At 51.7% G+C, this 68,827-nt stretch overlaps 2 protein-coding genes across 3 annotated transcripts; both read left to right on the plus strand.

Annotated features, from left to right (window-relative positions):
- Positions 1-13,118: 13,118 nt before the first annotated feature.
- LOC142045221 (uncharacterized) lies at positions 13,119-16,568 on the plus strand. The gene is made up of 2 exons (XM_075058472.1): positions 13,119-13,293; positions 14,037-16,568. The coding sequence occupies exons 1-2, from the start codon at positions 13,153-13,155 to the stop codon at positions 16,551-16,553; spliced, it is 2,658 nt and encodes an 885-aa protein (XP_074914573.1). The 5' UTR covers positions 13,119-13,152; the 3' UTR covers positions 16,554-16,568.
- A 26,306-nt stretch (positions 16,569-42,874) lies between these two features.
- Positions 42,875-47,499, plus strand: LOC142045182 (uncharacterized). Of its 2 annotated transcripts, none has more exons than XM_075058411.1 (3): positions 42,875-43,227; positions 44,044-44,223; positions 44,968-47,499. In XM_075058411.1, exons 1-3 carry the CDS (start codon positions 43,105-43,107, stop codon positions 47,482-47,484), a joined length of 2,820 nt encoding a protein of 939 aa, XP_074914512.1. In that variant the 5' UTR covers positions 42,875-43,104; the 3' UTR covers positions 47,485-47,499. The 2 variants fall into 2 exon arrangements, with proteins under 2 accessions (XP_074914512.1, XP_074914520.1); XM_075058419.1 differs by having other exon boundaries at positions 44,971-47,499.
- The last annotated feature ends 21,328 nt before the right edge of the window (positions 47,500-68,827 follow it).

Raw genomic sequence — 68,827 nt, forward strand, 5'->3', positions numbered from 1 at the left:
GGCCAGAAAGAGCTAAAGGGCCATGATGCAGCCATTAGCACCTGCAGCTGGCTGTCTCCTGCAGCCACCATCTTTGCCTGGCAGTATTGTCAGAATCTGCTGCCTTTTGGAAATGGTATAGACCAGACTTCCAAGCTGGAAGGTATAAACCAGCAGCTTAGCCAAAAAGCCTTTGAAGGAGATTGCACAGCAGCTGGACTGCTGGGGCTTTTGTGCTTCACAGCGTGATACAGGGGACGCCCGCGCGGTGACGGAGGAGGAAGGATGAGCACTCTCACTAGGGAAAAACAAAGTCTTTTTTTGGTGGGTTTTTTATTTTTGTTCTCCCCCCCCCGCCCCCCCCACCATAAGCCCACGACTTTAAGTGTTGCGGGTTGTAAGTTACGAAACCTCGTGGCTTGAGCAGTGCCTCAGTGAATTCACGTAAGAGAGGAGCCCGGGCAAAGGGGCCCGAGCCCTGGTTGTCGTGTGCGTTTGTTGTATTTCTTCACGGGCTCGTGAAATAAAGCTTAATTCAGAGAGTTGGTTGTCCTGTAACTTTGCACTTTTCTCTGCCATGCCGGTGTTTCTCCCCCTGCTTGCAGTCTGTCCCGTTCCTGCCGCACAACAGGGAGCGAAAGCTTCAGTCATTCCACCTCTGTATGCTTGGGTCTCGTACTAGACGGGAACTCCGGCTCCAGGGGCTGAAGTTGGAGCTTTTCGTAGCGAGTTCCAGCTCTTCAGCTGGCTTCCCTGGGCGATGGACCTTTTCCACGGTCCCTGCGGTCCCACCCTTCTTGCCCCAGTGGCCCCAGACCCCGCCACCCGACCCTCGGGGCTTTCCTCGCGCTCCTTCTCTCCCAGCCTGCACCGGGGGCGCTTTTTGCCCCCAGCGTTCCGCGGGGCCCTTAACGGTCTCTGAGCGGAACGCGCTGGAGCGAGCGGCTGCCGGGGCGGCCTCTCCCCCGCGGCAGCACCGCAGCCCAAGGCCGCACCCTCAGCGAGGAGCGAGAAGCGAGGAGCGAGAAGCGAAGCGCTGCCACAGAGCGGCCCCGAGCGAGCCCGGCTCTCCCGCCCGGCGCCCGGTCGCGCCCGGCCGGCAGGGTGAGCCGCTGCGCCCGCCGCGGCAGGCGCCTGAGCGCGGTCCGCCGGGGCAGGCCGCGGAGCAGCCCCCGCCGCGGGGCCCGTCAGGCGGCGGAGCCCGGCTGGAGAGCGGGGGCATGGCGGCGCGGAGCCAGGCCTCCCTGCGGCGCCGGCTGCAGAGCTCGGAGGAGGCGCAGCACCGGCAAGCGGTGCTGGTGCGGAAGCTGCAGGCGAAGGTGAGGAGCGGGGGCGCCGGCCCGGCGGGGAGCTGCCCGGGGCCGGGCCGCGGTGGCGGGGCCGGGGTGCCCGGGCCGCCCGCGCAGCGCTGAGAGGGGCCTCGGCGGCGGCGATGTCGGGGGGCGAAGGCGCGGCCCCAGCGGGGCCCTCCCCGGGGCGTTCCCCGGCGCTGCCGCGGGCGGGACGGCGCCGAGCCCGCAGCTCGGGGGAGGCCCCGGGAGCCGCCCTCCTCCGCCCGGCCCGGCCCGGCCCGCTGGGCGCCCGGCCCTGCCGCTGTCACCCTGGCGAGCCTCTCGTGAGGGCTTGTCCGTACGGAAAGAAAGATGCCCGGCTCGCAGGCGCCTTTGTTAGCAGGGGGCTGTCCCAGAGGCAGGAGCCGAGCCGGCGGGGGGGGTTTGGGGCGGCCCCGGGCCGAGGCAGGCAGCTCTTAGGATGAGCAGGTAGCAGTACGTGTAAAAGAAGCCCCGTCTCCGTTTCTTCCGTACGAGATAAAGTGAAGCTTCCCTGTATCGTAACGACTTGTAGTTGGCGGCATCGGCAGCGCTGTGAAACGCACTGTGCTTGGGCTGGAAAGACTTGGAGAAGAGCTAACGCGGGAGGAGCCGAGCCTGTGACAAGCTGCATTCGCTCATCTTCATTCTATGTCTCCGTCCAGGTCCTGCAGTACCGGACTCGGTGTCGAGAGTTGGAGCAGCAGCTGGCAGCAGGAGGGGTGAGTGTGCAGGTTGCCAACTAAAGACCGTGTAGGTAGGTAGCGTTTGTTACCGCGGGCCGAGGCAAGCTCCCCAAAGCAATGGCGGAGGGAAGCAAGATTTTGCTGCCTGAGGGTTTAAAGAAGCGCTGTAAGTTTGCCTGCGAGTGCTTTGTCCAGTTGCCGTTCTTGGAGGAGCCAGCGGTCCCAGAAATGCGGGTGCAGGAAACCCTGTGAAGGGGGATTTTAGTTTTGAGAAAGAGTGCTTTATTGCTGGCGTAACGTTTTGTCCTAGGGCTCAGGAGAGGGCTACACTGCCTGTTAGGTTCTGTGGCCGCCTCTGAAAAAGAACGGGTTGAAACGTGGCATTTTGCAAGGCAAGAATGCTGGCGTTCAGCATACGGCTGTGTGCTTTTCTTTCTGCTTCACGGCTAAAGTAAACCTAGGAAGAACAAAGGGTGGGAGAGTAGGAGAGCATTCCCAGGCTTCAAGTCAAAGTGAGCACTCACGGTTGTGAGCTAAGGAGACCTAGCTGCGAGAGTGCCACAGTGGGGGACTGAGGAGAGCTCAGTGGCATTGAGCGCCACCCTTCCCCTCCCTTGCTCTCCATAGTCACGACACTGTTAGGCCTGGAAGAAGCCACGAGCTCCTGAGCCACCCAAGCGAATGGAGCGGAAAGCGGTGGATGCTAACAGCAGTGAAGGCAAGACAAGAATTTGACTAAACTTTTCCTTTCTTCTGAAGGGACCCCTTCCAGGCAGGTGGGAAGCCACGGAAGAGCAGAGCCTGGAGAAAGCACTGCTTCGGGTGGAAGAGGAGCAGCAAAGGTACAAGGAAGAAGCGTTCCCTCATACCTGGTATCTTGGATGCTCGTGGAAGTGAGGGAAAACCTGTCAGTGCTCCCTGGTCTCCCCAAGGGGAGCAGTTGGGCAAGCTGCTTTGAAAGGAGAAAGGTCCGCAGTCTGTTTTCTGTGGTGCAGTAATAGTGTTGTGTGCTGAATGGCTCTGTTTGGAGCGGGGGGTTATTCCGGGTGACTTCCAAAGGTCCCTTTCCAGCCTAAATTATCCTGTGGTTCAGTAGGTGAGCGGGTCAGGAGAGTGCTAGAGAAAGGCGATGCCTCCAGTGATCAGACAGCACGAAGGGGAGGCGAGACGTGAACTGTGGGCATCATCAAAGTAGAAGGGGAAAGGGAAATTGTAGGGGGAAGTAGAAGGCTTAAAGCAAGGAGAAGCGAATGAGTATGCCATCACAGCGAGATCTTAGTTAATCCTAGAAAGCACTTTTACTGCCTCTCAGTTTGACAACAAAGTCAGTGTTGAGGGAGTTGGGAAATCACGGAGACGCTGCTTGTGGATAGCAGTTGTTCAGTGACCTCATTGCTGTTTCTCCCTTTCCAAGGTGTGAGAATCTGGCAGAAGTGAACACTCTCCTGCAGGAGCGCCTCGATGAAGCGAATGAGGTTAATTCCGCCCTTAAAGAAGATGTTAGAAAACTGACGGTGGATTGGATGAGGGCCCGGGAGGAGCTGGAATTGAAGGAGAGCGAGTGGCGCGGTGAACGTGAGGTAAGGATGGGCGACGGGAATGTCAGACGCGATGCCGGGGTGGAATGAGAATGGGTTTTATTTCTGGCCTGGAGAACTTGCTGTGTGAAAGTCGTGGCACCGTTGAGGATGTATTGGTGTTGATGAGCAGAAGACAGGGGTGTGAGATGGAGGAGTGTCAGCAGATTGTGGTGATGGAAGATGCCCGCGTGCTGTGACCGTACTGCTCGTTCTCAAAGGCAAATGCTTGCTGTTGCTGGGCACTGTAGGGCAGTGACCCGTGAACGCTCGTCTGTTTTTTAATAGTTCCTAAATCTCTGCCTGCAGCAGTGGAGACCCAAGAGAGGTCTGTGTGTTTTCGGATTCAGGGTAGCCAACAGAAGAACAGGACAGGCCTCCCTTACCAATAGGCTGCTGTAAGCAAATCTGACACTGGTCTCGGAGGGGCTTGTTTTTGTCTTCCTCCACCGAGCCTGTTAGACACCTCTGCAAGGCGAGATGATGAATCGCGATCCGTTTGCTTTGTTGATACCTGCGCCTGCAGGGGAGGTGTGGATGTTCCCTTCTTTGCAGTCAGGTGGCAGGTCTACTGAGGATGCCTCTGTGGTGGCTCTTCAGTCCTTGATGTGTCGTCATTCCCTGCCCCCCTCCGCCCCCCCCCGTTGGAATAGTTCTTAAAGGAGACCCGGTGATGACGGTTGTACCCTCTCCTCTCTGAAAGGCTTGTACAGTGGCAGCGAAGGCTGAATTGGCATTTCTTTTTGTCTTTGCCTGTTTAGCTTTATGACAGCTACCTAAGGGGTGAACGCAGCCGTCTACTCAGCCTGTGGCGTCAGGTGGTAACCTTCCGCTGTCATTTCCTGGAAATGAAGACTGCCACTGACCGGTGAGTCGAAGTGAAGGCTAGATCTCGTTGCAGAAGAAACACAGCTTCCCTTCACAGCTGCTTTTTGAGCCTTGATGTTACGCTAGCTGCGGCTAAAGATACAATTTCTCCTTTGGTAGTCTGAAGCGATGGCCTTAAGCATGCCTTAGGCTATATTCAGAATCATTTTGTTTGATGCTGGTTTTCAGATACAGCTGAGGGGCTCAGGTTATAAGCAATGCAGAGGCCCTGAACAGGTGAACTTGGCTGTGGTGATGTTTGGGCATGTTAACACAGACACAGGCATATGTGGACGAGTTGGGAGAGACTCACCAAAGCTATGCATGCAGCATGTGGAGCGGTCCCCTTTTAGAGAGTGGTCAAAATTTGCCTTAAATCTCACTGGCTTTCCTTTCCCACTGCTCGTGATGGAAAGATCATTCATGAATATGTATATATTTATTTTTTCCTTCTCATTTCCAGCTTACGTTTATCGTGGTCAGTTTGCATCCGCTTATTCCTGTACCAACACTGTTGAGAGAAAGAATAGCTTCCCTACCCTGCTATTACATTTCTCCAGTTGATTTTGCTTAGTTTGATCCCTCCCTGTTATGATTGTTTTCTTGTTCTTGGGCTCTCTGAGGTTGCTTTCTCACAGGTGCCTTCTGTGCAGAGAAGAAGAGCGTAGCCTAACAGTAAATTCTTCTGGTGTCAGCATGCAGTTTCAAACTCTGGGTTACCGTCAGCCATTTACCTGATTTGGTGATAAGCTTTCCTTAATGCGTAGAGTATGCCTAACCCGCTAGTTAATTCTCGAAGCCTTCTGGCTGTTCCATACATTTCCTCTTCTCTCTGGGGAGAAAATAGATTCATTCCTCAACCGTCAAATAGACCCATTGCCCAAGGGTCAAGATGTGTCCTGATCCCAAAGTGTCAGATGAATGATTCGTCCCCAGCGAAGATGTCGTCTTTCCTGCCGGCTTTTACTGTTGCGCAATTACGTGCTTCGGAAGCGAGTCGGCTGAGAAAGGTGGTGGTGTGAACATTACCTCTTTCTTGATTCTTTTTCAGAGATTTGTCAGAGCTGAAGGCAGAGCAATTGAGGCTTTCTGGATCTCTACTTGTAAACTGCTCCCGCCTAAACTGTGGCGTACGGCCCTGGGAACCCGTTACGCTGGGTAGACCTGTCCTCAAGGATCAGGCACAGCAGCAAGCGGAAGAGGAAATAAGCCAGAAGACTTGGGAAGCGATGCACTTACAAGTCGAAGGGGACCCGGAGAAGAAGGAGCTTCAGGACAGGTGAATGTGTTTTCAACTTTGCTGTTAGCAGCGTTATCTTCTGTGGGTGCTTGTTGGATTCATAGGATGGGCTGTGTTCACGTTTAAAACGCACCTATTCTGCACAGCCTTGTTCCTGTCCCTAGTCAAACTATTGCCTTCAACAGAACAGATAGAAAAAACCATCTGACAGACAGAAGCTCTTGTGAGTAAGGCAGGACTGGAAAAGAGATGGCGTATTACAATGTTTTTGCTGTTAACTGATTCTTGGTGAGAAATGGAGACCAGCGTAAAGAGAGCCGTGTCTCTTGTACAGCCCTTTTGCTACCCAGGGCTGTGCTAAAGGAGTTGGGAGGAATTTGCCCAGGACCATCATATGCAATGTAGCCCCTCCGTACTGCCGTTTGCACGCTAGACTGAGCGCAGAAGGCCTTTGGGGCAAGGAGTGCCATTTTGCAACATCACACATACTAACCTGAATCATCCTGTGATCCTGTGACTATTAGTTTGGGAAATTCGTACACATCTCCCCAGATAGATTGCCAGCTCTTTGATCGGTTCACTGCTGAAGGCAAAAGTAATTGTGGGACTCTTAAGGTGGACTTTAAAAGTCTGTCTTACCCAAAGAAGAACTTTGGAAAGTCTCGTGTCCAACGTATGAAAGAGGAGAGGGAGAACTCCCAGGCGGGAAGCTGTTAGCTACCTGAAAGGCGGTTGTAGCGAGGTGGGTGTGGGTCTCTTTTCCCGAGTAACAAGTGATAGGACGAGAGGAAACGGCCTCAAGTTGTGCCAGGGGAGGCTTAGATTGGATCTTAGGAAAAATTTCTTCACCGAAAGGGTTGTCAAGCATTGGGACAGGCTGCCCAGGGAAGTGGTTGAGCCACCATCCCTGGAGGTATTTTGAAGACCTGTAGAGTGTGGTGCTTAGGGAACGCGGTTTAGTGGTGGACTTGGCAGCATTAGGTTTACAGTTGGACTCGATGATCTCAAAGGTCTTTTCCAGCCTAAACGATTCTATGATTCTATCCTCGTGGTTTTGGAAATGAGAATGTTTTTTACGTTAAAAACTTGTTTGTCTTTCCCCTTCTCCTAGACTGAAGGACTTAGCTGCGCTTGAAGGAGAACACTCATTATTACAGAGCGAGTTGGTAGTCGCAAGAGAGATGCTGGAGGAATCGCACCTTCAGAGGGATCTGCTGAAGCAAGAGAAACACGAGCTTACCATGGCACTGGAAAAGGTATGGTCACCTTATTCCGAGGCAGCACTTGTGGGAGAGGCAGTTGTGATAGCAAGACCACCGCAGATGCTGTTTCTGGCAGTAGAAGACAGGGACAATGTTGTTGTCCTTCTTGGAAAATGGTGATCAGACCACAGAGGCTCTCCGGTGTAGTTAGTGCCCACGTGCTTGTTGGGAACGCTGAACTGGGAGTGTGCCAGAGACACAAGAGGGGATCTGGAGTTGCTGCTTGAGGTCGGGGATTTTCCTGTCTTTGTTGTCATGTTGTTCTTTTGTCTCTTCAGGCAGAGCAGTCAGTAGCAGAGTTGACAGGGGCTCAGAATAAGCTGACTGCTGAAATAGCCGATCTACACGTTGCAGCAGCGAACATGAGCAGCATCAATGAAGCTCTTGTGTTGGATAAGGTGCAGCTGAACAAACTTGTGTTGCAGGTGAGCAGAGTTGTCAAAGATCTTGCCAGGCATTTGTCTCCAGCTGCTGCTGCTTCTCAGACTTCTCGCCTTCGGACAGTATGACTGTCTGAATGTGGAAACGTTGCTCTTTTCTCTGTCCAAGCCAAAGCTCCTCCAGAGTAAATCTTACAGTTATTTTATTTCCTCTGTGCTTCTGTGATTGTAGCTGGAGCAAGAGCATGACGTTCTGTCAGGCAAAGTGGATGAGCTGGAGAGAGCAAAGATCTCTGGCCAGGAGAAGCTGAGCTTGTGTGAAAGAACAAATGAGGCGCTGAGCGCAGAGAAAGCCCACCTGGAGCAGCTGCTGAAGAAAGCAGAGGAGCAACAGGAGGGGCTACAGGCAGAGCTGAGGATGCTGGCAGAGGAGAAGGCAGAAACCCAAGAGAAACTCAATGAGGTGAGACCACAAACCTGGTGCTTTCTGGGTGGGCTTTTGGCTGCTTGGCTCAGTGAAGCTGTATCTGTTGGATTCTGCAGTGTTTTTTGTCAAGGAGACACTTGGTAGCACTGGGGGTCAGGCGGCATTGTTTACTTCCTTCTGGAAATGTGTTGATGGCTTGCAGAGCTGTTGTGCAATTCTCTGGGTCGTCCTCTGCTTCTACAGATTCCTTTAATCCACCTGTCTGTGTTGGCCTCTTTTTTGGCTTTTGATAAGCTGCAGAGAGGTGATTTGCCTTGCCCACGAATCTGCGTGAGGCTACTACTCTCCACATGCGTCGAAAGAAGCAAACAGGGTAGCTCTTCACCCATTTTCTGAGGCCAAAACCCCCCGGGGCTGCATGTTTCTATTTATGCTTTTTGTTGTGAAGTCTGCAACTTTCCAAGCTCGGCTTGTTGGGGCCTAGAGGGCGGGACAAAGCGGCAAGTCAGTGTCTGCTGTCTTGTACTGCTAAGAACGGGAATGACATCCTGAAATGGTTGAAACTGTATTTTACCACCTACAGGCCGCTTTGAATTGCTAGATCCTCGTTAGGCTTTGAGGGAGAAGCTGAGAAAGAGGTGATCCCAGAAGACTGTTTACTCTGGACTAACTGGTTTTGGTAGAGTGGAAAAAGAGCTTGGGAGAATTGCATCGCTGGAGGAGACTAGGGAGTTTGCCATCATTTCAGTGTCGGCTTCCTAATGTACAGTCTTAGGTCTTATGGGGTAACTTTGAGAGGAGACTTGGTTGTTTCTGATGGTCTGTTCTCTGTTAGGCAGTCTTAGTTTTGGAGTACGTGGTCTGTTTGGCAAATACCCATCAGAGGTGTATTGGCATCACTGCAGAAGAAAGCTGAAAAATCACGGTTAGTCTTCAGGCTTGAATGCCAGCAAGGTCTATTGGACAACTTGTTTGTGTAAGACAAGTAAACAGTATTGTTGACATGAACTACTGTCCAAGTAGAGTCTACCATCTCTTTGGCCACACCAGCCGGACTTCCGTAAATCACTAAATGACACTGCTCACCACAAGGGCTGTTTCCCTGCCAAGGATCACCTCATTGCATCCAGCTGCTGTACACACTGAAGTAGGTGCGTGGTGGTGTTTTGTGACAAGGTGACGCTTTGATGTTGGTTTTTCTTCTTCTAGAAGGAGAAACCATGTGTATTTCCGCTTTGTTCGGCGAGCAAAGTTGCTCTTGCTCAACGGTTCCTGAAAATTTCCAGCACTGGCATAGATTCTGATAGAATTTTAGTTTGCAAGGTGGCAGTTGTGGAAGATGTGGTATTTTTCCATGAGAAGATGTAGTCTGGGGTGTGTACGTTTGTCCTGAAGGGGCCGTCTGGTCCCAGGCAACCCAGTAGGGCCTTACACATCGCTTTCAGGTTAACAGCCCTCGTGCCTTTTGGCAGCCCAGGGAGTTAGGGTGGCATGAAGCAGATGCTCTTAAACTTTCAGGCCAGAGTGCCGGAGCTCTCTCCTCTAGCTGATTCAGAAGTGGCACTGGCTGGCTCTGCACAGAACTCCAGAGAAAGGACTCTAACTGTATTTTGTCCCGCTTTCAGGTTCACCGCCAGCAAGAGTCAGCTAGCAGTGGTCTGGAGCAGTTGCGGCAGGAGTCCTCTCGCCAAGGGCAGGCACTGGCCAACGTCTCCAAAGAGAAGGAATTGCTGGTGCACGAGAAGGCTGCCCTAGAGGTGCAACTGGCAGCCACGGAGCAGGACAGACGAGGCCTTGCAGAGCAGCTGGCAGAGGCCAGGTAAAGGCAGGGGGGAGACCCTAGGCAGGAGATTATTTAATGTCTGTAATTATAGAGGTGATAATCATTACACGAGGATTCATTGCATCCTGTATGCTTTTCAGCTGTTTTCACCTTCCATGGACAGAAAATGGAAGAATCTCGAGAAAAAAAAAAAACAAAACAAACAAAACCCCAAACCAGTACAGCATGGTTGGAATGTTATTTTTCTGACAGCTAAAGCTAACAAAGCTCTCCTGAGCCTGGGGCTCATGTTTATGCCCCCTTGCACGTTCCTGTGTGAAGTCCAAAGCAAGCCAGCGTTAATTCCTCAGTATCTGGTACCTTGGCTCTGCATTGAGTAGTAATTAAACCATGCAGATGTTTACTGAAACCCAAAGCTTCTCTCTGGTTTTGGTTTCTCGTTCTGCGCGTTTGAACTTGGATCTTTCCTTATCAAGTAGTTTGACAGGGGATCTTCAGAATTCAAGGCTATTACGTAGGGACATTGCGAGTAGGACACTGCCATTTAGGGTGAAGCTAGAGGCTCGTGCTGAAAATCTTGAGGGCCTACTGTTTCTAGTCTAACTCTTGTTACCTGTGGTGCAGGACCTAGAGTTGGTTACACCAGCAGCAGGGAAGCCTCTTTTGAATGCTCGCCAGTCTGCGGGAATTGTTGCCCATCATTGCTGTGTGGGTCCGGTACTCCCTACCACGTGCTGTTTTGAGATAGACATCATGGAGGAGTTTATGCAGGGAAGGAACAAGATCTTGTCCTTCTGCTGGGTCAGGTTTCTAAGATCACGTGTGTCAAGTTCTGCTTTTAAAAAGAAACAACCCCAAACTACCCAACGTATCGAGATGTTTGTCCTCCTCTCAGGTCTTTTTTAGAAGACTCCTGGCCTTGCAGAGCTGTACAAAGGCGAGATTGTTTGTCATGCTTCTTGACTTTTACGCCTTACCACTCCAGAGTATGTTGTCAGCAAGGCTGATAAACACCATTTTGACTCAGTCTGTTTCTTGAGAGCTGCTGCTGCTGCTTCTGAGCTCCAGCTCCTCTTACTTGATCCAGCTGAATTAAGTTCTGTCAATTATTGGGCTGCAGCAACTATTCTTGCCAGATGTTGTTCTCAAGAGCCTGTTGTTGTCGTCACAACAGTTTGGACTCTTATCTTCTCTGTTCTGTTTTAGAGACTGACTTTGGTTTATCCTTAAAATGGAGCATACTTACTTTGGACTGCCAGAGATTGGCGTAGTCAGAAATATGTGCTTGTTCTCCTTCTTGAAGATACATCCTCCATCGTCCATCAAAGCAGTGAAATCCTACTGTTGCGGGTCTTATTGTTGTACCACTCGGGTGCCCCTTTACCCTGAAGGATGTTCTCCTGGTTGCACGCCTGTTCTAGTGAGGCAGTGCTGTGTATGGTAGGAACCTGGCCCACAGGACGCCGTGTTAGATCAGGGAGGCAACTTCAGCTCCTGGTTGCAGAGTCCTGTGTGTCGTACGCAGCAGTCGGTTGAAGTCTATGGATGTAACAGTTTGCCTCCGCAGTACTACAACTTCCATTTTAAAGAGCGGCAAGTCATTGGGGCTACTGCCTGCTTAGTTAGCAAGGCTTAGAGAAAAGTAGCAAGTTTTTCTGGTGAACTTCCAAGAGTTTAAACTGAAGGCTACCTGTCTCTCCTTTCAGGTAGTCCTTGTTTAGGTAAAATCTGGTTCAGATTTCTTACAAATGCTGCTTACAAGCATGAGATTTTACTCTGTCATCTGATGTATTGCTTTAGTCCCTTTGAAATATAGGGAGTCTGGAAGATCACCTCCCTGTACGTACACTACGAACAGCATCAAAAAGTCACGAGTCAGCCAGGGAGATACTCTTACTCTGTGCCCCTGCCGAGCAACCTGGAAGTGACGATGAGCAAAGGGCTGTGAGCAGAGGCTGGGCTTTTGCTTGCTGGCACAGACTCTGTGAGCACAGCTACCCGTGCGTCATAGATCAGACAATAGCAATTTCAGATTTGGCTATGGAGATCAAATTCGGCTGGGCTTTCTGTGTTACGCTAGGTCATAAGTAAAGCCTGGGCATTCCCTCGGAGGGGCCTGCATTACTTTTTTAAATGGCAGAAATATGCCTTCTGTATACCAGTTTCCGTGCAACCCATTTTCCGTACTGCAGGGTAGGGATCTTGAAGCAGTTCCTACTGGACTAACTCCCTGTGGGCGTCAGGAGCAAGAAACTCATTTCTCTCCGTATTGGCGTCTTGTAGGTCCGGGAGGGAGACCCTGGAATGCAGCCTGCTTGAGGCTCAGCAGCGCTTATGTCAGCTGGAGATCGCCAGGAGTCAGCTTGAACTCCAACTTCAGACAGTCAGGCAGGCCAAGGAGGTGATACAAGGTGAGAGCCTCATGTGCTTTGTTTCTGGTGATCCCCCTGCCTAGGGAGGATGGTATAAAAACAGCTCTCTGTCTGCAGTGCTTCTAAGGAGTGAAGGAGCTGGGGACAGATCCCTCCTACACTGAAATTCAGATGGCTTAAGGTTAGTGAAGCCAGAACCGCTGTTTGTGTAGGCCCTGAATCTTGCCATTTGTCACGTTTGCAGGGGAAGTGAAGTGCCTTCAATGTGAGCTGGAAGCAGAGAGATCTCTCATGAAGCAGGAACGGGAAAACATGGCGCAGCAGCTCTTGCGGACAGAAGAGCAGTATAACGATACCCTCAAGCTTCGGGAAACGGATCACGAAGTGGAAATAAACAAGCTCCTGCAAGAGCTGGTAGGAAACAATATGCTTCTGAAGTCTTGAGGCAAGCTTTGTGGGCTAGCTTTAGAAGAATAATAGCCCGAGCGTGTGAAATGGCAGCAAGCGTCTGTCATAGGCCACACGTTGCCAGGCCAGGCAGCAGAGCCAACGGCTCGCACTTGAAAGCACGTGAAGACCCACGGGACTATGCCGGGACAGTAAATGCAAGCCACGGATTCCGTGTGGGCCTAAGACGAGTTGAGCAGAAGGTTGGGTGGTCCCCACCCAAGGCGTGGCAGTACAGGGGTAGGATCTTACCAGACTCCTGTCTACCGTGAAGTAGACTCCTAACTTTCCTGCCAACTGCAGTCGTGGGAACTTTGTTCCTTTCTTTCTGTCCTTTCCCGGTTGACAGAGGTGTTATCTTTGGGCTTAAAGCATACAGAACAGATGGAACAGCCCCTTGTTCCTGGTACTTGAGCTCGTGGCCCGTCTTGTGACTAGGGCATCGGGGTGCTGGCCCCTTTCTCACCCTGCAGTCCATCTGCATCTTTTCCTTGATGAGAATGGAGTTGAGCTTTGAAAATAGCGGCTCTGAGACTAGAGAGAAATCCCGTAGGCGAGAGGTGCTAGGAAACAGGCAGCCGCCAGAGAGGGGAAGGTAACATCTCCTCTTCTTCCACCAGCTGACTGTCCTTTTAAGTTCCTTGATAGGACATGATTTATGGAGGGCACAAAGCCACTACTGTGCGCTGTGGAGGTGGGGGTTTGTGGGAGGGATGAAGCTTCCCATTTTTTTGAGAAGCTTGGCTGGGACTCCATCCTGAAGTCTTCTTCTCCCCTCATCAGGCAAGCGAGCGGGAAGGGCACCATTCAGAGCTACAGGAGATGCTGGAGCAGTGGGAAAAGGAGAAGGCAGAGGCAGAAAGGGAGCACGAGAAGAAGCTCTTTGATATGAAGCAGAAAGTTGCTGCCATGCAAGCTCAACAAGAGGAGGAACGGACGAGAGTGGAAAGTGCCAAGCAAGAGGTAGAGACTGTGAAAGGAGAATTAGTGTGTTTTTTTTTTACTCTTCTGGGCTCCTTATTGGCAGTGCTTCTGTGGACACTGTCCGTCTGGGTAGAAGCGTCTCTTAGACACCCCTTTGTAAAGAGGCGCGATGCCTTGGCAGCCATGAGACCTTTGTGCCGTGAGGGACAGGGCCTGTAATGCGAGAGGCTACCAGAGTGTAGGTTTAAGAAAGGCAGGAAGCGCGTTGCAGCCTGAAGAGAACATGAACACCGTAACTGTGTCTGTGATCTGACCACTACTCCTTCAAGAGGGCACAGTGGGGTTCTAGAGGATGGTACCATGAAAACTCTACACGGTAGAGGTCCAAAAAAAACCCCAACCCCAACAACGGGAAATCCCATGTTGGGGTTGTTCTGTCTTCCCTTCCTCCCTCCCTATCAGAGAGAACATCATCATGCCAGTGCCTAAATCATGGTTAGTCTGCACTTTAAATCCTGGCTGCAGTTCTGGCAGCTCCTCCCCAAAAGAACACGCTAGAGCTAGAAGAGGTTCGGAGAAGGGCAAAAAGGAAGACGGGACTGGCCGAGTAAGCTGGGAAAGACGCAACCGAAAGGGTGGCACAGGAAAGGTCTTACAACATCCCGAGAGGCAGGGAGGGAGGGGGCAGCCCCTGACTGCCACTGAAGCAGGAGTTCAAATCTAGTACGAAAAGCAAACATACATGGGTGGAATTATTGAACCTCTTTGTCACTGCTTTGCAGCAGGAACGGGACAGGCTGCGAGCAGTTAAAGAAGAACTGGTACGGGAGATGAAACTTCTTCAGGAATCGGTCACAGCCTCCGAAACCCGAGCAAATGCAGCAACAGATAGGAATCGCTGCCTTGAACAAGAACTTCAGACTACATTGTCTACCTTAAAAATCAAAACCGAGGAAGTGGAAACGCAGCGGGAGAAAATCCAGATGCTCCAAAAAGAGGCAGCACAGAGAAAAGCTTTGCAGGAGAGTCTCACTCATATGACTGCCATCCTGTCAGAGAGGGAGGGAGAAATGAAGTTGTACCAGGAACAGATGAGAATGCTGGAGAACCAGAAAGAAATGCATGAAGCTACTCTCAGTGAGGTTATCAAGGACATAACAGAGAAAACACAGAAGGTTGAATCCCAGCAAGAACAGATACAGGAGCTGGAGAAGCAGCAAGAAATGCTGAGGACTGCTGTCAGCAAGATGAGCAAAGAGCTGGAGGAGAGAGACCGGGAGATCCAATTCCAGGAGGAGAAAATAATGATTCTAGAACGAGATGGTGCATCACAAGTGAGAAATCTGCAGGTGGATCTTGATCATATGAAAGGAAACTTGAAGGAGAAGAATTTGGAGCTTCTGTCTCTGACCCAGCAGATCCAAGCGCTGGAAATGGAGAGAGAACAGGTGAAATCTCTGCACGCGAGCCTTGGACACCTGAGGGCAGTTCTTAAGGACAGAGAGAGCGAGTGTGATTCTCAAAGGGATCAGTTAAGACTCTTGCAGCAGTACAAGGACCAGCAAGAGGGCTACCTGCAAGAGCTTCGTGGTACACTAGAAAAGATGACCCTTTCTTTATCTGAAAAGGATCAAGAGCTTGAGTCGCAACAAAAGCAAATCCGGGAAGCTGAAGAAGTCATGGAAATGCAGTTAAGGACTGTCCGTGACCAACTGGAGCAGACCTTAGGAACCTTAAAAGAAAAGGACAGACTCCTAGACATCCAAAAGCAACAGGCAAGGAGCTATGCGGAAAAAACAGAAGAACAGATGAATGTCTTGCACAGAGACTTAGAATACGCTACAGCAGTACTGAAAGAAAAGGATTTAATGATTGAATCTCAGAAGGAACTGATTGAGACCTTCCAAAAACAAGAGCAAGACTCTGGACAGCAGAAGGAAATTCTGCAGCAGCTTCAAGTGGCACTGAAGGAAAAAGAACAAGAAATGTTATCCCTTAGAAAGCAATGTGAGGCGTGGAAGGAAAAGGAGGAAAAGCGTGAAGCTGAGCAAACAAATCTCCAAGCAACAAAGCTGACTCTGAAAGAAAGAGAGGAAAAGATAGAGGTTCTGGAGGAAGCTCTCTCTAAGCTTCAACAGCAAAAGGAGGAGGCAGCGATGCAGACCAAAGCCATACAGCAAAAACTAGAATACGCTGCATCTTCTCTGGAAGCGAGAGATCAAGAGATAGTGTCTTTGCAAGAGCACGTCCAGGAGCTTCGAGAGCAGAAGGAGTTAGAAGGCAAGCAGGCCAAGAGTCTAGAGCAGGATCTAGACAAAATGAGCCAAATCTTGAAGGAGAACCATTTGGAGTTCCTCAGGCAGACAGAGCAAATGAACATGTTCCGGCTTCGTGAAGAAAGCACGAAAGCAGCTCTAACATCATGCCAGCAGCAAGTGGATCTGCTTGAGCAAGCGGTGAGGAAGAGAGATGAAGACAATGAAACTCTCATGCAAAAAGTCCAGCGCCAAGAAGAAGAACTGAAGACCTTGCAGAATCTCCAGCTGCAGCTAACCAAGAAGAATGAAGAGGTTAGGCATGGCAGAGAGCCAGAGAAGCTCCTGGAAGAAGCCTTGCATGAGAAGGAGCAAGAGACCAAGGCTGAAGGTGAACTCAAAGAGTTGGAAGAGGAAGTAAGAGCTCTTCGGGAAGATCTCCAGCCTGTTCAGCCGACTCTGACAAAGAAGGATGAAGAGATCAAGAACCACAGAGACAGAGTCGGGTACTTAGAGAAGACTCTGAGAGAGAGAGAACAAGAGCTTAGGAGGCAGAGTGAGCTCTTGAAACAATTAACATCAGCTTTGCGATGGAAGGCTGGCGGGGAGACCCTGCAGAAACAAATCCAGAAACTCCAGAAATGGGAGGAAGAGGAAGCAGAGAAGAGGCGAGTTCTCCAGGAGAGAGACCGTTCCTTGCAAAGACAGAAGGAGCTAACGCAACAACTGGAGGATGAGCGGAAAGCCAAGGGGGAAGAGTTGGAGCGCACGATTGCTATTTTGAAGCAGACCGAGAGCAGAGAAGTCAAATGGAAAGAGAAGGCACAAGCACTGACTCTTGCCCTCACCAAGAGTGAAATGGCCAATGGGACTCTGAGGGAAGACATAGCCATCCTGCAGAGCATGGTTTCGGAGAGGGACACGGACCGGTTTCATCATCAGGTAGGCAGTGTGACTGATCGTCAGTCAACTAAAATGTCTAGAAAGGATTCTAATGATGATGCCCATAAAGATACGGGAATATATAGTCCCATAAATACATGACCTGCTTGGCCACAGAAACTGCGGTTGTAGCCAGCAGGCTTGCCTGTCTGCGTAGCTCAAGGCGTTCACCTGCTGAAATGTTTTCTGTCAGCCCCCGAACTACTGAAAGAACTACGGAGCTTGCTGTTAGAATTACCCCAAGCCCAAACGTTGGGGATGGGTAACTGGTTCTGTCCTGTGTAGGCAAGCTTAGCCGACGTGTCGTGGTTGGGGTTTGGCATGGAAAGGAAGGGGTACAGTTGACCAAACTAAGGGACTGACCTTAGCAGAATTTTGTAACGATGGTTGCACAGCAGCTACGCTGACGGTGCTTAGAGGATGCTTTCAGAGATGTCGATTTCGGAGGTACAGCTTTTCCAGTGTCTTAAAAATAACGGCATTCGTACCGTTGCCCGATCAGGCGAAGGGCTTCATTGCGCATTCAGGATGTACTTGTGCTGCGGTCCAAAAGGCCGGAAGGCAAATCTGTGTGGATTTCCCCACGGCGATGGGGAGGAGGGCCCCTAGGAAGAGAGTGTGTTGTTTTGGCCCGTCAAGCAGGAGGAGCAGAAGGGACTTGGCACTGTCCGTTCCCGAGCCCGGTCACTCTCCCCGACTTGTCGATTCTGTCCCTCCTAACCTTTATGGGGCACCAGCTCACATAAACTCCTCTCTGTATACCCAGCAGGCTATTGCAGAAGGGGAGCAGCTATCATGGCTCTCGGAGAAGAGGCTTCTGTCACAGCAGCTGGAATGTCTGCAGCGAGCAGTTGCAAGGCTGGAACTGGAGAAGGCGGAGCTGAAGCAACTCAATGCTGAGCTCAGGAGGACTCTCGAGCAGGTAAAACAGGCTTTCGCTGCCTCTGCAAAGCCTCACGGTCCTCTGGATCACACCCCATTTCCACAGACAGCACTTTGGAGTCCTCTGCTTGTTTCCTTCCCTCTCCCACTTCCCCCTGTGGACGCACGCTTTTGTATTTTCTCTCTCTTCTGGCCCCCCGTTGCCTTCACAAATGCGCATGTGCTCCGGTCCCACCCTTCTTGCCCCAGTGTCCCCATACACGCACGTTTGACGCTCTTGTGTCAGGAGCTGTTTCCTCTTGCTCTTTCTGTTCCATAGCCTACTTGGAGTGCTTTTTGCCCGCAGCATTCTCTGGGGCAATTAGCAGCCTCTGAGCAGAGCAGAAATCTCCTTGCCATGATGTCCAGAGCTCCTTTTGCTCCTTGTTTGGTGGCAGGTTTCTGTGACCCTTTCTCCTATCACCAACGTGCAGGTGGAACGTGAGCGGAGGAGACTGAAGAGATACCACAGTGGTCGGATGCTGCCGGATGCCTGCGGATTTTCGCTTGCTGACCAGCACAAGATGGCTGCTTCTAGACAAGTGAGAACAGAATCTTCCTTGGTGGGAGGAGGGTCTGGCCATACAGAGGAACAGTGGCAAATCCCAGTGGCGGCATCCCCCCAGTACAGACCCAAGAGAAGTGGAACGTAGACCATGGCCCTGGCCAAACTGGAGACCAAAAGGAAATCCTTGCATTTTCTTCACAGGAGGAGTCTCACGCTCGCTGCAGTCGTCGATTAGCTGAGTTGCAGAACCAGGTGAGGAGTAGGAAAGCTCTCGTCAAAAGCTGCCGTGGCTGTACTGAGGGGCACAGCTTTGCACGATGCTACAGCCCGAGTTTTGTTTGGCTGTCGGGAAGTGAGTACACCAGGCAGTGGAAATACCCAGTCAGTCAGACACATCTGTTGGCCATGGCCAAACAACATCATGCACCTAGGTCTAAGTCTCTGGCTTGCCTAGAGGTCAGGCGTGGTGGGAGAGGGATTGGAGGAAGTGCAGAGAACTGGCACTCGCCTCAATATAGAGAAGATTCTAAGGATGTTCCCCTTGAGTCTTACTCATCTTGTTGACAGCTTCCATTTTCCCTTGACTCCGTTAACGGTAGAGCTTGCACTCTATCAGAGCTCCAGGGATCTGAGGCAGCGCCAGAGCTTACAGCCTTCGGGCAACCGTTAGTCTCCTATTGCTATGCTGTGCTAATCACGATCCCAGTATCGGACCGAGTCGGAGGCCTAAGCACAGCGTGGACGCTTGTTTTATCAGTGTAAGAACGTACATCCCAGCTCCTGAACCCTATCGCATCCCTTGACAGCGGTACTGGCAGTAGCAGCAGTCACCAGGCTCCTCTTCCACGTGCTTTTAAGGGTCTGGTACGCCCTGGTCTCCCTGAGGAGGTGAATCTTTGCAGGTGTTCAGGGCAAAATGCCTGTAAGATTTATACGAGTAAAGTACACGGTGCTCAGCTCTGGCAAGTGAGCCGAGCATACCGCTGAAGCCACCAAGTTATACCTTAAGGGTGTTTTCACCAGGAAGCCTCAGCGCCTGAAGTTCTGTTGCTACAGATAACGGGTTGAACCCCCTTGCCCCTGTGACGGTTGTGTCTGCCTGCACTGTGGACCTACCCGCTGTTGCCAGGAAATAATAAGAGTTTGAGGATTTTGAAGGCCTCAGCAGTCCTTTAAGGCTCCTTTGCCCCCTGGGCTGTGTTCATCAGATTATGCTCTGCTCATTCGTGAAATGCTCTGAAGTTAGGAAGAGTGAGAGTTTTCTCCCGTTTCATGTGCTAGCTGTCAGGTCCCTAAAGTAGATCGTAACCGAACGGTTCTTCACTACCTTGTGTAAGCAGCAGTCCTCCTGCTGAGGAGAAAGCATGTGGAACTAAGGTGGCAGTAGCCCAAATCTCTCCTTTGAAAAAAAAGGGTTGGGTTACGAAATCCTGTAGAAACCTCTCTCTTTAATATGCATGTCATGTCTCGGTGTTGTGCCTTGTGAATGGTATGCCAGAAAGAAACTCGGAATTGTCGGTAATCTGAGCTCAGTTCAGGGTGGCTCTGGCAACCTGTTAGTTCCCATTCCCCAAGGACAACGTGTTTGTCAGGGCTGGAGTTGGAGGGTGCGTCTTTCCTGACGGCCGCATCTGTGGAGCTGCGGATGGTCCTAAGAGCGTGGGCTTGTCTGAGCTCGGCCTTTTGCCTCTTTCAGGTGTCCCTTCTGCAGACGCAGCTGGCAGAAGAACGAAAATACAAGCAGGACTATATCGAGTGCTGTGCCAAGACCAGCCAGGAGCTGTCAGACCTTCACCAAGAGCTGTCTCGCTCCTTAGCAGCTGTGGTCAGGGAGCCCAAAGCTGCTGTTCTGGAAGCAGAGGCTCGGAAGCTGGGTCAGCCTCTCTGAACCTTCTTTTCCTGTAGAAGAGCAGCTGCAGCATCCCGGCATTCCAGCCTGGTGCCCTTCCCGGAAACGTGTTATGTTTTGCTGTGGGAAATGGGGGTACATCTGTTCTGTTTGCGTTGGGAAGCATTTCCTAGCGACACGGATTTTAAAAATTATTTTTTTTAATAAAAGAGATTTTGCAGGACTGCCCTTTTCCAACGGGGGTGTATTGGTTCTGTTTACGTTCGCAAGCATTGCCTAGTGCCAGCGATGTTTAAAATTTTTTTTTAATCAAAGAGATTTTGCAGGACTGCACTTTTTTAGTGGGAAGAAGCAAGGGCTAGGCAAGCCTGGGGCTTAGGCAAAGCTTGTACTCTCTTTTTCACTTGCACAAGTAAGCTGTTCCGAGCTGCTGTACGATGTAACCTCTTGAGTTCGGAAGGGCTCTTCCCTGGGCCGAGAGAGGGAAACCCGGAGGTGGGAGCAAGAGGAAGGGGTGAAGGGCGCAGGCCAGGGATGGGAGGTGGGGCGAGAGCGCGGCGTTTTTTCCCTCCCTTTCCTCCCTTTTTCCGTCTTTTCCTTCCTTTTTCCTTCCGTGCTTCGGCACAAGGAGCGCCGGTCCTCTCCCGAGGTGATTTGCTTTCAGCTTTGTTGCTGCGACAGCCAGCCTGAGGGACAGCTCGGTTGTTCTCCGAAGGGAGGGCGGGGGTCACAAACGCCAGCCCTTGCCAAGCTGGAGGCAGGGGATGGGATGGGATGGGATGGGATGGGATGGGATGGGATGGGATGGGGCTGAGGCGGGACTGAGGCGAGGCGGGCCTGAGGCGGGGCTGAGGCGGGCCTGAGGCGGGGCTGAGGCCGACTGAGGCGGGACTGAGGCGGGCTGAGGCGGGACTGAGGCGGGCTGAGGCGGGACTGAGGCGGGCCTGAGGCGAGGCGGGCTGAGGCGGGACTGAGGCCGACTGAGGCGGGACTGAGGCGGGCTGAGGCGGGACTGAGGCGGGACTGAGGCGAGGCGAGGCGGGCTGAGGCGGGGCTGAGGCGAGGCGGGCTGAGGCGGGACCGGCGGGTCTGACGGCGGTTCGCGTCTCCCCGGCAGTGACGGTTGTCAGCGGGCTCATCATGGTGCTGCTTTTCTTCTCGGAGCTGCAGTACTACCTCACCAAGGAGGTGAGTGAGTGGCGGCGGCGGCGGCGGAGGCCCGGCCCGGCCCGGCCCCGCGGTGCTGCTTCTGGCCGGGGCGGCCCTGCGGCCCGGGGCGGCCTGCCGTGCCCCCGCACCCCCGTCGAGCCGCCGCCTCCTCCGCCGCCTCCTCCGCCGCCTCCTCCGCCGCCTCCTGCGGGCTGCCCACGCGGCAGCTTCACCCGCCGCAGATCTGCGTGGGGTTTTTTTCTTTCTCCGAGCTGGTGGCCTTGAGGCCGGGAGCGGGCTGCCCTCCCCCGAAAGCCGCTTGGCGCCAAGGGTGGCTTGTGGCTTCCTGTACCGCGGTGGCAGGAGAGCGTCTCAAAGGCTCTTCTCGCTGCCTCTGCCGCCTACGAGCAGGCCATGCAAAGGAAAGCAAGGAAGCGCGGGAGCCCCCGTCCCCACCCCAGGTTCTAAGATTCCCAAGTTACTACCTTTCTTAAAAGAAAGCGTTAGAAATGGCAAGCGCTTGGCTGCGGTGGGAGGCAGCAGCTCAGGTGTCTCTTGAATCCCACCTCTTAAAAATCAGCTGGTGAGCCAGAGCAGTCGCGGGAAAGAAAGAGGCCTTTTGATGGGCTTCCGAGTGAAACAGGACTCTCCGTTTTTCCCTTGTTCCTAGGTTCATCCGGAACTGCGCCTTGACAAATCAAGGGGAGCTAAACCGAAGACCAGTCTCGATGTTCTTCTTCCGCACGTGCCTTGTGCTTGTGAGTCAGCCGTCTGAACGTTGGGGATAATTTGCATACTTGCCGAGGGCCCGACAGGCTCGGTGTGCCCGGTGCTTCCGAGTGCTGCGCTGCTGCCTGGGCCACGGGCAGGGAGGAATTGGTGATCCCTGGTGGTTACGCAGCGGTTCCAGCCAGGCCCGCTGGGCGCTTAAACCGGCGCTTCCAGGCAGGCTGTATTACCTTTTGAGATGATACGTGAGGCTCAGGTATAAACCCGCTTACGTTTCTGTTCGGTGTGGTGCTTTGTCAGAGAGCTCGGTCGTACTGAAAACGCTGGCACAGCGTTCGGTGTTCGCTTGGGACTCGAGATTGGACTGTACTGTTGTTGAAACGCTTTAGAGTCTCCTTGGGAAGTTACTTGGCGAGGCGCAACTTTTCCGTGGTTTTTGTACTTCAGTTCTGACTGTTAACGCCAACGCCACGTGATAACCTTTGCCCCGAGTTTTTAAAACCGGAGTGAGCCTTGATAGTCGGGTTACCTTTTAACTAAATTCAAAACAAAGCTGCAGGGTGAGGCGACGGAAAATTTTGCAAGTCTTCCTGCGTACCGCTGCTGTGCACGTTATCCGACTGTGCGCTAATCTTCCCTGCCTCTTGTTCTGTTGCGGTAATTCCTTTGGGTAGTGCGTTGGGCTCTAATTGTAGTGAGTCTGACTTCCTCGTGACCCCCCGAGATATTGTTGGTCTTTGCCTTCCTCACGTTTAAAAGGGCGCGGGAAGGCCAGAGAGTTTGGAAGCCCCTGCTGTTTTGTGCAGAGAAGCTGTCAGTCTTCTAAGAGAGCGTGTAGCCGGCAAGCGCATCACGGTGCTTCGATACCAGGCCGAGACGCCAGACCTTCTCCGTCTTCTTTGTGAAAAGGGGTCACGAGGAAATGTGCTGATGGGGAAGGGGGAAGGGTGAGGGGGTAGAGGTAGGAGGCAGCTTTCAACCAATTTGAAGCTTAACTCCTGTGCTCCTGGGAATGGTTATGGGCTTTGAGGGGTTTGGTTTTGGTTTCTTTTGCCTTAAGCGTATTACCTCTCAGGGTAACGCTTTGTGGGCAGCTGGAAACCGTCCTTCTGGTGCACCAAACCCAACCCCGTATTTGGAAGGGTCGTTCAGGGTGCCGCAACGTGCGTTTTATTCCCTGTACGTCACTTGTCCCCAGCCATACGCCCTCTTCCGCTTTGGCGCGTTCTTACCGCCCTCGCTGAAAGAGTCTGTATTTTCACTGGCTGAATGCTTCCTCAGCCTGCCGCAGGCCGTAACAAACGTGTGTTTATAGACCGCTTTCCTTGCTCACTGATTTCAGATTTGAGCATCGATGCCAGGGACGTAGCAGGAGAGCAGCGGCTGGATGTAGAGCACAATCCGTTTAAACAACGTTTGGATAAAGCTGGCAATCGTGTGAGTCCGGAGGCCGAGAGCCACGGTAAGGTGCTATTCTGCCTTTCTTGGGTGGACGCTCTTGTCGTCTTTCCATCACCGTATGCCTGCTTTGAGATTCACGGGAACAAGTGACAGCTGAAGAGCATTTAAAGACCACAAACTTTTGAAGAGTTTATAGCACGCAGATCTATTAAACTGGCCGATCAGGCGAACTCCTGTTATACTGGCAGCTTTTGCGAGGCAGATCTCTGCCTAGTCCCTCTGAAATGGCGACGAGGACTCACGGATGCATTTCAGGAATAAAGCTGCTGCGTGAATGGTCTTTTACGACTAGGAATCAAGCAGCTGTTCTGGCAAAACTTGGCTTTGGTTGTACCTTTAAATCGCAGCGGGCTGGCAAACGGGACGACCTGGTTAGAGGAAAGAGCCTCTCTCCAGTCCAGGGAAGGCTCCAGTGACTTGACCCTTAAGCCCAAGCTTGCACCTTACTGCATTCACTTTGTGTGTGTTAATGCCTACCTAGATAAATATATTTTAGTTGGTTTATCGGTTACAGGTTGTAGTAAGTGGTCCTTGGCTACATAAACCTCTCCTTTCCATTCGTTTTGTGTTATGACTCATCGTTGGGCTTCGATACAAACCAGAAACGATTCTGGCAAAGTGTTGCAATCTAACAGTAATACTGTCCCGACTTTTCCTTTCCAAAGCACGAGCTCCTTACTACTTTTTCTGGGAGATGGTGTAGTTCTACGTGTCGGCAGGAGCTGAATTTGTTGATTTGTATCGCTCGGATTGAACTTTTCTGTTCTTGAAGTTGCAAGGCTAAACTAAGCCAAGAGCTGAGCGATTGGTAGGTACGGGAGTTTCTCCTGCTGCCACGGGAATGTGGTGATAGTGCTGTTACTGCCGTGTTCGCTTAGCAGCCTTTCTGTATTCAGAGGTTGTGGCGTGACAAATGTAACGCCCGGGGACAAAACCAGCTGTTCTGTATCTAATTCTCTGTTAACGCATGTAGGCCTCCTGCCTTACTTGTATTGCCAGTCTCCGTTGGCATTACTCCGTTGGAAGCGGTTGCTCTGGCTCCTTGTGTGATCGATGGAGAGGAGGAGAAACTCGTAAGGAGCAAACGGTCTCGCCTGGAAGAGGCATTTCAAAAGAGATCAGATGCATTGCAGGCAACAAGCAATTTCTTCTGCTGTCTGGAGAAAGCACGCGGCTAGTTTGGTTTCCATCACCCGTGTTGCAGGTTAGGTCAGAAGCATCCACCCGTCTTCATTCAACTCTACGATTATCAGTTTCCGTTAGTAACGCTGACCTTCAGTCAGTTACGTAAAGGGCAGCTGTAGCAGTATTGACCTTAAATTTAGTAAAGCATACCCAAATTTTACGGAGTAGCATCTGGAGGCTTTTCCTGATCGTAGTTACATTAAAATAGTTAATAGCTGAATGATTTCTGTGGTAGGTTGCATTCTGTGCTTGGGATGTCGTCTTACTCCTTTCCATTGAATGACAAGAAATGATTGAATTCTTTATTGGCGGCTCTTATCGTTTCCTTCCTTTTACCGTGGACAGAGTTTTCCAATTTCACGCATCGTATCTGCGTGCAAGTTGAGGACCGTGTTAACGGCAAGAAACCCTGCGTGTAGAGTTCTAGGCACTGCAGTTTCTTTGTAGTATCCAGACTACATGTGTGCATTCCCTCTGGATGCTGTCTCTGCGACAGCTCAACAGGCAGCTAGTGATTCCATTTAAAAAGCTGCTACTGGTTGCTGTGTCTTGAAAGAGTCCGGGTATCGTACAGGTGTTCTCGTTGAAGTGGTGGGAATCATGGCTTTGACAAAGCGTCGCGATTATTTAGCTGTATTCTTCCCGACGCTGTCTTTGAGTGTAATGACGAGATTAAAAGCCGTACCGCTTTTTGAACAATGAATTCTTAAGTGCGCTTTCAGCTGCTTTGAATGTTGGGAGCTTGAGAAGGAAAGTCTCGCACGGTTGTTTACTAATGGGGATATTTTCCTAAAAGCTCTTATTTGCTTGAGCGTCACTGCCGTAGAGTATGTGATTAAAGAAATAAGGGTCATGACTGATTTTGATGCCCATTTCATGGTTTCCAGTTAAAATCTCTTTTTTTTCTGTGGCTCGTACGAAATACAGACATGTTTAATACTCGCTTCCGTCCGCCTGTTAGACCCCCCGGTCTCCACAGACAGGGCCCTGATATCGTTTTATCCCCTCAGCAGTGTCTGACTATGTACCTTGTCCCCTTCCCCAGCGTTAGTGATCCAAGGAGCCACCTTTTCAAGGCTTATAGAGGGTAGTGCAGCCGTGCCTGGATAGTGAGCCTTAGAGGGCTTTTGTTAGGCAAGAGACTTGGTCCTGTCCTTCAGGGTTTGTGCGTTGAAACGGCCTGCTTTTAAGGGGGCCTCTTATAATAAGAGCCAATGTTTTTGTCCCTCTTCAGCCTTCTGCACGTAAGACCATGAATTTCCATGAGTTCGTGCCCCAGCCGTACTGCGGCTGCGCGTTCAGCACGCACATGGCACAGACATCGTCAGAATCGTTAAGTCACGAAGCAGGTCGAAATTCCTTGGAGACTTCTAGTGAGCAGGGGTTAACGTGTGTGCCTTGTCAGCATTGTCGTCCTGGAGGACTGGGTGCCAGTTTTCCATTCGGGAGACTCTCGCTCTGATCTCGTTTCACGACAAGGTATAACCGTGTTCCCTACCCGTCTTGGGACAGGATTCTGCGTTGTGCACTGTTGACTGCCGTTGACTGCTATTTAAAATTTTGTTTGTGTAACAGGTCCTGTTATGCGCGACATTGTCTGAAGTAGACAATGTTTTAACAAAGCCTTTAGGCAAGTAACGTCTGATCAGCGCTCCAGCGAGGCTTACAGGTAGCCGGTTCTTGCTCTGGAGGGTGCGTTTGAGATGACAAATGCCACTCTGCTTCTTGGTCTTACTTCGCACCTCAACAGGCTCTGCGCGTACCGTTTCAGGTGGGCTTTGGGTGCAGGACGCGCAGCTTCCGACACAGAATCGTTGCGTTCGTGTGTGGAACAGTTGTTGCGCGCAGAACGGAACAAGAGTCCGAGATAGCGTTTCTAGTCACGCCTCGTCGCTTTGCATCCTCTTTTGTCTTAGAGCTGGGGAAAGAAGAAGAAAAAGTGTTTGATCCCAGTTCTTTGGCTGCGGATCGCTGCGAGAGCTGTTACGGGGCAGAGTCGGAGGACGTGCGGGAACCTTTACACCTTTTTGTATCTTCTTAGCGCTTGAATGAATACAGTTGTGTTGCACGCGTGTTTTTTTCCAAAGCGTCTGTGAAGGTCTGTGCAATGAAATCCTCCTGGGCCCGTGTTCAGAGAATGATGAGGACCGTTGTGGTTTTGGTCTGCCTTTGGAAGCTGCGCTCACGATTGTTCAGACCGTGCAGAGTTAGGTTGTCTATAGTTTGTGCACGTGCCTGTTTAAGGGCAGCGCAAATTGCGCTACCTTTGCAGCAGCACCAAGGCTGTATCTCATCAAACGGAATCTTTTCTGGGGTTATTTGGTGTCCAGAGGGGAGCTGTGTAAATTATTTCACCGTTCCGTGAGCTGTCTTGGAATGAAACCTGGTTATGGCTTTGCCTTCTCACTTCTGCTGCAGGCTTTGCATCCTTACGGGAGCAAAGACCAGGCATTTATCGCTCACACAAACAACGGGTGTCATTTGGTGTTTCTCGTTCCTCCTACCTGCAAAGAATTCTTCTGTAAGAAGGGATCCGTGGTAGCCCATAGGTTCTGGACTATCCCTCGCTATTATTGTCTCTGTAGTGACTTGGTCTGTCCCATCTGTCAAGTTGCGTCCTTCCGCAGAGGTGTTTCCATCTTGAGAGATTCATGATTCCAGGCTTCGGCTTTTTCTTTGGTCCAGAAAAAACCCAGAGAAGCAAAGAAAGAAAACTCAGTCTCCATCAGTGGAGGACACCGTTTCAGTGTGGAGGAGATCCAAATCCTGTGGCGGATGGCCTGTACAGTATTCCTTCCACAAAGGGTGTTTTGTGTGAGCTCGTTCTTAACTTCTGTCCCAAAGTAGTCACTGGGCTGTAATCCGTCAGAGCTCAAGTCGTACCAGTTGCTGGCAATGCCTAACGTTTGTCAAGCAGCCACCTGGAGGCTCTCCGTACCTTCCATAGCTTCTCCATACCACGAAACATGCTGTTGTAGAAGCCCCGCCAGGGCTGTAGCGTGTGGCAAAGTGGATCGAAACTGCTGTGTGAAGGATTCAGAGGCCCATCTGTGAGGAGGTGTAAGTCTGTGACAGTTGTTGGTTAGTCATGCAGAGTGGTGAATATGCGTGAACGGTCTTCCGAAACAAACAAAAAAGGAGGTTACTTAACCTCCTTTGAGGTATGTTGTCCAAATGTAAGTTTCTCCTGCCCTCTCCCACCCCCCTATCCTTCCAGGTATTCGCCTTTGTTGGGATCTTGCAGCAGAAGGAACAAAACAGCCTCGTGGTACGCTGCCTTCTCTGTGCATCAGGTGTGAGAAAAGAAGCGCAGGACCGATTAAGAACAAAAACTTGTTACCCAGCTTTGAATGTCAACATGTTGTGAATGTAAACCTCGAGTGCACTTCTGGATAGCTTTGGTTGCTCCTAAAATGACCTTTCTGTTCCCTTAAGAAGTGGGAAAGAGTCTAACTCTAACCAGCATTGTTACCTGGCATGCTGCTTTAGAGCTCGCTTAACATATATGGGCATGCCACTGTGTTTTTCCTTTTAGTGGTTAGTTCCTGCCTTTTTGTTTCTCTGTTGCGCTTTAAATGATTGCTTGTCCATATCTTAGCCCTTTGCCTAGCTAGGGAGTCATTTTATATGGCCTAGAAAGCACACTGGCAAAGCTGTTGCTCTTCCCCTTTTTGGTACGAGTTTTAAGTGCTGCTCTGTCCGAATCTGTGTGTCTTTTCATTGTAAGGATCGGAGTATTTCTCTCTTCTCTCCTGCTCTGCTCGTTTTTGCAGTGCACGCTGTTGAGAGTCAGTGTTGCCGTCTCCTTCCCCCCCGGCCCGCCCCCAAGCCGTTTTAACTAGAGGGCTAACTAATTTCTGTTACTTGCTGTGCCCATCAATCTCCTTTGGGAGGAGCTGTTGATCTAGGCTGGGAGCTGAGAAGAGTTCCTGAAAGCTGAAAGGAGAGCCGTGCCAGGTGACTCTTCTGCGGTAAAGGAGGTCACCAGGTGGAAAAGGTTGAGAATCTTTGTCTTAAACGATTTTAACGTATCAGTGTTGGAGGTAATGCGTTGGGGGATTATTAGTTGCTCTGTGCAGATAATGTAGTTGCGGAGGACGTGGTGACGTGTTGGAGCGACTTCTGCCTGTTGAAGTCGTCGGATGGGGTGATGATCTCACTTAATCTCATCAGCCTTACAGAAGTCCAGATAGACGACGTTTGTAGCTCTTCCCTCGTCCACTTGTCCCATCCTAGAAGGCCGCTGGGTTGGCCAGGCAGGACTTGCCCTTGGTGAAGCCCTGCTGGCTGCCTCGAATCACCTCCCTGTCCAACACGTGCCTTAGCATGGCTTCTAGGAGGATCTGTTCCATGACCTTCCCAGGCACAGAGGTGAGGCTGTGCAGTCGGTAGTTCTCAGGGTCCTCCTTTCTACCTTTTTAAAAAATGGGTGTCATGCTTCCCTTCTTCCAGTCAGCAGGGACTTCAGCCGACTGCCGTGACTTTCCAAATATCATGGAGAGCGGCTTGGCAACTCCATCGGCCAGTTCCCTCAGGACTCTGGGATGCATCTCGTCAGGTCCCATGGACGCATGTATGTTCAGGTTCCTCAGGTGGTCACGAACCTGATCTTTGCTGGAGGAGGGCCTTTGCTGCCCTAGTCTCCGTCTTGCGGTCCACCCACTGGAGAGGTGTGGGAAGAGAGGCTGCCGGTGAAGACTGAGGCAAAAAAGTTGTTGAGTACCTCAGCCTTCTCCTTGTCCCTTGTAACCAGTTTGCCAGTCTTGCTCATCGGGGGGGTGCGCTTTCTTTGACCTTCCTTTTCGGGCTGACATACCTGTAGAAGCCCTTCTTGTTATTCTTTGCGTCCCTTGCCAGGTTCAGTTCCAGCCACGCCTTGGCCTTCCTGGTCAGATAGCTTATTAGGGATACTAATGGCATTTTAGGGATACTAATGTCATTTTAGGGATAATGTCAATAGGGGAAGGTAATGTCATTTTACAGAAACGCAGTTGATTTGCTGTAAGAGTAGGACTGGTATGGGCAATGGTTAGAAGAATGGCAGGGTGCAGGAGCATGCTGCAGGGTGATCTTCGTTTATATAAAGATGGGCAATCTGTGTCCTTCTGCAGCCCTGGCACTCTCCTGCCTTTCTGTATTACTTCCGTTTTTCTCGCTCTTGCATATAGATGTGGCTTTCTCCTACCGGTGCTGTCTCCTGAAGCATGCTTGGGTGGACTACATTTTGGTGGAAGATGAGGTGGACTTGGGGTTGAGGTCGAGAGGAACAGCTTGTGCCGTTACTTGCCAGCAGAGACCAAAACAGCCCGGCCCGGGGACTGATGCATCACTCATTCTTGGGGCTAGCTGGGGCTTTAACTGATAGCCTGTAGGAAAAAGAGACTCGATCCTGATGGTGCTTTTTTTACGACCCTTTGTAAGCACTGTCAGGCCCCCCACAAGTGAGTGGGCAGGGCTACACTGATACGGTTCACTGAACTCCTGGTTTAGTAGCCTTTCCTGTTCCTCGCTAATGAAAGGACGTTTGCTGTGTTTGTTTCCTGCTAGGTGGTAAGGACTAACCCGTTTTCAGTTAGACGACATGAGAAGATAGCCACCGAGCTACTGGGAGACCAGGGTCTGCCTGGTGTATTTGCGCTATATGAACTTTTGCCCATGGTGGTGAAGCTGACAGAGGAACACAGGTAAGAGACATTTCAATCTATATCATCACCCTCCATTGATTTTTGCTGTTTTGCATAGCTTAAGACTCCAACCTCGCTTAGACGCGACAGTGCAAATGCCTGAAAGCCATCCAAGCCCCTTTCCAGTCGGTGGAGGGGAAGAGGCACTCCCAGATGCCCTCCTTCTCCATGTGAACATCTGAAAGGGACTGGGGTTTTTCTGGTACTACCTGAAGCGTTTTAATCCAACTAGCCATTTGAGGACGATTCTTGAGCAGAGCACCTTCGTTTTCCTGCCGAACTGCTGGAGTAGGTCCACAGTGCAAGCAGACACAACCGTCACAGGGGGAAGGGGGTTCAATCCGTTATCTGTAGCAACAGAACTTCAGGCGCTGAGGCTTCCTGGTGAAAACACCCTTAAGGTATAACTTGGTGGCTTCAGCGGTATGCTCGGCTCACTTGCCAGAGCTGAGCACCGTGTACTTTACTCGTATAAATCTTACAGGCAGTTTGCCCTGAACACCTGCAAAGATTCACCTCCTCAGGGAGACCAGGGCATACCAGACCCTTAAAAGCACGTGGAAGAGGAGCCTGGCGACTGCTGCTACTGCCGGTACCGCTGTCAAGGGATGCGATAGGGTTCAGGAGCTGGGATGTACGTTCTTACACTGATAAAACAAGCGTCCAGGCTGTGCTTAGGTCTCCGACTCGGTCCGATACTGGGATCGTGATTAGCCCAGCATAGCAATAGGAGACTAACGGTTGCCCGAAGGCCGTAAGCTCTGGCGCTGCCTCAGGTCCCTGGAGGCGAGGCAAGAGGAGTAACGGTACCTCCACTCGCCGAAGCAGCGGGTTCGCTAGATGTTTGACTACACCAAGGGGTGGAGTGTGACTGTTCACTCAACTCCTGCTGAGATTTTGGCTAGCCCAGCTCACGCTAAGGCCTGATGTATGCTGGGAGCAGTGCCTTTGGGTTGAAGGGGGAGCACCAGGTAGGCAGCACAGGTGGCCAGAAAGAGCTAAAGGGCCATGATGCAGCCATTAGCACCTGCAGCTGGCTGTCTCCTGCAGCCACCATCTTTGCCTGGCAGTATTGTCAGAATCTGCTGCCTTTTGGAAATGGTATAGACCAGACTTCCAAGCTGGAAGGTATAAACCAGCAGCTTAGCCAAAAAGCCTTTGAAGGAGATTGCACAGCAGCTGGACTGCTGGGGCTTTTGTGCTTCACAGCGTGATACAGGGGACGCCCGCGCGGTGACGGAGGAGGAAGGATGAGCACTCTCACTAGGGAAAAACAAAGTCTTTTTTTGGTGGGTTTTTTATTTTTGTTCTCCCCCCCCCGCCCCCCCCACCATAAGCCCACGACTTTAAGTGTTGCGGGTTGTAAGTTACGAAACCTCGTGGCTTGAGCAGTGCCTCAGTGAATTCACGTAAGAGAGGAGCCCGGGCAAAGGGGCCCGAGCCCTGGTTGTCGTGTGCGTTTGTTGTATTTCTTCACGGGCTCGTGAAATAAAGCTTAATTCAGAGAGTTGGTTGTCCTGTAACTTTGCACTTTTCTCTGCCATGCCGGTGTTTCTCCCCCTGCTTGCAGTCTGTCCCGTTCCTGCCGCACAACAGGGAGCGAAAGCTTCAGTCATTCCACCTCTGTATGCTTGGGTCTCGTACTAGACGGGAACTCCGGCTCCAGGGGCTGAAGTTGGAGCTTTTCGTAGCGAGTTCCAGCTCTTCAGCTGGCTTCCCTGGGCGATGGACCTTTTCCACGGTCCCTGCGGTCCCACCCTTCTTGCCCCAGTGGCCCCAGACCCCGCCACCCGACCCTCGGGGCTTTCCTCGCGCTCCTTCTCTCCCAGCCTGCACCGGGGGCGCTTTTTGCCCCCAGCGTTCCGCGGGGCCCTTAACGGTCTCTGAGCGGAACGCGCTGGAGCGAGCGGCTGCCGGGGCGGCCTCTCCCCCGCGGCAGCACCGCAGCCCAAGGCCGCACCCTCAGCGAGGAGCGAGAAGCGAGAAGCGAAGCGCTGCCACAGAGCGGCCCCGAGCGAGCCCGGCTCTCCCGCCCGGCGCCCGGTCGCGCCCGGCCGGCAGGGTGAGCCGCTGCGCCCGCCGCGGCAGGCGCCTGAGCGCGGTCCGCCGGGGCAGGCCGCGGAGCAGCCCCCGCCGCGGGGCCCGTCAGGCGGCGGAGCCCGGCTGGAGAGCGGGGGCATGGCGGCGCGGAGCCAGGCCTCCCTGCGGCGCCGGCTGCAGAGCTCGGAGGAGGCGCAGCACCGGCAAGCGGTGCTGGTGCGGAAGCTGCAGGCGAAGGTGAGGAGCGGGGGCGCCGGCCCGGCGGGGAGCTGCCCGGGGCCGGGCCGCGGTGGCGGGGCCGGGGTGCCCGGGCCGCCCGCGCAGCGCTGAGAGGGGCCTCGGCGGCGGCGATGTCGGGGGGCGAAGGCGCGGCCCCAGCGGGGCCCTCCCCGGGGCGTTCCCCGGCGCTGCCGCGGGCGGGACGGCGCCGAGCCCGCAGCTCGGGGGAGGCCCCGGGAGCCGCCCTCCTCCGCCCGGCCCGGCCCGGCCCGGCCCGGCCCGGCCCGCTGGGCGCCCGGCCCTGCCGCTGTCACCCTGGCGAGCCTCTCGTGAGGGCTTGTCCGTACGGAAAGAAAGATGCCCGGCTCGCAGGCGCCTTTGTTAGCAGGGGGCTGTCCCAGAGGCAGGAGCCGAGCCGGCGGGGGGGGTTTGGGGCGGCCCCGGGCCGAGGCAGGCAGCTCTTAGGATGAGCAGGTAGCAGTACGTGTAAAAGAAGCCCCGTCTCCGTTTCTTCCGTACGAGATAAAGTGAAGCTTCCCTGTATCGTAACGACTTGTAGTTGGCGGCATCGGCAGCGCTGTGAAACGCACTGTGCTTGGGCTGGAAAGACTTGGAGAAGAGCTAACGCGGGAGGAGCCGAGCCTGTGACAAGCTGCATTCGCTCATCTTCATTCTATGTCTCCGTCCAGGTCCTGCAGTACCGGACTCGGTGTCGAGAGTTGGAGCAGCAGCTGGCAGCAGGAGGGGTGAGTGTGCAGGTTGCCAACTAAAGACCGTGTAGGTAGGTAGCGTTTGTTACCGCGGGCCGAGGCAAGCTCCCCAAAGCAATGGCTGAGGGAAGCAAGATTTTGCTGCCTGAGGGTTTAAAGAAGCGCTGTAAGTTTGCCTGCGAGTGCTTTGTCCAGTTGCCGTTCTTGGAGGAGCCAGCGGTCCCAGAAATGCGGGTGCAGGAAACCCTGTGAAGGGGGATTTTAGTTTTGAGAAAGAGTGCTTTATTGCTGGCGTAACGTTTTGTCCTAGGGCTCAGGAGAGGGCTACACTGCCTGTTAGGTTCTGTGGCCGCCTCTGAAAAAGAACGGGTTGAAACGTGGCATTTTGCAAGGCAAGAATGCTGGCGTTCAGCATACGGCTGTGTGCTTTTCTTTCTGCTTCACGGCTAAAGTAAACCTAGGAAGAACAAAGGGTGGGAGAGTAGGAGAGCATTCCCAGGCTTCAAGTCAAAGTGAGCACTCACGGTTGTGAGCTAAGGAGACCTAGCTGCGAGAGTGCCACAGTGGGGGACTGAGGAGAGCTCAGTGGCATTGAGCGCCACCCTTCCCCTCCCTTGCTCTCCATAGTCACGACACTGTTAGGCCTGGAAGAAGCCACGAGCTCCTGAGCCACCCAAGCGAATGGAGCGGAAAGCGGTGGATGCTAACAGCAGTGAAGGCAAGACAAGAATTTGACTAAACTTTTCCTTTCTTCTGAAGGGACCCCTTCCAGGCAGGTGGGAAGCCACGGAAGAGCAGAGCCTGGAGAAAGCACTGCTTCGGGTGGAAGAGGAGCAGCAAAGGTACAAGGAAGAAGCGTTCCCTCATACCTGGTATCTTGGATGCTCGTGGAAGTGAGGGAAAACCTGTCAGTGCTCCCTGGTCTCCCCAAGGGGAGCAGTTGGGCAAGCTGCTTTGAAAGGAGAAAGGTCCGCAGTCTGTTTTCTGTGGTGCAGTAATAGTGTTGTGTGCTGAATGGCTCTGTTTGGAGCGGGGGGTTATTCCGGGTGACTTCCAAAGGTCCCTTTCCAGCCTAAATTATCCTGTGGTTCAGTAGGTGAGCGGGTCAGGAGAGTGCTAGAGAAAGGCGATGCCTCCAGTGATCAGACAGCACGAAGGGGAGGCGAGACGTGAACTGTGGGCATCATCAAAGTAGAAGGGGAAAGGGAAATTGTAGGGGGAAGTAGAAGGCTTAAAGCAAGGAGAAGCGAATGAGTATGCCATCACAGCGAGATCTTAGTTAATCCTAGAAAGCACTTTTACTGCCTCTCAGTTTGACAACAAAGTCAGTGTTGAGGGAGTTGGGAAATCACGGAGACGCTGCTTGTGGATAGCAGTTGTTCAGTGACCTCATTGCTGTTTCTCCCTTTCCAAGGTGTGAGAATCTGGCAGAAGTGAACACTCTCCTGCAGGAGCGCCTCGATGAAGCGAATGAGGTTAATTCCGCCCTTAAAGAAGATGTTAGAAAACTGACGGTGGATTGGATGAGGGCCCGGGAGGAGCTGGAATTGAAGGAGAGCGAGTGGCGCGGTGAACGTGAGGTAAGGATGGGCGACGGGAATGTCAGACGCGATGCCGGGGTGGAATGAGAATGGGTTTTATTTCTGGCCTGGAGAACTTGCTGTGTGAAAGTCGTGGCACCGTTGAGGATGTATTGGTGTTGATGAGCAGAAGACAGGGGTGTGAGATGGAGGAGTGTCAGCAGATTGTGGTGATGGAAGATGCCCGCGTGCTGTGACCGTACTGCTCGTTCTCAAAGGCAAATGCTTGCTGTTGCTGGGCACTGTAGGGCAGTGACCCGTGAACGCTCGTCTGTTTTTTAATAGTTCCTAAATCTCTGCCTGCAGCAGTGGAGACCCAAGAGAGGTCTGTGTGTTTTCGGATTCAGGGTAGCCAACAGAAGAACAGGACAGGCCTCCCTTACCAATAGGCTGCTGTAAGCAAATCTGACACTGGTCTCGGAGGGGCTTGTTTTTGTCTTCCTCCACCGAGCCTGTTAGACACCTCTGCAAGGCGAGATGATGAATCGCGATCCGTTTGCTTTGTTGATACCTGCGCCTGCAGGGGAGGTGTGGATGTTCCCTTCTTTGCAGTCAGGTGGCAGGTCTACTGAGGATGCCTCTGTGGTGGCTCTTCAGTCCTTGATGTGTCGTCATTCCCTGCCCCCCTCCGCCCCCCCCCGTTGGAATAGTTCTTAAAGGAGACCCGGTGATGACGGTTGTACCCTCTCCTCTCTGAAAGGCTTGTACAGTGGCAGCGAAGGCTGAATTGGCATTTCTTTTTGTCTTTGCCTGTTTAGCTTTATGACAGCTACCTAAGGGGTGAACGCAGCCGTCTACTCAGCCTGTGGCGTCAGGTGGTAACCTTCCGCTGTCATTTCCTGGAAATGAAGACTGCCACTGACCGGTGAGTCGAAGTGAAGGCTAGATCTCGTTGCAGAAGAAACACAGCTTCCCTTCACAGCTGCTTTTTGAGCCTTGATGTTACGCTAGCTGCGGCTAAAGATACAATTTCTCCTTTGGTAGTCTGAAGCGATGGCCTTAAGCATGCCTTAGGCTATATTCAGAATCATTTTGTTTGATGCTGGTTTTCAGATACAGCTGAGGGGCTCAGGTTATAAGCAATGCAGAGGCCCTGAACAGGTGAACTTGGCTGTGGTGATGTTTGGGCATGTTAACACAGACACAGGCATATGTGGACGAGTTGGGAGAGACTCACCAAAGCTATGCATGCAGCATGTGGAGCGGTCCCCTTTTAGAGAGTGGTCAAAATTTGCCTTAAATCTCACTGGCTTTCCTTTCCCACTGCTCGTGATGGAAAGATCATTCATGAATATGTATATATTTATTTTTTCCTTCTCATTTCCAGCTTACGTTTATCCTGGTCAGTTTGCATCCGCTTATTCCTGTACCAACACTGTTGAGAGAAAGAATAGCTTCCCTACCCTGCTATTACATTTCTCCAGTTGATTTTGCTTAGTTTGATCCCTCCCTGTTATGATTGTTTTCTTGTTCTTGGGCTCTCTGAGGTTGCTTTCTCACAGGTGCCTTCTGTGCAGAGAAGAAGAGCGTAGCCTAACAGTAAATTCTTCTGGTGTCAGCATGCAGTTTCAAACTCTGGGTTACCGTCAGCCATTTACCTGATTTGGTGATAAGCTTTCCTTAATGCGTAGAGTATGCCTAACCCGCTAGTTAATTCTCGAAGCCTTCTGGCTGTTCCATACATTTCCTCTTCTCTCTGGGGAGAAAATAGATTCATTCCTCAACCGTCAAATAGACCCATTGCCCAAGGGTCAAGATGTGTCCTGATCCCAAAGTGTCAGATGAATGATTCGTCCCCAGCGAAGATGTCGTCTTTCCTGCCGGCTTTTACTGTTGCGCAATTACGTGCTTCGGAAGCGAGTCGGCTGAGAAAGGTGGTGGTGTGAACATTACCTCTTTCTTGATTCTTTTTCAGAGATTTGTCAGAGCTGAAGGCAGAGCAATTGAGGCTTTCTGGATCTCTACTTGTAAACTGCTCCCGCCTAAACTGTGGCGTACGGCCCTGGGAACCCGTTACGCTGGGTAGACCTGTCCTCAAGGATCAGGCACAGCAGCAAGCGGAAGAGGAAATAAGCCAGAAGACTTGGGAAGCGATGCACTTACAAGTCGAAGGGGACCCGGAGAAGAAGGAGCTTCAGGACAGGTGAATGTGTTTTCAACTTTGCTGTTAGCAGCGTTATCTTCTGTGGGTGCTTGTTGGATTCATAGGATGGGCTGTGTTCACGTTTAAAACGCACCTATTCTGCACAGCCTTGTTCCTGTCCCTAGTCAAACTATTGCCTTCAACAGAACAGATAGAAAAAACCATCTGACAGACAGAAGCTCTTGTGAGTAAGGCAGGACTGGAAAAGAGATGGCGTATTACAATGTTTTTGCTGTTAACTGATTCTTGGTGAGAAATGGAGACCAGCGTAAAGAGAGCCGTGTCTCTTGTACAGCCCTTTTGCTACCCAGGGCTGTGCTAAAGGAGTTGGGAGGAATTTGCCCAGGACCATCATATGCAATGTAGCCCCTCCGTACTGCCGTTTGCACGCTAGACTGAGCGCAGAAGGCCTTTGGGGCAAGGAGTGCCATTTTGCAACATCACACATACTAACCTGAATCATCCTGTGATCCTGTGACTATTAGTTTGGGAAATTCGTACACATCTCCCCAGATAGATTGCCAGCTCTTTGATCGGTTCACTGCTGAAGGCAAAAGTAATTGTGGGACTCTTAAGGTGGACTTTAAAAGTCTGTCTTACCCAAAGAAGAACTTTGGAAAGTCTCGTGTCCAACGTATGAAAGAGGAGAGGGAGAACTCCCAGGCGGGAAGCTGTTAGCTACCTGAAAGGCGGTTGTAGCGAGGTGGGTGTGGGTCTCTTTTCCCGAGTAACAAGTGATAGGACGAGAGGAAACGGCCTCAAGTTGTGCCAGGGGAGGCTTAGATTGGATCTTAGGAAAAATTTCTTCACCGAAAGGGTTGTCAAGCATTGGGACAGGCTGCCCAGGGAAGTGGTTGAGCCACCATCCCTGGAGGTATTTTGAAGACCTGTAGAGTGTGGTGCTTAGGGAACGCGGTTTAGTGGTGGACTTGGCAGCATTAGGTTTACAGTTGGACTCGATGATCTCAAAGGTCTTTTCCAGCCTAAACGATTCTATGATTCTATCCTCGTGGTTTTGGAAATGAGAATGTTTTTTACGTTAAAAACTTGTTTGTCTTTCCCCTTCTCCTAGACTGAAGGACTTAGCTGCGCTTGAAGGAGAACACTCATTATTACAGAGCGAGTTGGTAGTCGCAAGAGAGATGCTGGAGGAATCGCACCTTCAGAGGGATCTGCTGAAGCAAGAGAAACACGAGCTTACCATGGCACTGGAAAAGGTATGGTCACCTTATTCCGAGGCAGCACTTGTGGGAGAGGCAGTTGTGATAGCAAGACCACCGCAGATGCTGTTTCTGGCAGTAGAAGACAGGGACAATGTTGTTGTCCTTCTTGGAAAATGGTGATCAGACCACAGAGGCTCTCCGGTGTAGTTAGTGCCCACGTGCTTGTTGGGAACGCTGAACTGGGAGTGTGCCAGAGACACAAGAGGGGATCTGGAGTTGCTGCTTGAGGTCGGGGATTTTCCTGTCTTTGTTGTCATGTTGTTCTTTTGTCTCTTCAGGCAGAGCAGTCAGTAGCAGAGTTGACAGGGGCTCAGAATAAGCTGACTGCTGAAATAGCCGATCTACACGTTGCAGCAGCGAACATGAGCAGCATCAATGAAGCTCTTGTGTTGGATAAGGTGCAGCTGAACAAACTTGTGTTGCAGGTGAGCAGAGTTGTCAAAGATCTTGCCAGGCATTTGTCTCCAGCTGCTGCTGCTTCTCAGACTTCTCGCCTTCGGACAGTATGACTGTCTGAATGTGGAAACGTTGCTCTTTTCTCTGTCCAAGCCAAAGCTCCTCCAGAGTAAATCTTACAGTTATTTTATTTCCTCTGTGCTTCTGTGATTGTAGCTGGAGCAAGAGCATGACGTTCTGTCAGGCAAAGTGGATGAGCTGGAGAGAGCAAAGATCTCTGGCCAGGAGAAGCTGAGCTTGTGTGAAAGAACAAATGAGGCGCTGAGCGCAGAGAAAGCCCACCTGGAGCAGCTGCTGAAGAAAGCAGAGGAGCAACAGGAGGGGCTGCAGGCAGAGCTGAGGATGCTGGCAGAGGAGAAGGCAGAAACCCAAGAGAAACTCAATGAGGTGAGACCACAAACCTGGTGCTTTCTGGGTGGGCTTTTGGCTGCTTGGCTCAGTGAAGCTGTATCTGTTGGATTCTGCAGTGTTTTTTGTCAAGGAGACACTTGGTAGCACTGGGGGTCAGGCGGCATTGTTTACTTCCTTCTGGAAATGTGTTGATGGCTTGCAGAGCTGTTGTGCAATTCTCTGGGTCGTCCTCTGCTTCTACAGATTCCTTTAATCCACCTGTCTGTGTTGGCCTCTTTTTTGGCTTTTGATAAGCTGCAGAGAGGTGATTTGCCTTGCCCACGAATCTGCGTGAGGCTACTACTCTCCACATGCGTCGAAAGAAGCAAACAGGGTAGCTCTTCACCCATTTTCTGAGGCCAAAACCCCCCGGGGCTGCATGTTTCTATTTATGCTTTTTGTTGTGAAGTCTGCAACTTTCCAAGCTCGGCTTGTTGGGGCCTAGAGGGCGGGACAAAGCGGCAAGTCAGTGTCTGCTGTCTTGTACTGCTAAGAACGGGAATGACATCCTGAAATGGTTGAAACTGTATTTTACCACCTACAGGCCGCTTTGAATTGCTAGATCCTCGTTAGGCTTTGAGGGAGAAGCTGAGAAAGAGGTGATCCCAGAAGACTGTTTACTCTGGACTAACTGGTTTTGGTAGAGTGGAAAAAGAGCTTGGGAGAATTGCATCGCTGGAGGAGACTAGGGAGTTTGCCATCATTTCAGTGTCGGCTTCCTAATGTACAGTCTTAGGTCTTATGGGGTAACTTTGAGAGGAGACTTGGTTGTTTCTGATGGTCTGTTCTCTGTTAGGCAGTCTTAGTTTTGGAGTACGTGGTCTGTTTGGCAAATACCCATCAGAGGTGTATTGGCATCACTGCAGAAGAAAGCTGAAAAATCACGGTTAGTCTTCAGGCTTGAATGCCAGCAAGGTCTATTGGACAACTTGTTTGTGTAAGACAAGTAAACAGTATTGTTGACATGAACTACTGTCCAAGTAGAGTCTACCATCTCTTTGGCCACACCAGCCGGACTTCCGTAAATCACTAAATGACACTGCTCACCACAAGGGCTGTTTCCCTGCCAAGGATCACCTCATTGCATCCAGCTGCTGTACACACTGAAGTAGGTGCGTGGTGGTGTTTTGTGACAAGGTGACGCTTTGATGTTGGTTTTTCTTCTTCTAGAAGGAGAAACCATGTGTATTTCCGCTTTGTTCGGCGAGCAAAGTTGCTCTTGCTCAACGGTTCCTGAAAATTTCCAGCACTGGCATAGATTCTGATAGAATTTTAGTTTGCAAGGTGGCAGTTGTGGAAGATGTGGTATTTTTCCATGAGAAGATGTAGTCTGGGGTGTGTACGTTTGTCCTGAAGGGGCCGTCTGGTCCCAGGCAACCCAGTAGGGCCTTACACATCGCTTTCAGGTTAACAGCCCTCGTGCCTTTTGGCAGCCCAGGGAGTTAGGGTGGCATGAAGCAGATGCTCTTAAACTTTCAGGCCAGAGTGCCGGAGCTCTCTCCTCTAGCTGATTCAGAAGTGGCACTGGCTGGCTCTGCACAGAACTCCAGAGAAAGGACTCTAACTGTATTTTGTCCCGCTTTCAGGTTCACCGCCAGCAAGAGTCAGCTAGCAGTGGTCTGGAGCAGTTGCGGCAGGAGTCCTCTCGCCAAGGGCAGGCACTGGCCAACGTCTCCAAAGAGAAGGAATTGCTGGTGCACGAGAAGGCTGCCCTAGAGGTGCAACTGGCAGCCACGGAGCAGGACAGACGAGGCCTTGCAGAGCAGCTGGCAGAGGCCAGGTAAAGGCAGGGGGGAGACCCTAGGCAGGAGATTATTTAATGTCTGTAATTATAGAGGTGATAATCATTACACGAGGATTCATTGCATCCTGTATGCTTTTCAGCTGTTTTCACCTTCCATGGACAGAAAATGGAAGAATCTCGAGAAAAAAAAAAACAAAACAAACAAAACCCCAAACCAGTACAGCATGGTTGGAATGTTATTTTTCTGACAGCTAAAGCTAACAAAGCTCTCCTGAGCCTGGGGCTCATGTTTATGCCCCCTTGCACGTTCCTGTGTGAAGTCCAAAGCAAGCCAGCGTTAATTCCTCAGTATCTGGTACCTTGGCTCTGCATTGAGTAGTAATTAAACCATGCAGATGTTTACTGAAACCCAAAGCTTCTCTCTGGTTTTGGTTTCTCGTTCTGCGCGTTTGAACTTGGATCTTTCCTTATCAAGTAGTTTGACAGGGGATCTTCAGAATTCAAGGCTATTACGTAGGGACATTGCGAGTAGGACACTGCCATTTAGGGTGAAGCTAGAGGCTCGTGCTGAAAATCTTGAGGGCCTACTGTTTCTAGTCTAACTCTTGTTACCTGTGGTGCAGGACCTAGAGTTGGTTACACCAGCAGCAGGGAAGCCTCTTTTGAATGCTCGCCAGTCTGCGGGAATTGTTGCCCATCATTGCTGTGTGGGTCCGGTACTCCCTACCACGTGCTGTTTTGAGATAGACATCATGGAGGAGTTTATGCAGGGAAGGAACAAGATCTTGTCCTTCTGCTGGGTCAGGTTTCTAAGATCACGTGTGTCAAGTTCTGCTTTTAAAAAGAAACAACCCCAAACTACCCAACGTATCGAGATGTTTGTCCTCCTCTCAGGTCTTTTTTAGAAGACTCCTGGCCTTGCAGAGCTGTACAAATGCGAGATTGTTTGTCATGCTTCTTGACTTTTACGCCTTACCACTCCAGAGTATGTTGTCAGCAAGGCTGATAAACACCATTTTGACTCAGTCTGTTTCTTGAGAGCTGCTGCTGCTGCTTCTGAGCTCCAGCTCCTCTTACTTGATCCAGCTGAATTATGTTCTGTCAATTATTGGGCTGCAGCAACTATTCTTGCCAGATGTTGTTCTCAAGAGCCTGTTGTTGTCGTCACAACAGTTTGGACTCTTATCTTCTCTGTTCTGTTTTAGAGACTGACTTTGGTTTATCCTTAAAATGGAGCATACTTACTTTGGACTGCCAGAGATTGGCGTAGTCAGAAATATGTGCTTGTTCTCCTTCTTGAAGATACATCCTCCATCGTCCATCAAAGCAGTGAAATCCTACTGTTGCGGGTCTTATTGTTGTACCACTCGGGTGCCCCTTTACCCTGAAGGATGTTCTCCTGGTTGCACGCCTGTTCTAGTGAGGCAGTGCTGTGTATGGTAGGAACCTGGCCCACAGGACGCCGTGTTAGATCAGGGAGGCAACTTCAGCTCCTGGTTGCAGAGTCCTGCGTGTCGTACGCAGCAGTCGGTTGAAGTCTATGGATGTAACAGTTTGCCTCCGCAGTACTACAACTTCCATTTTAAAGAGCGGCAAGTCATTGGGGCTACTGCCTGCTTAGTTAGCAAGGCTTAGAGAAAAGTAGCAAGTTTTTCTGGTGAACTTCCAAGAGTTTAAACTGAAGGCTACCTGTCTCTCCTTTCAGGTAGTCCTTGTTTAGGTAAAATCTGGTTCAGATTTCTTACAAATGCTGCTTACAAGCATGAGATTTTACTCTGTCATCTGATGTATTGCTTTAGTCCCTTTGAAATATAGGGAGTCTGGAAGATCACCTCCCTGTACGTACACTATGAACAGCATCAAAAAGTCACGAGTCAGCCAGGGAGATACTCTTACTCTGTGCCCCTGCCGAGCAACCTGGAAGTGACGATGAGCAAAGGGCTGTGAGCAGAGGCTGGGCTTTTGCTTGCTGGCACAGACTCTGTGAGCACAGCTACCCGTGCGTCATAGATCAGACAATAGCAATTTCAGATTTGGCTATGGAGATCAAATTCGGCTGGGCTTTCTGTGTTACGCTAGGTCATAAGTAAAGCCTGGGCATTCCCTCGGAGGGGCCTGCATTACTTTTTTAAATGGCAGAAATATGCCTTCTGTATACCAGTTTCCGTGCAACCCATTTTCCGTACTGCAGGGTAGGGATCTTGAAGCAGTTCCTACTGGACTAACTCCCTGTGGGCGTCAGGAGCAAGAAACTCATTTCTCTCCGTATTGGCGTCTTGTAGGTCCGGGAGGGAGACCCTGGAATGCAGCCTGCTTGAGGCTCAGCAGCGCTTATGTCAGCTGGAGATCGCCAGGAGTCAGCTTGAACTCCAACTTCAGACAGTCAGGCAGGCCAAGGAGGTGATACAAGGTGAGAGCCTCATGTACTTTGTTTCTGGTGATCCCCCTGCCTAGGGAGGATGGTATAAAAACAGCTCTCTGTCTGCAGTGCTTCTAAGGAGTGAAGGAGCTGGGGACAGATCCCTCCTACACTGAAATTCAGATGGCTTAAGGTTAGTGAAGCCAGAACCGCTGTTTGTGTAGGCCCTGAATCTTGCCATTTGTCACGTTTGCAGGGGAAGTGAAGTGCCTTCAATGTGAGCTGGAAGCAGAGAGATCTCTCATGAAGCAGGAACGGGAAAACATGGCGCAGCAGCTCTTGCGGACAGAAGAGCAGTATAACGATACCCTCAAGCTTCGGGAAACGGATCACGAAGTGGAAATAAACAAGCTCCTGCAAGAGCTGGTAGGAAACAATATGCTTCTGAAGTCTTGAGGCAAGCTTTGTGGGCTAGCTTTAGAAGAATAATAGCCCGAGCGTGTGAAATGGCAGCAAGCGTCTGTCATAGGCCACACGTTGCCAGGCCAGGCAGCAGAGCCAACGGCTCGCACTTGAAAGCACGTGAAGACCCACGGGACTATGCCGGGACAGTAAATGCAAGCCACGGATTCCGTGTGGGCCTAAGACGAGTTGAGCAGAAGGTTGGGTGGTCCCCACCCAAGGCGTGGCAGTACAGGGGTAGGATCTTACCAGACTCCTGTCTACCGTGAAGTAGACTCCTAACTTTCCTGCCAACTGCAGTCGTGGGAACTTTGTTCCTTTCTTTCTGTCCTTTCCCGGTTGACAGAGGTGTTATCTTTGGGCTTAAAGCATACAGAACAGATGGAACAGCCCCTTGTTCCTGGTACTTGAGCTCGTGGCCCGTCTTGTGACTAGGGCATCGGGGTGCTGGCCCCTTTCTCACCCTGCAGTCCATCTGCATCTTTTCCTTGATGAGAATGGAGTTGAGCTTTGAAAATAGCGGCTCTGAGACTAGAGAGAAATCCCGTAGGCGAGAGGTGCTAGGAAACAGGCAGCCGCCAGAGAGGGGAAGGTAACATCTCCTCTTCTTCCACCAGCTGACTGTCCTTTTAAGTTCCTTGATAGGACATGATTTATGGAGGGCACAAAGCCACTACTGTGCGCTGTGGAGGTGGGGGTTTGTGGGAGGGATGAAGCTTCCCATTTTTTTGAGAAGCTTGGCTGGGACTCCATCCTGAAGTCTTCTTCTCCCCTCATCAGGCAAGCGAGCGGGAAGGGCACCATTCAGAGCTACAGGAGATGCTGGAGCAGTGGGAAAAGGAGAAGGCAGAGGCAGAAAGGGAGCACGAGAAGAAGCTCTTTGATATGAAGCAGAAAGTTGCTGCCATGCAAGCTCAACAAGAGGAGGAACGGACGAGAGTGGAAAGTGCCAAGCAAGAGGTAGAGACTGTGAAAGGAGAATTAGTGTGTTTTTTTTTTTACTCTTCTGGGCTCCTTATTGGCAGTGCTTCTGTGGACACTGTCCGTCTGGGTAGAAGCGTCTCTTAGACACCCCTTTGTAAAGAGGCGCGATGCCTTGGCAGCCATGAGACCTTTGTGCCGTGAGGGACAGGGCCTGTAATGCGAGAGGCTACCAGAGTGTAGGTTTAAGAAAGGCAGGAAGCGCGTTGCAGCCTGAAGAGAACATGAACACCGTAACTGTGTCTGTGATCTGACCACTACTCCTTCAAGAGGGCACAGTGGGGTTCTAGAGGATGGTACCATGAAAACTCTACACGGTAGAGGTCCAAAAAAAACCCCAACCCCAACAACGGGAAATCCCATGTTGGGGTTGTTCTGTCTTCCCTTCCTCCCTCCCTATCAGAGAGAACATCGTCATGCCAGTGCCTAAATCATGGTTAGTCTGCACTTTAAATCCTGGCTGCAGTTCTGGCAGCTCCTCCCCAAAAGAACACGCTAGAGCTAGAAGAGGTTCGGAGAAGGGCAAAAAGGAAGACGGGACTGGCCGAGTAAGCTGGGAAAGACGCAACCGAAAGGGTGGCACAGGAAAGGTCTTACAACATCCCGAGAGGCAGGGAGGGAGGGGGCAGCCCCTGACTGCCACTGAAGCAGGAGTTCAAATCTAGTACGAAAAGCAAACGTACATGGGTGGAATTATTGAACCTCTTTGTCACTGTTTTGCAGCAGGAACGGGACAGACTGCGAGCAGTTAAAGAAGAACTGGTACGGGAGATGAAACTTCTTCAGGAATCGGTCACAGCCTCCGAAACCCGAGCAAATGCAGCAACAGATAGGAATCGCTGCCTTGAACAAGAACTTCAGACTACATTGTCTACCTTAAAAATCAAAACCGAGGAAGTGGAAACGCAGCGGGAGAAAATCCAGATGCTCCAAAAAGAGGCAGCACAGAGAAAAGCTTTGCAGGAGAGTCTCACTCATATGACTGCCATCCTGTCAGAGAGGGAGGGAGAAATGAAGTTGTACCAGGAACAGATGAGAATGCTGGAGAACCAGAAAGAAATGCATGAAGCTACTCTCAGTGAGGTTATCAAGGACATAACAGAGAAAACACAGAAGGTTGAATCCCAGCAAGAACAGATACAGGAGCTGGAGAAGCAGCAAGAAATGCTGAGGACTGCTGTCAGCAAGATGAGCAAAGAGCTGGAGGAGAGAGACCGGGAGATCCAATTCCAGGAGGAGAAAATAATGATTCTAGAACGAGATGGTGCATCACAAGTGAGAAATCTGCAGGTGGATCTTGATCATATGAAAGGAAACTTGAAGGAGAAGAATTTGGAGCTTCTGTCTCTGACCCAGCAGATCCAAGCGCTGGAAATGGAGAGAGAACAGGTGAAATCTCTGCACGCGAGCCTTGGACACCTGAGGGCAGTTCTTAAGGACAGAGAGAGCGAGTGTGATTCTCAAAGGGATCAGTTAAGACTCTTGCAGCAGTACAAGGACCAGCAAGAGGGCTACCTGCAAGAGCTTCGTGGTACACTAGAAAAGATGACCCTTTCTTTATCTGAAAAGGATCAAGAGCTTGAGTCGCAACAAAAGCAAATCCGGGAAGCTGAAGAAGTCATGGAAATGCAGTTAAGGACTGTCCGTGACCAACTGGAGCAGACCTTAGGAACCTTAAAAGAAAAGGACAGACTCCTAGACATCCAAAAGCAACAGGCAAGGAGCTATGCGGAAAAAACAGAAGAACAGATGAATGTCTTGCACAGAGACTTAGAATACGCTACAGCAGTACTGAAAGAAAAGGATTTAATGATTGAATCTCAGAAGGAACTGATTGAGACCTTCCAAAAACAAGAGCAAGACTCTGGACAGCAGAAGGAAATTCTGCAGCAGCTTCAAGTGGCACTGAAGGAAAAAGAACAAGAAATGTTATCCCTTAGAAAGCAATGTGAGGCGTGGAAGGAAAAGGAGGAAAAGCGTGAAGCTGAGCAAACAAATCTCCAAGCAACAAAGCTGACTCTGAAAGAAAGAGAGGAAAAGATAGAGGTTCTGGAGGAAGCTCTCTCTAAGCTTCAACAGCAAAAGGAGGAGGCAGCGATGCAGACCAAAGCCATACAGCAAAAACTAGAATACGCTGCATCTTCTCTGGAAGCGAGAGATCAAGAGATAGTGTCTTTGCAAGAGCACGTCCAGGAGCTTCGAGAGCAGAAGGAGTTAGAAGGCAAGCAGGCCAAGAGTCTAGAGCAGGATCTAGACAAAATGAGCCAAATCTTGAAGGAGAACCATTTGGAGTTCCTCAGGCAGACAGAGCAAATGAACATGTTCCGGCTTCGTGAAGAAAGCACGAAAGCAGCTCTAACATCATGCCAGCAGCAAGTGGATCTGCTTGAGCAAGCGGTGAGGAAGAGAGATGAAGACAATGAAACTCTCATGCAAAAAGTCCAGCGCCAAGAAGAAGAACTGAAGACCTTGCAGAATCTCCAGCTGCAGCTAACCAAGAAGAATGAAGAGGTTAGGCATGGCAGAGAGCCAGAGAAGCTCCTGGAAGAAGCCTTGCATGAGAAGGAGCAAGAGACCAAGGCTGAAGGTGAACTCAAAGAGTTGGAAGAGGAAGTAAGAGCTCTTCGGGAAGATCTCCAGCCTGTTCAGCCGACTCTGACAAAGAAGGATGAAGAGATCAAGAACCACAGAGACAGAGTCGGGTACTTAGAGAAGACTCTGAGAGAGAGAGAACAAGAGCTTAGGAGGCAGAGTGAGCTCTTGAAACAATTAACATCAGCTTTGCGATGGAAGGCTGGCGGGGAGACCCTGCAGAAACAAATCCAGAAACTCCAGAAATGGGAGGAAGAGGAAGCAGAGAAGAGGCGAGTTCTCCAGGAGAGAGACCGTTCCTTGCAAAGACAGAAGGAGCTAACGCAACAACTGGAGGATGAGCGGAAAGCCAAGGGGGAAGAGTTGGAGCGCACGATTGCTATTTTGAAGCAGACCGAGAGCAGAGAAGTCAAATGGAAAGAGAAGGCACAAGCACTGACTCTTGCCCTCACCAAGAGTGAAATGGCCAATGGGACTCTGAGGGAAGACATAGCCATCCTGCAGAGCATGGTTTCGGAGAGGGACACGGACCGGTTTCATCATCAGGTAGGCAGTGTGACTGATCGTCAGTCAACTAAAATGTCTAGAAAGGATTCTAATGATGATGCCCATAAAGATACGGGAATATATAGTCCCATAAATACATGACCTGCTTGGCCACAGAAACTGCGGTTGTAGCCAGCAGGCTTGCCTGTCTGCGTAGCTCAAGGCGTTCACCTGCTGAAATGTTTTCTGTCAGCCCCCGAACTACTGAAAGAACTACGGAGCTTGCTGTTAGAATTACCCCAAGCCCAAACGTTGGGGATGGGTAACTGGTTCTGTCCTGTGTAGGCAAGCTTAGCCGACGTGTCGTGGTTGGGGTTTGGCATGGAAAGGAAGGGGTACAGTTGACCAAACTAAGGGACTGACCTTAGCAGAATTTTGTAACGATGGTTGCACAGCAGCTACGCTGACGGTGCTTAGAGGATGCTTTCAGAGATGTCGATTTCGGAGGTACAGCTTTTCCAGTGTCTTAAAAATAACGGCATTCGTACCGTTGCCCGATCAGGCGAAGGGCTTCATTGCGCATTCAGGATGTACTTGTGCTGCGGTCCAAAAGGCCGGAAGGCAAATCTGTGTGGATTTCCCCACGGCGATGGGGAGGAGGGCCCCTAGGAAGAGAGTGTGTTGTTTTGGCCCGTCAAGCAGGAGGAGCAGAAGGGACTTGGCACTGTCCGTTCCCGAGCCCGGTCACTCTCCCCGACTTGTCGATTCTGTCCCTCCTAACCTTTATGGGGCACCAGCTCACATAAACTCCTCTCTGTATACCCAGCAGGCTATTGCAGAAGGGGAGCAGCTATCATGGCTCTCGGAGAAGAGGCTTCTGTCACAGCAGCTGGAATGTCTGCAGCGAGCAGTTGCAAGGCTGGAACTGGAGAAGGCGGAGCTGAAGCAACTCAATGCTGAGCTCAGGAGGACTCTCGAGCAGGTAAAACAGGCTTTCGCTGCCTCTGCAAAGCCTCACGGTCCTCTGGATCACACCCCATTTCCACAGACAGCACTTTGGAGTCCTCTGCTTGTTTCCTTCCCTCTCCCACTTCCCCCTGTGGACGCACGCTTTTGTATTTTCTCTCTCTTCTGGCCCCCCGTTGCCTTCACAAATGCGCATGTGCTCCGGTCCCACCCTTCTTGCCCCAGTGTCCCCATACACGCACGTTTGACGCTCTTGTGTCAGGAGCTGTTTCCTCTTGCTCTTTCTGTTCCATAGCCTACTTGGAGTGCTTTTTGCCCGCAGCATTCTCTGGGGCAATTAGCAGCCTCTGAGCAGAGCAGAAATCTCCTTGCCATGATGTCCAGAGCTCCTTTTGCTCCTTGTTTGGTGGCAGGTTTCTGTGACCCTTTCTCCTATCACCAACGTGCAGGTGGAACGTGAGCGGAGGAGACTGAAGAGATACCACAGTGGTCGGATGCTGCCGGATGCCTGCGGATTTTCGCTTGCTGACCAGCACAAGATGGCTGCTTCTAGACAAGTGAGAACAGAATCTTCCTTGGTGGGAGGAGGGTCTGGCCATACAGAGGAACAGTGGCAAATCCCAGTGGCGGCATCCCCCCAGTACAGACCCAAGAGAAGTGGAACGTAGACCATGGCCCTGGCCAAACTGGAGACCAAAAGGAAATCCTTGCATTTTCTTCACAGGAGGAGTCTCACGCTCGCTGCAGTCGTCGATTAGCTGAGTTGCAGAACCAGGTGAGGAGTAGGAAAGCTCTCGTCAAAAGCTGCCGTGGCTGTACTGAGGGGCACAGCTTTGCACGATGCTACAGCCCGAGTTTTGTTTGGCTGTCGGGAAGTGAGTACACCAGGCAGTGGAAATACCCAGTCAGTCAGACACATCTGTTGGCCATGGCCAAACAACATCATGCACCTAGGTCTAAGTCTCTGGCTTGCCTAGAGGTCAGGCGTGGTGGGAGAGGGATTGGAGGAAGTGCAGAGAACTGGCACTCGCCTCAATATAGAGAAGATTCTAAGGATGTTCCCCTTGAGTCTTACTCATCTTGTTGACAGCTTCCATTTTCCCTTGACTCCGTTAACGGTAGAGCTTGCACTCTATCAGAGCTCCAGGGATCTGAGGCAGCGCCAGAGCTTACAGCCTTCGGGCAACCGTTAGTCTCCTATTGCTATGCTGTGCTAATCACGATCCCAGTATCGGACCGAGTCGGAGGCCTAAGCACAGCGTGGACGCTTGTTTTATCAGTGTAAGAACGTACATCCCAGCTCCTGAACCCTATCGCATCCCTTGACAGCGGTACTGGCAGTAGCAGCAGTCACCAGGCTCCTCTTCCACGTGCTTTTAAGGGTCTGGTACGCCCTGGTCTCCCTGAGGAGGTGAATCTTTGCAGGTGTTCAGGGCAAAATGCCTGTAAGATTTATACGAGTAAAGTACACGGTGCTCAGCTCTGGCAAGTGAGCCGAGCATACCGCTGAAGCCACCAAGTTATACCTTAAGGGTGTTTTCACCAGGAAGCCTCAGCGCCTGAAGTTCTGTTGCTACAGATAACGGGTTGAACCCCCTTGCCCCTGTGACGGTTGTGTCTGCCTGCACTGTGGACCTACCCGCTGTTGCCAGGAAATAATAAGAGTTTGAGGATTTTGAAGGCCTCAGCAGTCCTTTAAGGCTCCTTTGCCCCCTGGGCTGTGTTCATCAGATTATGCTCTGCTCATTCGTGAAATGCTCTGAAGTTAGGAAGAGTGAGAGTTTTCTCCCGTTTCATGTGCTAGCTGTCAGGTCCCTAAAGTAGATCGTAACCGAACGGTTCTTCACTACCTTGTGTAAGCAGCAGTCCTCCTGCTGAGGAGAAAGCATGTGGAACTAAGGTGGCAGTAGCCCAAATCTCTCCTTTGAAAAAAAAGGGTTGGGTTACGAAATCCTGTAGAAACCTCTCTCTTTAATATGCATGTCATGTCTCGGTGTTGTGCCTTGTGAATGGTATGCCAGAAAGAAACTCGGAATTGTCGGTAATCTGAGCTCAGTTCAGGGTGGCTCTGGCAACCTGTTAGTTCCCATTCCCCAAGGACAACGTGTTTGTCAGGGCTGGAGTTGGAGGGTGCGTCTTTCCTGACGGCCGCATCTGTGGAGCTGCGGATGGTCCTAAGAGCGTGGGCTTGTCTGAGCTCGGCCTTTTGCCTCTTTCAGGTGTCCCTTCTGCAGACGCAGCTGGCAGAAGAACGAAAATACAAGCAGGACTATATCGAGTGCTGTGCCAAGACCAGCCAGGAGCTGTCAGACCTTCACCAAGAGCTGTCTCGCTCCTTAGCAGCTGTGGTCAGGGAGCCCAAAGCTGCTGTTCTGGAAGCAGAGGCTCGGAAGCTGGGTCAGCCTCTCTGAACCTTCTTTTCCTGTAGAAGAGCAGCTGCAGCATCCCGGCATTCCAGCCTGGTGCCCTTCCCGGAAACGTGTTATGTTTTGCTGTGGGAAATGGGGGTACATCTGTTCTGTTTGCGTTGGGAAGCATTTCCTAGCGACACGGATTTTAAAAATTATTTTTTTTAATAAAAGAGATTTTGCAGGACTGCCCTTTTCCAACGGGGGTGTATTGGTTCTGTTTACGTTCGCAAGCATTGCCTAGTGCCAGCGATGTTTAAAATTTTTTTTTAATCAAAGAGATTTTGCAGGACTGCACTTTTTTAGTGGGAAGCAGCAAGGGCTAGGCAAGCCTGGGGCTTAGGCAAAGCTTGTACTCTCTTTTTCACTTGCACAAGTAAGCTGTTCCGAGCTGCTGTACGATGTAACCTCTTGAGTTCGGAAGGGCTCTTCCCTGGGCCGAGAGAGGGAAACCCGGAGGTGGGAGCAAGAGGAAGGGGTGAAGGGCGCAGGCCAGGGATGGGAGGTGGGGCGAGAGCGCGGCGTTTTTTCCCTCCCTTTCCTCCCTTTTTCCGTCTTTTCCTTCCTTTTTCCTTCCGTGCTTCGGCACAAGGAGCGCCGGTCCTCTCCCGAGGTGATTTGCTTTCAGCTTTGTTGCTGCGACAGCCAGCCTGAGGGACAGCTCGGTTGTTCTCCGAAGGGAGGGCGGGGGTCACAAACGCCAGCCCTTGCCAAGCTGGAGGCAGGGGATGGGATGGGATGGGATGGGATGGGATGGGATGGGATGGGATGGGATGGGATGGGATGGGGCTGAGGCGGGACTGAGGCGAGGCGAGGCGGGCCTGAGGCGGGCCTGAGGCGGGCCTGAGGCGGCCTGAGGCGGGGCTGAGGCCGACTGAGGCGGGACTGAGGCGGGACTGAGGCGGGCCTGAGGCGGGACTGAGGCGAGGCGGGCTGAGGCGGGACTGAGGCCGACTGAGGCGGGACTGAGGCGGGCTGAGGCGGGACTGAGGCGGGACTGAGGCGAGGCGAGGCGGGCTGAGGCGGGGCTGAGGCGAGGCGGGCTGAGGCGGGACCGGCGGGTCTGACGGCGGTTCGCGTCTCCCCGGCAGTGACGGTTGTCAGCGGGCTCATCATGGTGCTGCTTTTCTTCTCGGAGCTGCAGTACTACCTCACCAAGGAGGTGAGTGAGTGGCGGCGGCGGCGGCGGAGGCCCGGCCCGGCCCGGCCCCGCGGTGCTGCTTCTGGCCGGGGCGGCCCTGCGGCCCGGGGCGGCCTGCCGTGCCCCCGCACCCCCGCCGAGCCGCCGCCTCCTCCGCCGCCTCCTCCGCCGCCTCCTGCGGGCTGCCCACGCGGCAGCTTCACCCGCCGCAGATCTGCGTGGGGTTTTTTTCTTTCTCCGAGCTGGTGGCCTTGAGGCCGGGAGCGGGCTGCCCTCCCCCGAAAGCCGCTTGGCGCCAAGGGTGGCTTGTGGCTTCCTGTACCGCGGTGGCAGGAGAGCGTCTCAAAGGCTCTTCTCGCTGCCTCTGCCGCCTACGAGCAGGCCATGCAAAGGAAAGCAAGGAAGCGCGGGAGCCCCCGTCCCCACCCCAGGTTCTAAGATTCCCAAGTTACTACCTTTCTTAAAAGAAAGCGTTAGAAATGGCAAGCGCTTGGCTGCGGTGGGAGGCAGCAGCTCAGGTGTCTCTTGAATCCCACCTCTTAAAAATCAGCTGGTGAGCCAGAGCAGTCGCGGGAAAGAAAGAGGCCTTTTGATGGGCTTCCGAGTGAAACAGGACTCTCCGTTTTTCCCTTGTTCCTAGGTTCATCCGGAACTGCGCCTTGACAAATCAAGGGGAGCTAAACCGAAGACCAGTCTCGATGTTCTTCTTCCGCACGTGCCTTGTGCTTGTGAGTCAGCCGTCTGAACGTTGGGGATAATTTGCATACTTGCCGAGGGCCCGACAGGCTCGGTGTGCCCGGTGCTTCCGAGTGCTGCGCTGCTGCCTGGGCCACGGGCAGGGAGGAATTGGTGATCCCTGGTGGTTACGCAGCGGTTCCAGCCAGGCCCGCTGGGCGCTTAAACCGGCGCTTCCAGGCAGGCTGTATTACCTTTTGAGATGATACGTGAGGCTCAGGTATAAACCCGCTTACGTTTCTGTTCGGTGTGGTGCTTTGTCAGAGAGCTCGGTCGTACTGAAAACGCTGGCACAGCGTTCGGTGTTCGCTTGGGACTCGAGATTGGACTGTACTGTTGTTGAAACGCTTTAGAGTCTCCTTGGGAAGTTACTTGGCGAGGCGCAACTTTTCCGTGGTTTTTGTACTTCAGTTCTGACTGTTAACGCCAACGCCACGTGATAACCTTTGCCCCGAGTTTTTAAAACCGGAGTGAGCCTTGATAGTCGGGTTACCTTTTAACTAAATTCAAAACAAAGCTGCAGGGTGAGGCGACGGAAAATTTTGCAAGTCTTCCTGCGTACCGCTGCTGTGCACGTTATCCGACTGTGCGCTAATCTTCCCTGCCTCTTGTTCTGTTGCGGTAATTCCTTTGGGTAGTGCGTTGGGCTCTAATTGTAGTGAGTCTGACTTCCTCGTGACCCCCCGAGATATTGTTGGTCTTTGCCTTCCTCACGTTTAAAAGGGCGCGGGAAGGCCAGAGAGTTTGGAAGCCCCTGCTGTTTTGTGCAGAGAAGCTGTCAGTCTTCTAAGAGAGCGTGTAGCCGGCAAGCGCATCACGGTGCTTCGATACCAGGCCGAGACGCCAGACCTTCTCCGTCTTCTTTGTGAAAAGGGGTCACGAGGAAATGTGCTGATGGGGAAGGGGGAAGGGTGAGGGGGTAGAGGTAGGAGGCAGCTTTCAACCAATTTGAAGCTTAACTCCTGTGCTCCTGGGAATGGTTATGGGCTTTGAGGGGTTTGGTTTTGGTTTCTTTTGCCTTAAGCGTATTACCTCTCAGGGTAACGCTTTGTGGGCAGCTGGAAACCGTCCTTCTGGTGCACCAAACCCAACCCCGTATTTGGAAGGGTCGTTCAGGGTGCCGCAACGTGCGTTTTATTCCCTGTACGTCACTTGTCCCCAGCCATACGCCCTCTTCCGCTTTGGCGCGTTCTTACCGCCCTCGCTGAAAGAGTCTGTATTTTCACTGGCTGAATGCTTCCTCAGCCTGCCGCAGGCCGTAACAAACGTGTGTTTATAGACCGCTTTCCTTGCTCACTGATTTCAGATTTGAGCATCGATGCCAGGGACGTAGCAGGAGAGCAGCGGCTGGATGTAGAGCACAATCCGTTTAAACAACGTTTGGATAAAGCTGGCAATCGTGTGAGTCCGGAGGCCGAGAGCCACGGTAAGGTGCTATTCTGCCTTTCTTGGGTGGACGCTCTTGTCGTCTTTCCATCACCGTATGCCTGCTTTGAGATTCACGGGAACAAGTGACAGCTGAAGAGCATTTAAAGACCACAAACTTTTGAAGAGTTTATAGCACGCAGATCTATTAAACTGGCCGATCAGGCGAACTCCTGTTATACTGGCAGCTTTTGCGAGGCAGATCTCTGCCTAGTCCCTCTGAAATGGCGACGAGGACTCACGGATGCATTTCAGGAATAAAGCTGCTGCGTGAATGGTCTTTTACGACTAGGAATCAAGCAGCTGTTCTGGCAAAACTTGGCTTTGGTTGTACCTTTAAATCGCAGCGGGCTGGCAAACGGGACGACCTGGTTAGAGGAAAGAGCCTCTCTCCAGTCCAGGGAAGGCTCCAGTGACTCGACCCTTAAGCCCAAGCTTGCACCTTACTGCATTCACTTTGTGTGTGTTAATGCCTACCTAGATAAATATATTTTAGTTGGTTTATCGGTTACAGGTTGTAGTAAGTGGTCCTTGGCTACATAAACCTCTCCTTTCCATTCGTTTTGTGTTATGACTCATCGTTGGGCTTCGATACAAACCAGAAACGATTCTGGCAAAGTGTTGCAATCTAACAGTAATACTGTCCCGACTTTTCCTTTCCAAAGCACGAGCTCCTTACTACTTTTTCTGGGAGATGGTGTAGTTCTACGTGTCGGCAGGAGCTGAATTTGTTGATTTGTATCGCTCGGATTGAACTTTTCTGTTCTTGAAGTTGCAAGGCTAAACTAAGCCAAGAGCTGAGCGATTGGTAGGTACGGGAGTTTCTCCTGCTGCCACGGGAATGTGGTGATAGTGCTGTTACTGCCGTGTTCGCTTAGCAGCCTTTCTGTATTCAGAGGTTGTGGCGTGACAACTGTAACGCCCGGGGACAAAACCAGCTGTTCTGTATCTAATTCTCTGTTAACGCATGTAGGCCTCCTGCCTTACTTGTATTGCCAGTCTCCGTTGGCATTACTCCGTTGGAAGCGGTTGCTCTGGCTCCTTGTGTGATCGATGGAGAGGAGGAGAAACTCGTAAGGAGCAAACGGTCTCGCCTGGAAGAGGCATTTCAAAAGAGATCAGATGCATTGCAGGCAACAAGCAATTTCTTCTGCTGTCTGGAGAAAGCACGCGGCTAGTTTGGTTTCCATCACCCGTGTTGCAGGTTAGGTCAGAAGCATCCACCCGTCTTCATTCAACTCTACGATTATCAGTTTCCGTTAGTAACGCTGACCTTCAGTCAGTTACGTAAAGGGCAGCTGTAGCAGTATTGACCTTAAATTTAGTAAAGCATACCCAAATTTTACGGAGTAGCATCTGGAGGCTTTTCCTGATCGTAGTTACATTAAAATAGTTAATAGCTGAATGATTTCTGTGGTAGGTTGCATTCTGTGCTTGGGATGTCGTCTTACTCCTTTCCATTGAATGACAAGAAATGATTGAATTCTTTATTGGCGGCTCTTATCGTTTCCTTCCTTTTACCGTGGACAGAGTTTTCCAATTTCACGCATCGTATCTGCGTGCAAGTTGAGGACCGTGTTAACGGCAAGAAACCCTGCGTGTAGAGTTCTAGGCACTGCAGTTTCTTTGTAGTATCCAGACTACATGTGTGCATTCCCTCTGGATGCTGTCTCTGCGACAGCTCAACAGGCAGCTAGTGATTCCATTTAAAAAGCTGCTACTGGTTGCTGTGTCTTGAAAGAGTCCGGGTATCGTACAGGTGTTCTCGTTGAAGTGGTGGGAATCATGGCTTTGACAAAGCGTCGCGATTATTTAGCTGTATTCTTCCCGACGCTGTCTTTGAGTGTAATGACGAGATTAAAAGCCGTACCGCTTTTTGAACAATGAATTCTTAAGTGCGCTTTCAGCTGCTTTGAATGTTGGGAGCTTGAGAAGGAAAGTCTCGCACGGTTGTTTACTAATGGGGATATTTTCCTAAAAGCTCTTATTTGCTTGAGCGTCACTGCCGTAGAGTATGTGATTAAAGAAATAAGGGTCATGACTGATTTTGATGCCCATTTCATGGTTTCCAGTTAAAATCTCTTTTTTTTTCTGTGGCTCGTACGAAATACAGACATGTTTAATACTCGCTTCCGTCCGCCTGTTAGACCCCCCGGTCTCCACAGACAGGGCCCTGATATCGTTTTATCCCCTCAGCAGTGTCTGACTATGTACCTTGTCCCCTTCCCCAGCGTTAGTGATCCAAGGAGCCACCTTTTCAAGGCTTATAGAGGGTAGTGCAGCCGTGCCTGGATAGTGAGCCTTAGAGGGCTTTTGTTAGGCAAGAGACTTGGTCCTGTCCTTCAGGGTTTGTGCGTTGAAACGGCCTGCTTTTAAGGGGGCCTCTTATAATAAGAGCCAATGTTTTTGTCCCTCTTCAGCCTTCTGCACGTAAGACCATGAATTTCCATGAGTTCGTGCCCCAGCCGTACTGCGGCTGCGCGTTCAGCACGCACATGGCACAGACATCGTCAGAATCGTTAAGTCACGAAGCAGGTCGAAATTCCTTGGAGACTTCTAGTGAGCAGGGGTTAACGTGTGTGCCTTGTCAGCATTGTCGTCCTGGAGGACTGGGTGCCAGTTTTCCATTCGGGAGACTCTCGCTCTGATCTCGTTTCACGACAAGGTATAACCGTGTTCCCTACCCGTCTTGGGACAGGATTCTGCGTTGTGCACTGTTGACTGCCGTTGACTGCTATTTAAAATTTTGTTTGTGTAACAGGTCCTGTTATGCGCGACATTGTCTGAAGTAGACAATGTTTTAACAAAGCCTTTAGGCAAGTAACGTCTGATCAGCGCTCCAGCGAGGCTTACAGGTAGCCGGTTCTTGCTCTGGAGGGTGCGTTTGAGATGACAAATGCCACTCTGCTTCTTGGTCTTACTTCGCACCTCAACAGGCTCTGCGCGTACCGTTTCAGGTGGGCTTTGGGTGCAGGACGCGCAGCTTCCGACACAGAATCGTTGCGTTCGTGTGTGGAACAGTTGTTGCGCGCAGAACGGAACAAGAGTCCGAGATAGCGTTTCTAGTCACGCCTCGTCGCTTTGCATCCTCTTTTGTCTTAGAGCTGGGGAAAGAAGAAGAAAAAGTGTTTGATCCCAGTTCTTTGGCTGCGGATCGCTGCGAGAGCTGTTACGGGGCAGAGTCGGAGGACGTGCGGGAACCTTTACACCTTTTTGTATCTTCTTAGCGCTTGAATGAATACAGTTGTGTTGCACGCGTGTTTTTTTCCAAAGCGTCTGTGAAGGTCTGTGCAATGAAATCCTCCTGGGCCCGTGTTCAGAGAATGATGAGGACCGTTGTGGTTTTGGTCTGCCTTTGGAAGCTGCGCTCACGATTGTTCAGACCGTGCAGAGTTAGGTTGTCTATAGTTTGTGCACGTGCCTGTTTAAGGGCAGCGCAAATTGCGCTACCTTTGCAGCAGCACCAAGGCTGTATCTCATCAAACGGAATCTTTTCTGGGGTTATTTGGTGTCCAGAGGGGAGCTGTGTAAATTATTTCACCGTTCCGTGAGCCGTCTTGGAATGAAACCTGGTTATGGCTTTGCCTTCTCACTTCTGCTGCAGGCTTTGCATCCTTACGGGAGCAAAGACCAGGCATTTATCGCTCACACAAACAACGGGTGTCATTTGGTGTTTCTCGTTCCTCCTACCTGCAAAGAATTCTTCTGTAAGAAGGGATCCGTGGTAGCCCATAGGTTCTGGACTATCCCTCGCTATTATTGTCTCTGTAGTGACTTGGTCTGTCCCATCTGTCAAGTTGCGTCCTTCCGCAGAGGTGTTTCCATCTTGAGAGATTCATGATTCCAGGCTTCGGCTTTTTCTTTGGTCCAGAAAAAACCCAGAGAAGCAAAGAAAGAAAACTCAGTCTCCATCAGTGGAGGACACCGTTTCAGTGTGGAGGAGATCCAAATCCTGTGGCGGATGGCCTGTACAGTATTCCTTCCACAAAGGGTGTTTTGTGTGAGCTCGTTCTTAACTTCTGTCCCAAAGTAGTCACTGGGCTGTAATCCGTCAGAGCTCAAGTCGTACCAGTTGCTGGCAATGCCTAACGTTTGTCAAGCAGCCACCTGGAGGCTCTCCGTACCTTCCATAGCTTCTCCATACCACGAAACATGCTGTTGTAGAAGCCCCGCCAGGGCTGTAGCGTGTGGCAAAGTGGATCGAAACTGCTGTGTGAAGGATTCAGAGGCCCATCTGTGAGGAGGTGTAAGTCTGTGACAGTTGTTGGTTAGTCATGCAGAGTGGTGAATATGCGTGAACGGTCTTCCGAAACAAACAAAAAAGGAGGTTACTTAACCTCCTTTGAGGTATGTTGTCCAAATGTAAGTTTCTCCTGCCCTCTCCCACCCCCCTATCCTTCCAGGTATTCGCCTTTGTTGGGATCTCGCAGCAGAAGGAACAAAACAGCCTCGTGGTACGCTGCCTTCTCTGTGCATCAGGTGTGAGAAAAGAAGCGCAGGACCGATTAAGAACAAAAACTTGTTACCCAGCTTTGAATGTCAACATGTTGTGAATGTAAACCTCGAGTGCACTTCTGGATAGCTTTGGTTGCTCCTAAAATGACCTTTCTGTTCCCTTAAGAAGTGGGAAAGAGTCTAACTCTAACCAGCATTGTTACCTGGCATGCTGCTTTAGAGCTCGCTTAACATATATGGGCATGCCACTGTGTTTTTCCTTTTAGTGGTTAGTTCCTGCCTTTTTGTTTCTCTGTTGCGCTTTAAATGATTGCTTGTCCATATCTTAGCCCTTTGGCTAGCTAGGGAGTCATTTTATATGGCCTAGAAAGCACACTGGCAAAGCTGTTGCTCTTCCCCTTTTTGGTACGAGTTTTAAGTGCTGCTCTGTCCGAATCTGTGTGTCTTTTCATTGTAAGGATCGGAGTATTTCTCTCTTCTCTCCTGCTCTGCTCGTTTTTGCAGTGCACGCTGTTGAGAGTCAGTGTTGCCGTCTCCTTCCCCCCCGGCCCGCCCCCAAGCCGTTTTAACTAGAGGGCTAACTAATTTCTGTTACTTGCTGTGCCCATCAATCTCCTTTGGGAGGAGCTGTTGATCTAGGCTGGGAGCTGAGAAGAGTTCCTGAAAGCTGAAAGGAGAGCCGTGCCAGGTGACTCTTCTGCGGTAAAGGAGGTCACCAGGTGGAAAAGGTTGAGAATCTTTGTCTTAAACGATTTTAACGTATCAGTGTTGGAGGTAATGCGTTGGGGGATTATTAGTTGCTCTGTGCAGAAAATGTAGTTGCGGAGGACGTGGTGACGTGTTGGAGCGACTTCTGCCTGTTGAAGTCGTCGGATGGGGTGATGATCTCACTTAATCTCATCAGCCTTACAGAAGTCCAGATAGACGACGTTTGTAGCTCTTCCCTCGTCCACTCGTCCCATCCTAGAAGGCCGCTGGGTTGGCCAGGCAGGACTTGCCCTTGGTGAAGCCCTGCTGGCTGCCTCGAATCACCTCCCTGTCCAACACGTGCCTTAGCATGGCTTCTAGGAGGATCTGTTCCATGACCTTCCCAGGCACAGAGGTGAGGCTGTCCAGTCGGTAGTTCTCAGGGTCCTCCTTTCTACCTTTTTAAAAAATGGGTGTCATGCTTCCCTTCTTCCAGTCAGCAGGGACTTCAGCCGACTGCCGTGACTTTCCAAATATCATGGAGAGCGGCTTGGCAACTCCATCGGCCAGTTCCCTCAGGACTCTGGGATGCATCTCGTCAGGTCCCATGGACGCATGTATGTTCAGGTTCCTCAGGTGGTCACGAACCTGATCTTTGCTGGAGGAGGGCCTTTGCTGCCCTAGTCTCCGTCTTGCGGTCCACCCACTGGAGAGGTGTGGGAAGAGAGGCTGCCGGTGAAGACTGAGGCAAAAAAGTTGTTGAGTACCTCAGCCTTCTCCTTGTCCCTTGTAACCAGTTTGCCAGTCTTGCTCATCGGGGGGGTGCGCTTTCTTTGACCTTCCTTTTCGGGCTGACATACCTGTAGAAGGCCTTGTTATTCTTTGCGTCCCTTGCCAGGTTCAGTTCCAGCCACGCCTTGGCCTTCCTGGTCAGATAGCTTATTAGGGATACTAATGGCATTTTAGGGATACTAATGTCATTTTAGGGATAATGTCAATAGGGGAAGGTAATGTCATTTTACAGAAACGCAGTTGATTTGCTGTAAGAGTAGGACTGGTATGGGCAATGGTTAGAAGAATGGCAGGGTGCAGGAGCATGCTGCAGGGTGATCTTCGTTTATATAAAGATGGGCAATCTGTGTCCTTCTGCAGCCCTGGCACTCTCCTGCCTTTATGTATTACTTCCGTTTTTCTCGCTCTTGCATATAGATGTGGCTTTCTCCTACCGGTGCTGTCTCCTGAAGCATGCTTGGGTGGACTACATTTTGGTGGAAGATGAGGTGGACTTGGGGTTGAGGTCGAGAGGAACAGCTTGTGCCGTTACTTGCCAGCAGAGACCAAAACAGCCCGGCCCGGGGACTGATGCATCACTCATTCTTGGGGCTAGCTGGGGCTTTAACTGATAGCCTGTAGGAAAAAGAGACTCGATCCTGATGGTGCTTTTTTTACGACCCTTTGTAAGCACTGTCAGGCCCCCCACAAGTGAGTGGGCAGGGCTACACTGATACGGTTCACTGAACTCCTGGTTTAGTAGCCTTTCCTGTTCCTCGCTAATGAAAGGACGTTTGCTGTGTTTGTTTCCTGCTAGGTGGTAAGGACTAACCCGTTTTCAGTTAGACGACATGAGAAGATAGCCACCGAGCTACTGGGAGACCAGGGTCTGCCTGGTGTATTTGCGCTATATGAACTTTTGCCCATGGTGGTGAAGCTGACAGAGGAACACAGGTAAGAGACATTTCAATCTATATCATCACCCTCCATTGATTTTTGCTGTTTTGCATAGCTTAAGACTCCAACCTCGCTTAGACGCGACAGTGCAAATGCCTGAAAGCCATCCAAGCCCCTTTCCAGTCGGTGGAGGGGAAGAGGCACTCCCAGATGCCCTCCTTCTCCATGTGAACATCTGAGAGGGACTGGGGTTTTTCTGGTACTACCTGAAGCGTTTTAATCCAACTAGCCATTTGAGGACGATTCTTTGAGCAGAGCACCTTCGTTTTCCTGCCGAACTGCTGGAGTAGGTCCACAGTGCAGGCAGACACAACCGTCACAGGGGGAAGGGGGTTCAATCCGTTATCTGTAGCAACAGAACTTCAGGCGCTGAGGCTTCCTGGTGAAAACACCCTTAAGGTATAACTTGGTGGCTTCAGCGGTATGCTCGGCTCACTTGCCAGAGCTGAGCACCGTGTACTTTACTCGTATAAATCTTACAGGCATTTTGCCCTGAACACCTGCAAAGATTCACCTCCTCAGGGAGACCAGGGCGTACCAGACCCTTAAAAGCACGTGGAAGAGGAGCCTGGCGACTGCTGCTACTGCCGGTACCGCTGTCAAGGGATGCGATAGGGTTCAGGAGCTGGGATGTACGTTCTTACACTGATAAAACAAGCGTCCAGGCTGTGCTTAGGTCTCCGACTCGGTCCGATACTGGGATCGTGATTAGCCCAGCATAGCAATAGGAGACTAACGGTTGCCCGAAGGCCGTAAGCTCTGGCGCTGCCTCAGATCCCTGGAGGCGAGGCAAGAGGAATAACGGTACCTCCACTCGCCGAAGCAGCGGGTTCGCTAGATGTTTGACTACACCAAGGGGTGGAGTGTGACTGTTCACTCAACTCCTGCTGAGATTTTGGCTAGCCCAGCTCACGCTAAGGCCTGATGTATGCTGGGAGCAGTGCCTTTGGGTTGAAGGGGGAGCACCAGGTAGGCAGCACAGGTGGCCAGAAAGAGCTAAAGGGCCATGATGCAGCCATTAGCACCTGCAGCTGGCTGTCTCCTGCAGCCACCATCTTTGCCTGGCAGTATTGTCAGAATCTGCTGCCTTTTGGAAATGGTATAGACCAGACTTCCAAGCTGGAAGGTATAAACCAGCAGCTTAGCCAAAAAGCCTTTGAAGGAGATTGCACAGCAGCTGGACTGCTGGGGCTTTTGTGCTTCACAGCGTGATACAGGGGACGCCCGCGCGGTGACGGAGGAGGAAGGATGAGCACTCTCACTAGGGAAAAACAAAGTCTTTTTCTGGTGGGTTTTTTATTTTTGTTCTCCCCCCCCCGCCCCCCCCACCATAAGCCCACGACTTTAAGTGTTGCGGGTTGTAAGTTACGAAACCTCGTGGCTTGAGTAGTGCCTCAGTGAATTCACGTAAGAGAGGAGCCCGGGCAAAGGGGCCCGAGCCCTGGTTGTCGTGTGCGTTTGTTGTATTTCTTCACGGGCTCGTGAAATAAAGCTTAATTCAGAGAGTTGGTTGTCCTGTAACTTTGCACTTTTCTCTGCCATGCCGGTGTTTCTCCCCCTGCTTGCAGTCTGTCCCGTTCCTGCCGCACAACAGGGAGCGAAAGCTTCAGTCATTCCACCTCTGTATGCTTGGGTCTCGTACTAGACGGGAACTCCGGCTCCAGGGGCTGAAGTTGGAGCTTTTCGTAGCGAGTTCCAGCTCTTCAGCTGGCTTCCCTGGGCGATGGACCTTTTCCACGGTCCCTGCGGTCCCACCCTTCTTGCCCCAGTGGCCCCAGACCCCGCCACCCGACCCTCGGGGCTTTCCTCGCGCTCCTTCTCTCCCAGCCTGCACCGGGGGCGCTTTTTGCCCCCAGCGTTCCGCGGGGCCCTTAACGGTCTCTGAGCGGAACGCGCTGGAGCGAGCGGCTGCCGGGGCGGCCTCTCCCCCGCGGCAGCACCGCAGCCCAAGGCCGCACCCTCAGCGAGGAGCGAGAAGCGAGGAGCGAGAAGCGAAGCGCTGCCACAGAGCGGCCCCGAGCGAGCCCGGCTCTCCCGCCCGGCGCCCGGTCGCGCCCGGCCGGCAGGGTGAGCCGCTGCGCCCGCCGCGGCAGGCGCCTGAGCGCGGTCCGCCGGGGCAGGCCGCGGAGCAGCCCCCGCCGCGGGGCCCGTCAGGCGGCGGAGCCCGGCTGGAGAGCGGGGGCATGGCGGCGCGGAGCCAGGCCTCCCTGCGGCGCCGGCTGCAGAGCTCGGAGGAGGCGCAGCACCGGCAAGCGGTGCTGGTGCGGAAGCTGCAGGCGAAGGTGAGGAGCGGGGGCGCCGGCCCGGCGGGGAGCTGCCCGGGGCCGGGCCGCGGTGGCGGGGCCGGGGTGCCCGGGCCGCCCGCGCAGCGCTGAGAGGGGCCTCGGCGGCGGCGATGTCGGGGGGCGAAGGCGCGGCCCCAGCGGGGCCCTCCCCGGGGCGTTCCCCGGCGCTGCCGCGGGCGGGACGGCGCCGAGCCCGCAGCTCGGGGGAGGCCCCGGGAGCCGCCCTCCTCCGCCCGGCCCGGCCCGGCCCGCTGGGCGCCCGGCCCTGCCGCTGTCACCCTGGCGAGCCTCTCGTGAGGGCTTGTCCGTACGGAAAGAAAGATGCCCGGCTCGCAGGCGCCTTTGTTAGCAGGGGGCTGTCCCAGAGGCAGGAGCCGAGCCGGCGGGGGGGGTTTGGGGCGGCCCCGGGCCGAGGCAGGCAGCTCTTAGGATGAGCAGGTAGCAGTACGTGTAAAAGAAGCCCCGTCTCCGTTTCTTCCGTACGAGATAAAGTGAAGCTTCCCTGTATCGTAACGACTTGTAGTTGGCGGCATCGGCAGCGCTGTGAAACGCACTGTGCTTGGGCTGGAAAGACTTGGAGAAGAGCTAACGCGGGAGGAGCCGAGCCTGTGACAAGCTGCATTCGCTCATCTTCATTCTATGTCTCCGTCCAGGTCCTGCAGTACCGGACTCGGTGTCGAGAGTTGGAGCAGCAGCTGGCAGCAGGAGGGGTGAGTGTGCAGGTTGCCAACTAAAGACCGTGTAGGTAGGTAGCGTTTGTTACCGCGGGCCGAGGCAAGCTCCCCAAAGCAATGGCGGAGGGAAGCAAGATTTTGCTGCCTGAGGGTTTAAAGAAGCGCTGTAAGTTTGCCTGCGAGTGCTTTGTCCAGTTGCCGTTCTTGGAGGAGCCAGCGGTCCCAGAAATGCGGGTGCAGGAAACCCTGTGAAGGGGGATTTTAGTTTTGAGAAAGAGTGCTTTATTGCTGGCGTAACGTTTTGTCCTAGGGCTCAGGAGAGGGCTACACTGCCTGTTAGGTTCTGTGGCCGCCTCTGAAAAAGAACGGGTTGAAACGTGGCATTTTGCAAGGCAAGAATGCTGGCGTTCAGCATACGGCTGTGTGCTTTTCTTTCTGCTTCACGGCTAAAGTAAACCTAGGAAGAACAAAGGGTGGGAGAGTAGGAGAGCATTCCCAGGCTTCAAGTCAAAGTGAGCACTCACGGTTGTGAGCTAAGGAGACCTAGCTGCGAGAGTGCCACAGTGGGGGACTGAGGAGAGCTCAGTGGCATTGAGCGCCACCCTTCCCCTCCCTTGCTCTCCATAGTCACGACACTGTTAGGCCTGGAAGAAGCCACGAGCTCCTGAGCCACCCAAGCGAATGGAGCGGAAAGCGGTGGATGCTAACAGCAGTGAAGGCAAGACAAGAATTTGACTAAACTTTTCCTTTCTTCTGAAGGGGCCCCTTCCAGGCAGGTGGGAAGCCACGGAAGAGCAGAGCCTGGAGAAAGCACTGCTTCGGGTGGAAGAGGAGCAGCAAAGGTACAAGGAAGAAGCGTTCCCTCATACCTGGTATCTTGGATGCTCGTGGAAGTGAGGGAAAACCTGTCAGTGCTCCCTGGTCTCCCCAAGGGGAGCAGTTGGTCAAGCTGCTTTGAAAGGAGAAAGGTCCGCAGTCTGTTTTCTGTGGTGCAGTAATAGTGTTGTGTGCTGAATGGCTCTGTTTGGAGCGGGGGGTTATTCCGGGTGACTTCCAAAGGTCCCTTTCCAGCCTAAATTATCCTGTGGTTCAGTAGGTGAGCGGGTCAGGAGAGTGCTAGAGAAAGGCGATGCCTCCAGTGATCAGACAGCACGAAGGGGAGGCGAGACGTGAACTGTGGGCATCATCAAAGTAGAAGGGGAAAGGGAAATTGTAGGGGGAAGTAGAAGGCTTAAAGCAAGGAGAAGCGAATGAGTATGCCATCACAGCGAGATCTTAGTTAATCCTAGAAAGCACTTTTACTGCCTCTCAGTTTGACAACAAAGTCAGTGTTGAGGGAGTTGGGAAATCACGGAGACGCTGCTTGTGGATAGCAGTTGTTCAGTGACCTCATTGCTGTTTCTCCCTTTCCAAGGTGTGAGAATCTGGCAGAAGTGAACACTCTCCTGCAGGAGCGCCTCGATGAAGCGAATGAGGTTAATTCCGCCCTTAAAGAAGATGTTAGAAAACTGACGGTGGATTGGATGAGGGCCCGGGAGGAGCTGGAATTGAAGGAGAGCGAGTGGCGCGGTGAACGTGAGGTAAGGATGGGCGACGGGAATGTCAGACGCGATGCCGGGGTGGAATGAGAATGGGTTTTATTTCTGGCCTGGAGAACTTGCTGTGTGAAAGTCGTGGCACCGTTGAGGATGTATTGGTGTTGATGAGCAGAAGCCAGGGGTGTGAGATGGAGGAGTGTCAGCAGATTGTGGTGATGGAAGATGCCCGCGTGCTGTGACCGTACTGCTCGTTCTCAAAGGCAAATGCTTGCTGTTGCTGGGCACTGTAGGGCAGTGACCCGTGAACGCTCGTCTGTTTTTTAATAGTTCCTAAATCTCTGCCTGCAGCAGTGGAGACCCAAGAGAGGTCTGTGTGTTTTCGGATTCAGGGTAGCCAACAGAAGAACAGGACAGGCCTCCCTTACCAATAGGCTGCTGTAAGCAAATCTGACACTGGTCTCGGAGGGGCTTGTTTTTGTCTTCCTCCACCGAGCCTGTTAGACACCTCTGCAAGGCGAGATGATGAATCGCGATCCGTTTGCTTTGTTGATACCTGCGCCTGCAGGGGAGGTGTGGATGTTCCCTTCTTTGCAGTCAGGTGGCAGGTCTACTGAGGATGCCTCTGTGGTGGCTCTTCAGTCCTTGATGTGTCGTCATTCCCTGCCCTCCCCCCCCTCCCCGTTGGAATAGTTCTTAAAGGAGACCCGGTGATGACGGTTGTACCCTCTCCTCTCTGAAAGGCTTGTACAGTGGCAGCGAAGGCTGAATTGGCATTTCTTTTTGTCTTTGCCTGTTTAGCTTTATGACAGCTACCTAAGGGGTGAACGCAGCCGTCTACTCAGCCTGTGGCGTCAGGTGGTAACCTTCCGCTGTCATTTCCTGGAAATGAAGACTGCCACTGACCGGTGAGTCGAAGTGAAGGCTAGATCTCGTTGCAGAAGAAACACAGCTTCCCTTCACAGCTGCTTTTTGAGCCTTGATGTTACGCTAGCTGCGGCTAAAGATACAATTTCTCCTTTGGTAGTCTGAAGCGATGGCCTTAAGCATGCCTTAGGCTATATTCAGAATCATTTTGTTTGATGCTGGTTTTCAGATACAGCTGAGGGGCTCAGGTTATAAGCAATGCAGAGGCCCTGAACAGGTGAACTTGGCTGTGGTGATGTTTGGGCATGTTAACACAGACACAGGCATATGTGGACGAGTTGGGAGAGACTCACCAAAGCTATGCATGCAGCATGTGGAGCGGTCCCCTTTTAGAGAGTGGTCAAAATTTGCCTTAAATCTCACTGGCTTTCCTTTCCCACTGCTCGTGATGGAAAGATCATTCATGAATATGTATATATTTATTTTTTCCTTCTCATTTCCAGCTTACGTTTATCGTGGTCAGTTTGCATCCGCTTATTCCTGTACCAACACTGTTGAGAGAAAGAATAGCTTCCCTACCCTGCTATTACATTTCTCCAGTTGATTTTGCTTAGTTTGATCCCTCCCTGTTATGATTGTTTTCTTGTTCTTGGGCTCTCTGAGGTTGCTTTCTCACAGGTGCCTTCTGTGCAGAGAAGAAGAGCGTAGCCTAACAGTAAATTCTTCTGGTGTCAGCATGCAGTTTCAAACTCTGGGTTACCGTCAGCCATTTACCTGATTTGGTGATAAGCTTTCCTTAATGCGTAGAGTATGCCTAACCCGCTAGTTAATTCTCGAAGCCTTCTGGCTGTTCCATACATTTCCTCTTCTCTCTGGGGAGAAAATAGATTCATTCCTCAACCGTCAAATAGACCCATTGCCCAAGGGTCAAGATGTGTCCTGATCCCAAAGTGTCAGATGAATGATTCGTCCCCAGCGAAGATGTCGTCTTTCCTGCCGGCTTTTACTGTTGCGCAATTACGTGCTTCGGAAGCGAGTCGGCTGAGAAAGGTGGTGGTGTGAACATTACCTCTTTCTTGATTCTTTTTCAGAGATTTGTCAGAGCTGAAGGCAGAGCAATTGAGGCTTTCTGGATCTCTACTTGTAAACTGCTCCCGCCTAAACTGTGGCGTACGGCCCTGGGAACCCGTTACGCTGGGTAGACCTGTCCTCAAGGATCAGGCACAGCAGCAAGCGGAAGAGGAAATAAGCCAGAAGACTTGGGAAGCGATGCACTTACAAGTCGAAGGGGACCCGGAGAAGAAGGAGCTTCAGGACAGGTGAATGTGTTTTCAACTTTGCTGTTAGCAGCGTTATCTTCTGTGGGTGCTTGTTGGATTCATAGGATGGGCTGTGTTCACGTTTAAAACGCACCTATTCTGCACAGCCTTGTTCCTGTCCCTAGTCAAACTATTGCCTTCAACAGAACAGATAGAAAAAACCATCTGACAGACAGAAGCTCTTGTGAGTAAGGCAGGACTGGAAAAGAGATGGCGTATTACAATGTTTTTGCTGTTAACTGATTCTTGGTGAGAAATGGAGACCAGCGTAAAGAGAGCCGTGTCTCTTGTACAGCCCTTTTGCTACCCAGGGCTGTGCTAAAGGAGTTGGGAGGAATTTGCCCAGGACCATCATATGCAATGTAGCCCCTCCGTACTGCCGTTTGCACGCTAGACTGAGCGCAGAAGGCCTTTGGGGCAAGGAGTGCCATTTTGCAACATCACACATACTAACCTGAATCATCCTGTGATCCTGTGACTATTAGTTTGGGAAATTCGTACACATCTCCCCAGATAGATTGCCAGCTCTTTGATCGGTTCACTGCTGAAGGCAAAAGTAATTGTGGGACTCTTAAGGTGGACTTTAAAAGTCTGTCTTACCCAAAGAAGAACTTTGGAAAGTCTCGTGTCCAACGTATGAAAGAGGAGAGGGAGAACTCCCAGGCGGGAAGCTGTTAGCTACCTGAAAGGCGGTTGTAGCGAGGTGGGTGTGGGTCTCTTTTCCCGAGTAACAAGTGATAGGACGAGAGGAAACGGCCTCAAGTTGTGCCAGGGGAGGCTTAGATTGGATCTTAGGAAAAATTTCTTCACCGAAAGGGTTGTCAAGCATTGGGACAGGCTGCCCAGGGAAGTGGTTGAGCCACCATCCCTGGAGGTATTTTGAAGACCTGTAGAGTGTGGTGCTTAGGGAACGCGGTTTAGTGGTGGACTTGGCAGCGTTAGGTTTACAGTTGGACTCGATGATCTCAAAGGTCTTTTCCAGCCTAAACGATTCTATGATTCTATCCTCGTGGTTTTGGAAATGAGAATGTTTTTTACGTTAAAAACTTGTTTGTCTTTCCCCTTCTCCTAGACTGAAGGACTTAGCTGCGCTTGAAGGAGAACACTCATTATTACAGAGCGAGTTGGTAGTTGCAAGAGAGATGCTGGAGGAATCGCACCTTCAGAGGGATCTGCTGAAGCAAGAGAAACACGAGCTTACCATGGCACTGGAAAAGGTATGGTCACCTTATTCCGAGGCAGCACTTGTGGGAGAGGCAGTTGTGCTAGCAAGACCACCG

Source organism: Buteo buteo, chromosome 2 (genome assembly GCF_964188355.1).
Source record: "Buteo buteo chromosome 2, bButBut1.hap1.1, whole genome shotgun sequence".
Lineage (NCBI taxonomy): Eukaryota > Metazoa > Chordata > Aves > Accipitriformes > Accipitridae > Buteo > Buteo buteo.

Excerpts from the sequence above, each read along its gene's own strand:
- LOC142045221 (XM_075058472.1), top strand. The coding sequence starts at position 13,153 with ATGCTGGAGCAGTGGGAAAAGGAGAAGGCAGAGGCAGAAAGGGAGCAC. Across the intron at positions 13,294-14,036 it reads TGGAAAGTGCCAAGCAAGAG|CAGGAACGGGACAGGCTGCG; the intron begins GTAGAGACTGTG and ends ACTGCTTTGCAG.
- LOC142045182 (XM_075058411.1), top strand. The coding sequence starts at position 43,105 with ATGAAGCAGGAACGGGAAAACATGGCGCAGCAGCTCTTGCGGACAGAA. Across the intron at positions 43,228-44,043 it reads ACAAGCTCCTGCAAGAGCTG|GCAAGCGAGCGGGAAGGGCA; the intron begins GTAGGAAACAAT and ends TCCCCTCATCAG. Across the intron at positions 44,224-44,967 it reads TGGAAAGTGCCAAGCAAGAG|CAGGAACGGGACAGACTGCG; the intron begins GTAGAGACTGTG and ends ACTGTTTTGCAG.